We start from the raw sequence: 72,089 nt of genomic DNA, 5'->3' as shown, positions 1-72,089 counted from the left end.
GCAATAACGAAGTGGCTTCTTTAATTCACATGTTCTGGACATGTCATAGTCTTAAAAAATATTGGACAGAGGTCTTTCAAACTTTTTCTGTACTTTTTAAAATAAATTTTAAACTTAATCCTTTGACTGCATTGTTTGGGATCGTTGGAGAAAAAGATATAACTTTGAAGGCTTCTGATTTACACATTCTGGCTTTTATTTCTCTTATAGCCAGGAGAGCTGTATTGCTTATATGGAAGGAAGTTACTCCACCTACTCATGCTCAAAGGTTACAGGATGTTATGTCATACCTGAATCTAGAGAAGATTCATTGTTCAGTTTTTGAATCTAACTTAGACTTTCAAACCTTGTGGGGACCTTTTTTGAACTATTTTTAAAATCTCTGATTTGGTGACTAAAATGCAGATATTGGTTGACATTGTTGCATTTTTAAGGGTTTTTCTTTGTTTTTTTCCATCAGACAGCTTCAGTTTTTGGTAGTGGGAGTAGATTTTTTTTATAATAAAATATTTCAATTTTTCTTCCTTTATTAACTAACTATTACATGTGATTATTAATTTAGAGTATTGTGATCTTAAGTATGATTTAACACAATTTATTCAGTAGTATATTTACTCTCTTTCTTGATGCATGTACTCTGTATTTTTTTTCATGGATTTAATAAAAATATTGTAAAAGAAAGAAAGAAGATGGTCATAATTGCAGTATCTCTGAGGACCCCCATTACATTCTTCTCTTTCTAAGCAGAATAGAGGTAGCTGTTTTGACTTCTTGAGGCTGAACTCAAGAAGTTGATAAGGGATAGAGTCAAGTACCTTCATGTCAAAGACAGAGTCACGGTTGAGGATTTCTCCGAAGAATTCCTTTATGCAGGCAAGGACTACCTCCCTGTTCTTAAAAGGTTCATTTCTGTTCTTGAAAGGAGGACCCTTGAGTATTGGGGCTGGTAATAGTCTTGATAGCACAGAAAAATCCAGGTTATCAGTGAGTGCCTGCTATCTTTCTACCTGTCAGCTCATCTCTAATTCATGGGTTTTCGTGTTGGAACTTAACCTTCAGGTGCCTGTTCGGTTGTTTTCCCTTCCTTTGAAGTAGAGTGGAGTTTCCAATCCAAGAATGCCTTGTGCTTCTGGTTTATTTATTTCTTGATCTCTTAATCATTGTCATCATCCCAGTTGTAGTTGTTCTGGTGGAGGAAACAAGACATTCCTCACATGTGCTAAGTGTGGTTAACTTCAGGGTAGTCCAAATGCTGTAGCCAACCTGTGACAAATGCTGGTTGGGTTTATGAGGCTGCTGTGTGGAACTGTCAGAGAAGACCTCACTTAACATGGTCTTTGAGATCTTCAGTGTTGACTTTCTTGCATGATTCAGGATCAGGCTGATGGAGTAACAAATTAGTCAGTGATCCATCAGTCATTGGAGTCTGGCACAGAGTGGATGATGCAAAACATCTTGTTCTCTGAGCTGGCCACCTCCTGCCCATCATATCCCAGTCAAAGCAACAAAGTTAACACCAGAGCATCTGAGTTCATGAGGTACAATAATGAAGCTTTGCAGTCTCTCCCTCAGATTAATAGGTGCAGTGTCAGGATTGGTGGTGTTGCCATGAGGTTTTGTACTTATTCCTCTCGCAATATAGGATGTTGTTAATGACAAGACCAGTTTCTCTTTACTTGTTAGGTGAAAAATCTCTTTGGAGTTAACATTTCCTGCTCCCTTTTCGCTGATCATAGCTTTCCAGAGAACTACCACGGCGGATTCGTTTGTCATGCTCTGTAGTGTGGATGGTTTTTTCCAGGGTTGGGGTAAAACACTGCCTTGGCCGCATTTTATCTTGTTGGGCTGGGGTACACATGCTGGGGTACACTGACGCAGCTTGTTCCATGTTATAGTGAGCAGGAGCTTCACATCCCACAGGCAAGTCACTGAGATGGAGACTAGGTCATTCTTGACCATGAAACCCATGAGATAAAGACTGTATTCCTCTTCCTGCTTGTCGTTCCAGAATGACATGTAGCCACCATCTTGTTCATTGAGCTGGTCATCTCCTTCCCCATTGTGCCTCCCTCAAGCTGACAATGTCAATATCAGAACATCTGAGTTCCTGAGTTTGGATAATGAAGAATCCAGGTCTGTTGCTGTTTGGGTTGTCCATGAACCTCCTGATATTCCAGAACTCAAACAGAAAATGCCTGTGCATAACTTCTTTTATTGTGGGATGTCAGTCACACACCAGCTACCATACGAACTTTACAAAGCAAAATCAAGGTCCAAGTTGATTGGAGACCAAGTTATGTGTGTGTTGAATAAAGCAGTCCCGGGACAAGTAGTGGAAATGATCTTCTGCAAATAATTTAGGTTCAGAGCACTCTGCCTGTGAGTTACCTAGAGTAGGAGTCATGCTGCCTGTAAGTGCCTCACTATGACTTCACTAAAAGGAATTAGTAGGCTTGCTGTCAAAGGACTGCCGGTTTAATTAAGTGAATGCTGGAGATCTGCATCTTCTGTCTCAGCCTCTCCTTCTGGATTCCCACGGTAATAGGAATTGTCTTACTAACCTTTGGGCAACAAACAGCAGCTGCGTCTAGAGTTACCAGGCCTGGCATCTTTCTGAGCCTTATGGAGTTCATTTCAAGTGGGAGGTATGTTTTAGAGACTCTCCTCAAGAGCCAGTTACCTGACCAATTCTTTGGTCATGAATGACTACTGGACATTGTTGCTGCATGTCCTATAATTAATATGAGAGCAAATCTTCGGACTGCAATGATGTAACATTAGAGCCATATTAGCAACTGTCCCTTCAATCCTTGGTTGAAATCCATTAGGTGAAGCTGAGACAGAAGGTGAAAGCCAACTTCAGCAACACATCCATTTGTTTGATAAGTTGGGAAGTGCTTTTGTAACAAATATACCCATTGTTTTCAGTGAAGTTATAATTTGGGCTATCATTATGTATGAACACTGGAAACCAAGATCCCTATTATCAATAAATACACTTCAAAGAGAATCTACGACCTCTTCTAACAATGAATTTGTTGCGGGTAGTTCAGGAGATGCATGTGTACTCTCTCAAATTTCCCCATAATTTAAAATGTTCAGAAAACATCATCCTTTTATTAGCAAATACTGTAAAGCATCCATGTTGATATGCTCTAACAGGCAGTGAGCTAGAGCAGAACTTTAAGCCAAGTCCTTTACTGCCAACGGCATTTACACCTTGTCACTGACATTTTTTTTCACTTGGTACACTTTGCTCTACATCCAGCTTTCAAACTGAATCCCAGTAACCTGGATTTTCCTGTATAGAACTTTGTTCAGGGTGGAACAATCAGATCTCATGAGCCTACAGCACTTCATCTTAGCAAAGTAACAACAAAGACACCCTGAAACTTCAAACTCCTGCCATAAATTCTATACTTTACCATATAAAGATTAAGGTAAATCTTTGATTGATAGTACGTCCAAATATGTGAAAAATTTGGGAAGGAAAATGGAAGTAACCAATGGTTGGTACATTGTTAGTATCATGGATATTGTTCTCCAGTGGATCCACGGATCCTGAGCCAATTTTCCAAAAGGTCAAAACTTCTGAGAGGGATAATAGGATATTAGGTTGGGTAAACCGACTAACAGTAGTCATTTACCGTTCCCTTCTATCAAAGACTTATTTGTCTCGTTTACAGTATCAGATTGGTGGGTTTGAAGGGTCCTAGCATTGTTATGCAAATGACCACCATGCAGACAACAATCTGATCTTGTTAGTTACAACCCTCTAATTGGTTGTTGGTGGAAACATTATTGCACCATTTCCTACGCTTGGACCCTGGAAGATGTGTCTTAAAGGAACACGGGTACCCAAGCGATTAGGAGAAAAAGATGAAGCAAAATTATTCTGAATATTAATAAGAAAATAGAAAAAAAGGGTTATTAAAGTTATCAGCAAATATTTCAACTGTCCTTTTTTGTAGGGCACTATTTAGTAGTCTTTTATTAAATTAGCATAGATGAAGGAGCATATATATTAACATGGATATAATAGCATAATTGTAATCTTACTTGACTAGTAATCCATTGGTCTGGACCTATGACCTGGAGGCATGAGTTCAAAGATGGAGGATTTAAATTCAGTTGATTAAAATAGTATGGAATAAAAAATTAGCATTGCTGATGATAATCTGAAAGTACCAGCATAACATAAAAAGCACACTGGTTCTCACTAATAGCCTATGAAGATGAAATCAGTTGACCCTGCCCAATCTGGACTATATGTGATTCTCCAACCAAAGCCATGCAGTTGAATTTCAGCTTGCCTCTGAAGTAGCCTAATAACCATTCAGTTTAAGGGTTGTCAATACTCACAATCCCTGACTTAATGAAAAAAAGGGGCCTTGATAAAAAGTAGGGCCAATCCAATCTGGATATTTACTAACCATTTGTCTGTTCTCAGTCCTGGATATTAAGGGAACCATGGCATATGGGGATAGTGTAAGAAAATTATGTTGCAATAGATCAGCTTGATCTTCATGAATGGTGGAGCAGGGTTGCAGGGTTGAGATGGCCTACTTCTGCTCCTATATCTTATGTTCTTTTATAACTCTCAGCAAAGTGATGCAAGGTGTCATCAACCTTCTATCAAATGCTATTTGATACCCAACAAGCTCCATGCCCTATGCTCAGATTGGGATATAATTACAGCCTGGGTCCAAACAGGGATTTAAGAGGTGGATTACTTGGATGAGCTGAGAGTGACAGCCCTTCAAGGCTCTATTTGGCTGGATGCAGCATCAAGATGTTCCAGTAAAGTTGAAGCCCATTAGAACCAAAGGAAGAGTTCTCCACTCACTCGATGAGTCATACAGTCAAAGAGATGGGCCCTTCAGCCCAACTCTTCTGTGCTGATGCTTATCTATGCAAATCCCTGCATTATTTGCCTATATTAAGCCCTTATCCTTCTACTCATTTTCTGTCCAAGTACCTGTCCAAATGCATTTTAAATGTTGTAATTATATATGTCTCTACCACCTCCTCCAGCAGGTCATTCCATTTAACCATTACCTCCTATGTTGAAAACTTACCCCTCAGATCTCCTTTAAATTTCTCCCCTCTCAACTCAAACCTGGTTCTGGACTCCCCAACCCTGGGAAAAAGACTATGACAATCTATCCTGTCTATGCCTATAATAATCTTATAAACCTCTACTAGGTCACCCCTCAGCCTCTTGTGCTCTGGTGAGAACAAACCCAGCCTATCCAATCTCTCCTTGTAACTAAAGCACTCTATTCCAGGTAACATCCTAGTGTATGTCTCTGTACTTTTTCTAATGCTACCGCATCCTTCCTCGAGTGTGATGACCAGAACTGCACACAATACTCCAAGTGTGGGCTAACCAGTGTTATGTACAGCTGCCACATGATGTCCCAATTCATCTACTCAATGCCTCGGCCTATGAAGGCAAGCATGCCAGATGCCTTCTTCACTACCCTAGCCACCTATGTAACCATTTTCAGGGCACTATGAACTTGCCCCCCCCCCAAGGTCTTTCTGTACATCAACACTCCTCAGGTCCCTGCCATTTACTATATATGTCCTGCCAGTATTTGACATCCCAAAATGCACTTACCTCACACGTGTCTGGATTAAGTTCCATCCACCACCACTCTGCCCAACTTTCCAGCTGATCTATGTCCCTCTGTACCCTTAGACAACCTTCTTTGCTATCTTCAACTCCACCAGTTTTTGTATCATCAGCAAACTTACAAATTAGCCCATCTACATCCTCATCTTAGTCATTTATATATACGACAAACAATAAAGGTCCCAGCACCGATCCTGAGGTACACCAATGGTCACAGACTTCCAGTCAGAAAACAACCCTCCAACACAACTCTCTGCCTCCTGTCACCAAGCAAATGTTAGATCCAGTTTGTTTTAACCTTTTAAACTAGGCTACCAAGCAGGACCTTATCAAAAGCCTTGCTAAAGTCCATGTCTATCTAACAGCACAAAATAAAAAGTGCAATGTTCACAGGGATAAAGTGTTCCATTTAATTGACAATTTTTCCATAAACATCCAATTCCTCCACTAGTAACACACTGTGTCTGCATTGTGGGCCATCTTCAAAATTCACTGCAGCAACTTACCAAACCCTCTTCAACGATATCTCCCAAAACCAGCCATTACCACCAAAAAGAAGTTAAACAAGTACACCAGAGCACCATTACCTGCAAATTCCTCCACATCTGTCCAACAGTATATTATTATTCCTTTATCATTGTTTGGTCTAAATCCTGGTAATCCCTATCTTATGGCGCTTTCGAAATATCTTCACCACACAAGCTGCAGTGGCTCAAGAAGGGAGTTCCCCACCATCTTCTCAGGGATATTTAGTGAAGAGGAAAATAAATACTGGCTTTGCCAAGCATACTCACATCCCAACAGTGAATAAGGAATGAAATATGATCCAAAATTCTAATTAATAATGTTGACGAGAAAACTGTGTTTCATTTAAATTATTAAATATGGAGTCAAACTTCCTAACTGCAGGTATAAGATTAGCATAGACACCAGAAAAAAGTGAAGATAAATAATGTGAGTATAATTATAGGATAAGTAAATAGATAATAATATAAATTGTAAAAGACAAATGTTAGAATTCCTTACCTATACCAAGTCCTTGGAATCATCCAACTTTGCAGTATAGTCAGAATGACAGCAACAGTCACTTGTTAGTAAGTCTGAGACTTCAGTATTCCCCATGAATGATTTACAATTTCTTCCCTACAAAAAAAAGTTGTGCACTATTGTCTTACATTCACCTGACAAGGTTAATGGAGGCAGCTCAATTTGTTATCTGAAAGACAGGAATTGTTGAGCACAGCACTGCAGGCACCCATGGTTCTGTATTCATGTCAATGGATTAAATCTTCACTTGCTGAATCAGAGGAAGGAGTTTTATGAAATACTGAGGTGAAATCACCATCATTTGAGAGCTGACCAAAACGAAGCACAAAGGAACCACAGTTGATTTACTGACTTAAGTTCTCCTCAGTGATGGAGTCAACAACCTCATGAAAAGGAGGAAGTGATTAATTATACACAGGTTTTAATCAATGGACATAAACTTGGACTATCCCCTACCAGAAGTGGAGCAACTGAATCAGGGCTGAGGAATTAGATGCCAGATATTTGTTAACTCAGTGCTTTGAGAATATCACTGGGGAAACTTGCATCTATAAAATGGAAATAATGAAACCTGCTATGGATTGTGAATCACATAAACTGTTCACTCACTCAGGATCAGTAAGCAACCGAAATAAATATTATGAGTTTTAACATGATGACAAACTAAAAGAGAACAATAAGTATTACTATTGAAATATTTCTTGGGGATGAATGAAATATTTTAAAAATATAATGTTTAATAAGTGTATGAAAAGTTATTAAATAAGTGGTCTCCAAATAGGAGAATTAACATGGTCTTATAAAACAAAAATAATTCAATATTCTACAGAGAGGAAACTATGCAAGAAGCAACAGCATTTGCTAAAGTAAGTTCTTAAAGATATTTTAGATGAAAGATAAATTATGTAGATCGGTAGGACAAAAATACTCTTCAGTATTATCATAGTTAAAGAATGGTGAGAGTGAAATTTTAAGATCTAAAAGAATGGTTAAAGAAGGGGTAGTCTACTTATTAAATAGATTGTGTAATCATTGTTATCATGCACAAATAGTTAACTAGTCTTAATCACAAAACAGAGGTGATGGAGTTACCTGATATGTTTCTGGTCATGCCCTAGTGCCACATAGTTATAGCAGCTGAAGAAGAATAGGAGGTAATTTTTTCCACTCGTGTTTCAGTGAATAGGGCAGTGCTGAGGTTCTGAGGAAATGGATACAATGAGAGTGTGGCTGAATGTATTTCAATGGAAGTCCAGAGACTTGTCTTAGAAAAATGCCAAGATTCAACTCCAAACTGAATGTGTAAATTCCTACTTAACATTGTAAGGGACTTGGCCTCTTTTCCACTTTCATAGTGTGTTAGTGTGAAGATAGCAAAGACAGGAATGGGAAATGTCTAGAGCATCTTTGTCTATATGGGATTCTGCATTTGCCTGGAGGTGCCCCAGGGGATGAGGCATACTATTCTTCAGAAGGGCACAACACAAGGGAGAAGTTGGAGAAGAAGCCTGAGTCCCTGAAAATGAGAACTCCTCAAGAAAAAAAGTATTAGTGCCAATGTCCTGTGTAGTGGGTCAAAAAGGGGGTTAAAATTGTGTTTCAATTATTGGTTATATGGTCCTGCCAAACTGCGGATTTTGCAGTAGGTGGACAAGGTGAACACCTGACATCGGGTCACAGCCACCTTGTAGATCCCACACACATCAAGCATTCTTCTGCACCACACAATTCAGCTGGGTCAACACTGTCTGACTTCAGCAGCCACATTTCTGGTGTTTGGCCAGAATCACAGCCTCACATTCACTGGAACTTAGGAAAGCAAAGTTAAACCAAGAAGGAACAAGCCCATTAACCATTAATAGGTAAAATTAAATTCTTTCTAAAGTTTGAACTGCAAAGGTTTCTACACAACAATATCTTGGTAACAAACAACAAACATGGGTTAAGATGGGAAAGGTCCTGCAGAATCAATGTCTCAGCTGTATTTACAGGTGCTCATTATGGTGTGGTCTGCTTCTCAGGCTCTTGTCTTGTGATTCCCTAAGAATTTTCTGATTCCTTTATCAAAGGGTTTTCCATCATTTTACATCCTAGAGATAAATCCAGGGCAATGAGGGGAAATAGTGGACATTTCTTCTACATCCCAACTCATCATGTTGCCCTCGATTTACTTTGCAAGATACAACTACTTGTATGAAATTACCTCATCCAGAAATGATCACATCCAGCTCTGAGCTGAAAATATACTGTGAATCAGTATTCATTATATGAGATAGAAGTTTGTTCCACAGATTCACTGTCCTCTGGCTTCAGAATAACCAACAAAATCCAGTCTGGTTCTGCCTTTATCTAACTTGCAACCATGACCTCATGATCCTTTCTAACAGATTCAGCTGAAATAATTGATCATATAAACACAGTCCAGTCTCTTTATTATTTCATAACCCTCAGTCAAAGTGTCCCAAGTCTACACTTCCCTAAAATATAGAAACTCAATTTGTTGGAACAAAGGGACCTCCTTAGTGCAAGAGATTTATATGGGGCAGAATTTGTTAGATGTATCCAGGAGGGTTTCTGAAATCAATACATAGACAGTCCAATGAAAGGAGGGGCCGTACTGGACCTGGTGTTGGGTAATGAGCCTGGTCATGTGACTGACCTTTCAGTGGGAGAACAGTTAGGGAACAGTGATCACAACTCCTTAAGTTTTAAGATAGCTATAGATGAGGATAAGTATGGACTTTGCAGGAAAGCATTAAATTGGAGCAGGGCAAATTATGAGAGCATTAGGCAGGAACTAGAGAGAGTTAATTGGGAACAGCTGTTTGTGGGCAAGTCCACATCTGACATGTGGGATGGTGTTTAAAAATCAACTGCACAGAGTACAAGACAAGTATGTTCCAGTAAGAAGGAAGGACAAGGATGGCAGGGTAAGAGAATCTTGGATGTCAAGAGAGGTGGTGCATTTAGTCAAGAAGAAAAAGGAAATGTATGTAAAAATTAGGAAGCGAGGATCAAACAGAGCCCTTCAGGATTATAAAGAAGCCAGAAAAGAACTCAAGAAGGGAATTAGGAAAGCCAGGAGGGGCCATGAAAAGTCCTTGCCAAGTAGGATTCCAGAGAATCCCAAGGCATTCTATACATACATCAAGAGCAAGAGGATAACGAGGGAGAGGGTATGACCACTCAAAGAGAAAGGAGGGAACATGTGTTTGGAAGCAGAAGATGGGGGTGAGGTCCTAAATAAGTACTTTGCATCAGTATTTACCAAAGAGAAGGACGTGGAAGATAGGGAGATCAGTGCGGAGCATGCGAATATGCTAGGGCACTTCAGGAGAAAGAAGGAGGTAGTGTTGGGTCTCTTAAAGAGCATTAAGGTGGATAAGTCCCCGGGAACTTAGCTTTATAAAACTCTGCTTAGTCTGCATCTGGAGTATTGCAATCAGTTCTGGTCACCCCATTATAAGAAGGATGTGGATGCTTTGGAGAGAGTGCAGAAGAGGTTTACTAGGATGCTGCCTGGAATAGAAGCAATGTGCTGTAAGGAGAGGTTGGACAAACTTGGGTTGTTTTCTCTGGAGCAGTGGAGTCTGAGGGGAGATCTATCAGATTAAGTTTTTAAGATTATGAGAGGCATAGAGAAAGTAGACGGCCAGTATCTTTTCTCCAGGGTTGAAATGTCTAATACCAGAGGACATGCATTTAAGGTGAGCGGGGATAATTTCAAAGGAAATGTGCAGGGCAAGTTTTTTACACAGACAGTGGTGAGTGCCTAGAATGCACTGCCTGGGGTGGTGGTGGAGGCAAATACGATAGGGGCATTCAAGAGGCTCTTAGATAGACACATGAATGTGAGAGAAATGCAAGGATATGGATATTTAGGCAGAAGGGATTAGCTTAGTTGGGCATTTGATTACTAATTTAATTAGATCAGCATAATATTGTGGGCCGAAGGGCCTGTTTCATGCTGTATTGTTTTGTGTTCCATGTTCTTTGTACTTGGTTAAATCTATGTAAATAATCAAAGTGAATTCCTTTGGCTAATAAGGTTGTGGCTCTTTTTTCTCCCCTATCCAATATTAATATTCAATAGTAAGATACAAGTCTTCAAAGTTGATACTAGAGCTGTCAATATATTGCAACTATCAATCAAAGAACTGTCGATGCAGAATCTGTTCCAGACAAATGCAACTCTGTTAAAACTATCTGACTAGAACTGAAACCCTTGTCCAAAAGAGAGCTCTTCATAGATCTAATCCCACATAGGAATTCCTCGAAAATGTAATTCCTTTGGGAGTGTGAGCATAAGTGTTTGTACTCAGGAAGCATTTAAGGAAATGTGGTGGTGCAGCATTTAATTTACTGGACTAGTAATTCAGAGACCTGGACCAGCAATCATAGGGACTGGAGTTCCAATCCACACACGGGCAGCTGTGAAATTTAAAATCTGTCAATGATCTGGATTATTTAAATTTAAAAGTAATAATCATTAGTAATGATAATCATAAAACTATAGATTGTTGAAAAAATCTATTTGATTCACTGATGTCCTTCAGGAGGAAATCTGCCATCCTTATCGACTTTGGCCCATATGTAACACTTAACCATCAATGTGGGTGACTCTTCAATAACTTCCAAGTGGCCAAGTAAGCCACTCAGTTCATGAGTAATTAGGATGGGTAATTAGGGATGAACCCCAGGACCTGAAAATTACATGAATAATAAAGAATCTACTCCAGATTGGTTTAACAGGTTCTTGTGTCCAAAGATCTTCTCCCATTTCTCCTCCCCACCTGCACTTTTCAGACCCATGTAGTTACAAACTGAAAAGATGTGAGACTACTTTCTGCTGATGGATTCACACTGAATTTCTCTGGTTTTTGTTTGAACCCCACTTCACATCTATTCAAATCCTTACCAATTATGTATTGTGCAAAATATTTTACAGAGACAAACTGAAATGGGGAGCACACACTTGATATTCCATGATCGGTTGTAGACCCTCTCACAAATGCTATTCAGATAGATAGAAAGATGATGCAGAAGTACAGCGAGACTGGGATGATTGATAAGAGTTTCCCAGGTTGTATAAGAAGACATTTAATGGAGACCTTGAAATTAAGTACCATATTAAATTGTATAAATTAAATTCATAAAGTCATTCAAGTAAGCCAGGAAAATTGGAATAAAAGACAGAAGTTTGCATTAGTGTAAAATACACAAGGCAGAGATTAGGAAATGCTGATCGAGTAATATTTTGAATACCAAGTGAGTTGTATAGTAGAAGGTGAAAACTTCCATAGAGTGAAAGGGGTTTTAATGTGACCATTTTATGAGACCCGTGGATCTCAAGGGTATTAAAGATAGAATCAAACTTACATGGATCATAGCTGATTAATATAATTAATACATACTATTTTTATCATTCAGGTGGTTATCGTGCTGGATGCTTGGTCAATTGAAACTTTTAAGACTGAGAATGACAAGTTTTTATTAGGTAAGTGAAGTAAGAAATATGAAGAAAAGATGGATAAATGTAATATAGTTACAGATCCGCTCTGACCTAATGGATTGGAAGGATGGGCTTTGAGGGGCTGAATGGCCTGTTCCTGTACCTATTCCTGTTTGTCAATGTTAGGAATTTCTGTTTTCTTCCCACAGAGCTCACTGCCCTACAGTCCTTTAGAGTTTCCCTTTTTCAGTTTACTTCCAAAAGCTCTTTCCACATTCTTCTAAATTCTGGCCCAGAATAGAATAAATGTGGACTCCTTGATTGTGCTCTATCCTTCCTCCTTTCACTGTTAGCCTGAAAACCTATCATGTTATGGTCACTTCTCTCTGGGTGCTTCCTCATTTTGAACCCCATCCACCTGCTCCAAAACATTATTCAGAACTCTTCTCCCCTTTAAGATATGCAGGCCCTTCACCTGGGAAGGAAACTTCAAGTTCCTCTGGCCAGTAGATTCCAAATATCTGCAAATTCTCGGGACAAGGAGCAACTTTAGGATCTTTGATATGTTTCCAGGTCCATTTGGGGGAATACCATGGCATTATGTTTCACTAGATATTCCTGGTACTGGATTGCTCATTTTCCCAGAAAAATAAAGTGAAAAGCAAGAGGTATATTTCATTTGATTGGCCTGCAATTCCAGGTCCAATTCTGCCCTACTGCTGCAATTTGAAAGGCACCAGAAATTGCAGGGAACATCAATCCATTTTCCAGATCTTTGTCACCAGGTATCTGGTATCCTCAGGAGGTGAATTTGCAGAAAGGAACAAAGGAATTCTGAGAATAAAAGCTACCAAGCATGAATCAACAGTAAAATAAATCTACTTAAAACTAAAATAAGTAGCAAGGAAAACAAAACCCAATTAAGGCACTTATAGCACATATGTAAAATATTTTCAGTTGTTACCTTGTCTTATCTGTAATCACAGGAAACCTTTGCTAAAAATAACCTGTAGAAGTTAATTAAGTGCATTGGTAAAACTTAATAAGATGTTTGGGATGCCTTTGTAAACATGATGTGCACTGGCTGTTCACCCAAAGAAGAAAGTGGCTTGGAGGTAAATTTTGGGCTGTACTTGGTTCCCGTTTGGGATGACCACTTGCTTTGAGCTTAAAAACAGAATTTCTCATGTCATTGTTCAACAGAATGTTCCAGTGTCATTCCAGACAAAGTAGATTAAAAGAGTTGGAATTCTACATTTTAGTGATGTGTAGATTTGAAGATGATCTGACTGGGTTTCAGAAGTTGATAAAGAGAATAGATTGTGTTCAGCTGACAGTTCATTTCACTTAACCAAGTTAGAGAGGACAAGGACTTGAAATTGTTTAAAGTCAGATCTAAGTTAAGTGATGGTTTTTCTCCCAGTAAACAGTGGGGATCTAAAAGAGGCTGCCATTGTGTGTGGTGGATGCTGGATTACTGATGCCACTTACATGGGTACTGGTTGGATGTCACATCACTTCCTACAAAACAAAAGTACTTTTGGGAAGTATAAACTACAATGATCCACAAGATTTTTGGACCACCCAGAAACTCACATGACTTTGTGAACTAGGAAGTAATATGTTATGATACAAGAAATTTTATAATTACCTGTGGCAGTTTGGATGGACAAGACAATTTTTACCTGTGCATCATTGCTCATATGTATGTAATTTCATCATAGCCGAAAACGCAAGTGTGCCTCAAGGTCTACTTCACTGTTGAAACTAATGAATGGCAAAATGTTTTGAAGTATACATTGGAGTACATACTACCAGGATACATAAAGAGTTTTTGTAAGCTCCACAGCAAGAACAGCCAAACACAGAATAGGCTACTTGCAAACGCAGCCCCTCCCACTCTGTAAATCCTCCACATCACTACCTTCACCCAGCCCTCCTAACCCTCTGTTGCAATTCCCCTTTAGAAATGAAAATGATTAATTTTATCCCAAAGTATCAAAATCTAGCATTACCTTTTAAAATCTGCAGACTTGATAATTCAGTAGCTGACTTTATGGATTGAGAGTTAACTGTGCAAGGAAGAAAAAAAGCCACGCTTCCAGATCTCACCCTGCTGAGCTCAACAAGCCCCACGGTGGCAGAAATGGCTGCAGTTTGGTAATTACCTTCTCCGGTTACAGTGAGCTGACTTTCAGCAGAGGCAACGCATGGGCAGAGTTTCAGGTGCTTGATGTTGTTGGGGGTCATATCAAGGAGAAGCAATGACATGTGACTTGGAAGGTCATTGTTGGACTTGAATCTTGCATAAGACAAGAGTTCCTTGTTGCACTGGGGACAAGGAATTCCCAGTGTCCTTCAGAGCACTTCTTCAGGAATTGTCTCCAGCACAATCAAGCAATGTGAGCAGAAAAAGATATGGCTGTCCTTGCTGGCCCGTCCTCACCCACCCTCCCACATAGCTCTGGAGCTCTGGCCACCTGAGATGTATTCCTGAAGGCTGTTGAGATCATTGGGCACCTTCATCCAGGTTGCATGATAACACACAATGGGGAGCCCAATAGCACCTGCTCTTTTGCTTGTGGACCTGGTGCAATTTCTCACTGACGTTGTCTTGGGAGGACAGGGTTTTGAGTCAGGCTCATCCAGGTGCATGGTCTTCAGATAGATCCACCACATCTAACACTTGTGGGTGCAGTGGATTCAGGTGCAGATGGTGCTGGACACAGAGGTATAACCCACAGGCACATGGACTATTTCATAGGAGGTGGCTGCACCAGTTGATAGGAGTATGGCATGCTTGCCTTTATTCATCGAAACATTGAGTTCAAGAGTCAGGAAGTTATGTTGTAGCTTTATAAATGGTTGGTGAGGCTGCATCTGAAGTATTGTATTCATTTCTGGTTGCCCCATTATTGGAAGAATGTGGAAGCTATGGAGAGGGTGCAGAAGAAGTTTACCAGGATGCTGTCTGGATTAGAGGGCAGGTGCTATCAGGAGAGGTTGGACAAACTTGGGTTGTTTTCTCTGAGCGGCGGAGGCTGAGGGGAGACCTGATAGAAGTTTATAAGATTATGAGAGGCTTAAAGAGGGTAGACAGCCATTATCTTTTTCCCAGGCCGATATGTCTAATACTAGAGGGCGTGCATTTAAGGTGAGAGGGAGTAAGTTCAAAGGGGATGTGTGGGGCAAGCTCTTTACACAGAGAGTGGGGGGTGACTTGAATGTGCTGCCGGGTTGGTAGTGGAGGCAAATACAATAGAAGCATTTAAAAGGCTCTTAGATAGGCACATGAATGTACAGAGAATGGAGGGATATGGACATTGTGTAGGCAAAAGGGATTAGTTTCATTGGGCATTTAATTACTAGTTTAATTAGTTTGGCACAACTGTACTGTTCTATGTTTTATGTTCTATGTGATGTACACCCCAACCAGTTCTCATGAACCAGCATCCACTCTGAGTAATGGTAACCTCTTCTGGGGTCCACTGTTATTTGACATTTAACCTAGATCTGGTTTTAGAGGAATTCAGGCCCTGATTCTTCCCGATTTTGTTAACTGATATGAGCTATCAACTGTGTACAATCTATCCCCTTCATCAATAAGATAATTTTCATATCCATGCTTATTTCTTCCAACTACTTTGCCCAGAATGGTACTGAACAGCCTGACAGATTAAATGTTAGAAATTCAACCTGTTTTCAAGCTGTTGAAGTGTTTATTGCACTGCATTGCATGATTCAATTTTTTATGTTATCTCTGGAGGCCCTTCCTGTCATTACTTTGGATAATGAAAAGTCAGTCATAACTTTGATCATAAAAACAATGCCATTAATGCTTAACATTACGTGCATTTGACTTTATTATTTCACTATGTCAGGAGAATACTTGTTTATCTACAGTGTGAGAGGAGATCACTATTAATTTTGGTGCTTAGTTTTACCCCTGATTTGTGCATAAAGTAAGCTATCTGGGATCGATTAGTGTACAATTAAAAGCTTTTTATTGTTTATTTGCCAAATTGTTATTTACATCAAACATAATGCTTAACACACTAAGAATTATGTGCAATTGCCCCTAATGTTAGAAGAGCATACAAAGCATAAAGTGACTTTGAAAGGGGTCTTCCACAGTCAGAGCCAAATGTTGATGTTATTTGTAGAAAACCCTGCAAATTCTGATTCCACTTCTGTCTGTCTTAAAATACATTTTTGGATATGCCTTCTTAAATTTTAACTGAACTTTAACTGAACTTTGCCTTTGAGGCAAAATTTTAACTGAATTTTAACTAAATTTTAACTGAACTTTGCCATTGAGCTAAAAAGCTCAATGCTTGGGTTGGTTTAATCTCTTTAATTATGCTGCAATGACAGTAACTTGTCTCATGGAAAGGGACCTATCAAAACTAAGTTAAGTTTTGGAAGCTGCCCATCATTCCTTATCAGAGAATCATGTTCTCCTTAGCTGATGTTTGTAAAACAAGTGCAACTATTACAAGCAGACATGAATGAACAATGATGGGGGCCACTTTACTAGTTTAATCTCAGATTTCCTTTAAGCATTTTGAATAAATAACTTTTACCTTTGCACTTTCCAGTGTCATAAAAAATTTTCTGTCAGTGACAACTATGCACTGGTGATTGGCAACATTGCTGTGGTATTGCTCACAAGTGTCATCTACAGTAACTCTAGATACAAGTATCTGAATTCATCTTTAGTTCAAATGGCCTTTCATAAGATGTGCAATTTACATTTGTGTGTAGATAAAGTCAGTTTTATTCAAAGCCAATTGAACTTTGTTATTAAAATGATTTTACTTACAGAAGATTTTGATATCCTACTTGATATGTTTCAGTGCTGCTTTCACTTAGAGATAACCATTCCTACACCTTGCCCTCAAACCCTCAGGGACCATGTTTGTTCTGATCCAGCTTATCAGTACCAAATACAGTGCCCTGATTCATGATGTGAAAATGTTCAAAGGTAAACACAAAACCTGCAAATAAGGCCAAAACCCCATTAAAACTGTTCCTGCTTTTCTGATTGGTGGACAAGTTGCTGGTTACCCTTGTTGCCCCTTCTCTTTATCTCTAAATCATTATCAAAAATATTAATAGCCAATGTTATCACTACATCTTACAACTTTTGTTGACCTACTTGACTGTGTCAGATCCGGAGCTGCCCCTTTGTTCACCTTGGTACGACTTTGCACCCTGTCTACACTGAGTCATGCGTCAATATTGTATATGCCATGACGCCCTCTCTGAGCTCTGTGTACTTAGGCTGATAGATATGTTTCCCGGGTGAACTGATGGACCTCCAGGAGCCTTTCAAACATTTTTGTCATTTAAAAAAAAACACATGGAAAGGCAAACAGCAGGTCTATGTGTGAGTTGCAGTACCTTAACGGCTGTACACAACGTTATCAGCCAAAGGACGTGTCGCGGTGAGTACTGAGAATGCAAAAATGCATTAGCTTCCGATAACTACTGCCCTATCGGAGAAGTTGGCGGGAGAAAGAAATCTTTCTATAAAATGCAACACATTGATTACTATGATCCAGGGTGCAATGTTAGTAAGTGCATCAAAAAGTTCCCTGCGTGTCCCTATTCTACTGAGGGTGCGAGTAGGTGAGGGGGATGGGGGTGGGTGTACTGGTGGGGAGCTCAGCACAGCACCACGGTGATCAAGTGACTCCTATGGATTTGCGAGGTAACGGACATCAACGGATGCGGCAGATTTTTCGCGAGGTTTTGAAAGTAAGCTCTCAGGGTGCCGTTAACATCCTGTGGTTCTGTAGTTCATCTATCAGTTCTGCAGCAATGAATGTGACTCATAATTGTCTCAGCAATCACTTGGCTGAGGCAGAGCCAGATATAGATTTAGAAAATGGGCCATGATCATGCATCTTATCTGAGAGAAACATTTAAATGGCATGGGAGTGAATTTGTTATCCTGTGATGTTTGCCCCTTGACTTTTCGCAAGCAAGGTTGGGCTGAAACAGTTCCACGCTGGTTCAAGACTAACTCCTGTGGAATGGGCAACGAAATTAATTGTAATAACGGAGAGAGTGTTAAATTGCTTACCGATTGTTTACAATAGTCCGCCGTCTGGCAATTCATTCTGCCTTTCGTTAATGAAAGTCCAACAGATTTTAAACCATTATAATTATCACCGAGACAGATTCATTTAGAAGGAATCACATCCACGGTTAGCAGTTTGCATTAACCGGAAATCCGAATGGAATATAATTTAACTGTCCTGGAGTTATGTCATTAATATTAAGCCATAAAATGGTATGTGGTGCTTAGTCCTGTCTTTACTCAATGAAGTCATGACATCAGTTTGATTTATGCTCCCATTCCAGATCTAAATCAGCAATGACACCGGTTATATTGTTTTAACCTTAGGAGATTGTCTTTTTTATTAATATTTAATTCATAGTCCATGCGTTTGCTGTTACAGTTAAATATATGAATGAAATATTTTGCTATGAAATCAATAAATATGCATTCTATTCTTGTTATGAATATATTAATTACAGAAGGGTATGATTATTTTGATACGGATCAGTGAGTAATACTTGCCTAACCTGGCAATGATTCATTATCCCGTACCTCAAATATTTTAGTGGTTTTTTTAGGTTTGCTATTGGAGGAGGGGGCGGAGCGGGGGGGGGGGGGCGGTTAATTGTGCCCAAAGAAAGAAAGAAATCTAGAACTGTACAAAAGATGTGAAATAATCGTATCCCATCGACAAGCTATGCATTGAAATGGCCATTTCATTATTCTATGGAAAGGTCGCTCTGGCCCCAATGCTGCTGAGACAACGTGCATATGTACCATCGCAGCTACCATCAGGCAGGAGGTACAGAAGCCTTAAGTCCCACACCACCAGGTTCAAGAACAGCTACTTCCCTTCAACCATTCGGTTCTTGAACCAACCTGCACAACCCTAATCACCATCTCAGTACAGCAATACTATGACCACTTTGACCATTTTGCACTTCAATGGACGTTGTTTTTTTTGTCTAATTGTGTTCTTTCTTGTAAAAATAAGTGTGTATAATTTATGTTTTTCTTGTGTGTGCTGCTTATCTGATGCTAAGTGGCTGTGATGTTGCTGCAGGTAAGTTTTTCATTGCACCTGTGCATACATGTACTTGTGCATATGACAATAAAATCGACTTTGACTTTATAAAAAAACGTCTTGCAGCGTGAGTTCTCTGCTATCACAGAATCAGGGCTGACGATCGCGTGTTGCAGGTATAGGTAAACCCAATCAACAGTACAGCATTAATCCCCTGAGCCTTCGAATGGGACGCTGGTTGTTGATGGGCTATTGTACCACATTTACATTTGAAACGTAGTTAATAATAGTTCAATCAGCGAGTCTATGAAACAGACAATCATATCTGTAACCGTCTTTAAAATCGTGATTATGCGGAAATGCTCCATTTTGCTAAACCACATTTATCTCGATAAGAAGTAGTGCCCTGTAAAATATAATTATGATAGTCCTAATGCATTATGCAAACGAACTGCAAAAAGCAATTCGAGTTTACATTGTGAAGAAAGATTTCCATTAGTTTCCTTCAGGCTTATGGCATATAATTGGACCGCGATCTATTCGTTTGGTTTAGCGAACACTTGTCAATTCTTTAATTTTCCCGACACTTATCGAAAAAGAAGCTTATCTGCGTACATTTAACAATAAAACAACGTGAAAAGGATGCTGACGGGGATAAAATTATATATTTCCCTACTTGGAAATTGGTACTGATGGAGCAAGTTTTTGAATTCAAAAATTTAATTCTGCTATTATGCTTCCTGTTTTTTTTCAAATCATTTTGTTCAGTTGCTGTGGACACTCAGGGCTCGAGAGTCTAGATCATTGGCAGATAAGTTTTTGGATCGATAACATTGACTTCAGTTAACAGGTAGATACTTGAGAAAAAATAGTCAAGTGTTTTTATTTTCCAGTCTATTGGGTTCCATAATGTGAGGAGCAACTTTAACCGTAAGATGTTCTGATTGGTGTGATCTGGGAGACTGGTTTCCAAAGACGGTCGCTGCCTCAAGATTATGGAACAAAAGCTCATAGCAGAATCAACCGACGTCCATTCCTGGGGACTATTGAAATGTATCTGACTTTGGCAGCCACTGTCCTTGACCAGTCAAACAGCAGGATAAATAATTACGTTAGTGAAGAGAAAGGGCAGACAACCCGATTTTGGCTCCATGTTTGAGAGTCTCTTGATGCGATGTACCTTTAAGCGAGACACTAAAGGACTCTTGTGAGGCCTGTTGAACATTTGCATTGGTGGGTCATAGGTGTCTAGTGTTTGGCCGGACACGGGAACAGTTGTCTTGGCTGACCCGTGAACTTCATTACCTGAACTAAATTATGGGGAAGTTCTTGGAATCATGTAATGAAGTGGGAAAGACAAGTGCGTGGACCATCCTGCCCCAGGGCCGCCACATGTTCAGTATGTATTACTGTCAGCTGTTACATGCACTGTTATCAGAAACCAAATCATTTCAAATCCCATTAATATTTACAACACCTATTGAATGTCCCATTAAAACCCTTATTGAACATACGAAATGGTTGCTTAAATATCCATCTTATTATACACATTATGAAAATTGGGTGCTATTTGGAAATTTTGCCACAATTTCAGTTGCAATTTCAAAGTAATTTAACAGCTGGTTTCAAATAGCATTGTGAAACAATGTGGAACAATTCAGATTTTAGTATCCTCGTATTTTGCAATATTGGAAATATAATGGTTCTCCTTCTATCCCGATATAACTTCTACAATGTAATTTTCACTTGATATGTGTCAAACCACCGTACTTGTTTAACTTTTACATTTACCACGAAGCAAATTAGTTCCCTTGTGCGGCGTACAGCGTTTTTCTGAGTTAGAAATAAATAACTTCGTTGATTCTCAACTGTTAATACATGGAACCTAAAGGTGTTTTGCAAAGCAATGTAAACATTTTATTTAAAACTTTAACGGTGAGGTGATGGGGTATGGTGAGGAAGAGCGGGGGATGAAGGGGGGTGTTCTGGAAATTTATAAATGGTTTGTTTTGCAGTTATCAATATATTATCGTTACAAAATACTCAGTATTAAACTTGCTGGCATTTCTAAAGAGGATTGATATAAATTGAATAAAAGAAGATCACCCACTCCACATTTTAAGATTAATAGCATTCACTCTAATCTTTTAAAAAAATCACCTTGACCATTATCACTGGGGGATGTAACAATTCTAATCACTGTAAGAATATTCTTGAAATAAGATTTCCAGAACATTTATTCCGGTGATCAGATACAGGAACGTTTGCTTTTGTTAGTTTAATATTTATGCTACGAAGTTGACGAACTTTGGATGTTAACGGGCTTTCTGTAATATTACAACGGTGCGCCCGCTTTTAGTAATGAAGTCTTCGATGGTTTCATTTTATTACAGTTCGTTCAATATCTGAATGTAATTTCCTTATTGGATTTTTTTTTGAGGGAGAGCCCCCATTGTATATAATGCGCACAACAATTGAAAACAATATGTGTTTAAGGTTATTAGTTTGATTAACTTGCTATATTCCGAACGAACTTATTTATGAAAGGCGACATTAAATAAATAATTAAGTTTTTGATTTGTTTTTTATTATTTCTGTTGGCTATTTATGTCGTATTAAGATTAAATCAAATACTAAAGCAGCACACTAACCATTACAAATCTTCCAAGATACGGTTACATTTATATTTTATACACTTAAAAAAGAAATATTTAACTTCTAAAACACCATGAGAACTATGGTTTGATTTTTCTATTTTTTTCCTGCTACTTCAAATAATCAGCTTCAGTGTTTATGGAATCATTTAAAACATTAATCCATTATTTGAGTAAATTATTTCACGGCGCAATATTGTTCTGACGTGTCAGATTATATGAAGTTTATTTTTTGTTGGCCTGCGCGAGTAAATTACAATTAAATTTAGTTATTGTTTTCTCTGCTATTGGAGACGCATAACCTTTGATTATGAATATGTGATCTATACAGTCACGAGCGGCGAGATTTCCACCTTTATAAAATAAATCGTTTCTGCATTGTTTCTTGAGAAAATATTCACGTTTATGCTATTTATATGAAAGAATAGAATCAGCTAATATATTATTGCTGTTTACTTAATTTCTTACTCTAGCAAATAATATTCGTAAATGAATGGCATAATTTTAATTCATTTCATTGAAATTTCAAATATCATAGTAATTTATTTCTTGCTGGGTAATGACCTGAAATTGTGTATTGTTCACTCGTGTTACTAAGATGATTTTGATTTTTTTTTGTTTTCTGTCCGTCTAGGTAATTTCAGGAGCACTTTGGAATGATAGAATCTAACCATTCCTTGGATTCCTTTCCGCCTGCCTCACTGTACATAGCTGGTAGATTGGTCAGTTTCATTAATCTGTCTTAATAGTCCTTTTAGAGATGTAAAGAGAAGCACTTTAGTAGTTTGGACCAATCTTCTGTGAGGCTGAAGGGGGAAAATGACAGCTCCGGAGGATGGATTGATGGCATTTTGGATGGTGAGTCTCTCTCTCTCTTTCTCTCTCTCTCTCCCTCTCCCTCTCCCCCTCTCCCTCTCTCTCCCTCTCTCTCTCCCTCTCTCTCTCCCTCTCTCTCTCCCTCTCTCTCTCCCTCTCTCTCTCTCTCTCTCCCTCTCTCCTTCTCCCCCCCACCTCCCTTTCTCTTTGCCTTTCCCTCCACAGTGCCGAATGTGTCACGCTTTGTCACATCTTGTGTGTTTTTACTGAACATTTGAATAAAAGCCTCTGCCAGGTATTCCTGACATTGTGGGTGGAATTCGCTGCCATCCACAAAGAGTTTGCAGTTCCATTTGCATAAGGTCGGAGCAGAGCTTCTGATGGAAGTTCAGCGGCATCCCTGTCTCTTAGCAACAATATGCACTTTTGGTCCTTGCATTAAATTGACGGGTCCCTTTTTATTTCTTTCACATGGTGCTACACAATGAAATGTCACCCTCAAACCTGTGTCTGTCACTAGTAGGTCAACTTTTTTCTTCCTTTAAGTCCAATTAGAAGATGAGGCTATTCACTGAGTCCAAAATGGTTCGTTTTATTTGTTAATTAATATTAATAACATTTCCAGTATTAATGGACGGAGCTGCATAAACATTTTAGAGATAAGGACCAAATTACTGGCACCTGCACAACAATGCATTTTGGAGTCAGTAAAAGGCTGCTCAGATTGGAGAGCAGTTTTGGGTCATATTCTCCACCCATTTATTTGAGATAGGATTGAGCGCTGCTTCGAGAACTGAATGTGCTGAGAAAATTAGTGACAACCTCTGTATGTCGATGGGAATTTCTGACATAATACAGCTGCTGAGAACTGGTGTTAATGGAGGGTCAAATTAGGACAATAGTATCCATCACTTGCCTCATAGCTCCCCTGTCACCACGGCCACTTTTGACTGCTCTATCACCCAGATTTTAGTTATTCAATTACTTGGGATTTTCCTCTGAACGCCCAGTTGCTAATTTTGTGTTTTCGCATCAATAATACGTCTTTATATTCTTAAAACAAAACACCTCGATCGCGTGTTCCGGATAAATAAGGAAAATGTAGCCACGTCCAGAATGCAGAGATCCTGCTAACCGATGCACCTGTCCAACAAGTACCTGATATATCTATATACTTTGCAGGCAGCGGCTTTCACAAAATCTTTTGAAAAGAAAGTGATTTTAATGGTGAATTTAAATAGCAATATTGCAGTAAGAATAAATAAATGACGCGATAATTATTTTGTGACAATAGGTCACTGTATATTATGAAAGATCGATCGATAGATAGAGAGTCAGATAGATAGAGGGGGCAGAGTCAGAGAGATAGATAGACAAATAGATGGATAGATAGACAAAGAAACAGACAATTTTAATGATGCACATCAAGCAACACAAATTCATTTATCTTTATCCTACAGCATACTTATTTGTTAAATTAGACAACCTCCGTTTATCGAAATAGGAAGTGTAGAATCTGATTTCAAGTTCATAATGAACACTCAAACATTTTCTTTTCAATCCGAATGGGTGATAAATATCATATTTTTGATATTTTAAATGACATAATATTGTCAATTATTTATGCTTAATCTGGACATTTGGTAATCTCGATTGATTACCATCACTTCGATAATGAAATCTACCAGTTGAAACCAAAGTTAAATCTATCGTTGTCAACGTAATGTCATTAGTAAAGTAGATTCTCGATTTATTTTGTGTAATACTCAGATGAAACCGTATTGTACGGCATAACACCTGTTAGACGCTGCAAGTGCAGCCAATGATCTTGCACAGTTAACAGAACTAGTCTGCACTGGAAGAGTTAGTTGCCTGTTGCGCCAGCTTTAATCAGCCGTAGGACGCTTGTTGTCTGGTCCTTCGCATCCGTTTGCGGCCCTTCTATCTATCATTCTATCTAATTTATTGACGATCTTCTGTGACAAATAGCCCGTTTTTCATGCAGACCTTCACTCGAGCTCTGGCATTTCGTTCTGCCTCTGTATTTTTCAACCCAGTAGCCCGCAGACCCTATAATGTATATCAAGATAAATATACCGGAAATTTCGCTTCCTGAAAACAGCAGGGTTAAAAGTCAAATGGGTTCTGTTTAATAATTCACATGTCATATTTCTTCTATTTTGTCAAGTTTGCTAAAGAAGATGATACGAGCTGATAGAGATGCAGTAGAGTCGGTCAAATGGTCACTAGCTTCCTGATGTTTAGGCTCCATTATAGAGTTTACAGATATTATATGCTAATGTACACACTAAGATAAATTTATTTTTCTTTGATCTCAGTTTAGGGCCAGTAAGCAGTTATTCAAACTGTTTTTTTTGTCCTCTGGCATTTGAGATTTGAGTAGACTGTTTCTGTTTAATGTAACTACAATCAAAGACGTTGATGTTTCTGGATATATATTTTACTGCGTAAAGTAGATAAAATCCATAGATAATCCTTAAAGAATGTAAAATACTTGAGTATAATTGCAATGATATTGCTTGACTTTCCTCCTGAAATCCCGTTTAAAGATGTAATCGCTGAAGCAAAATCTTCACACCGACTTGTTTAAAACTTAATGAGAGTGGAACGTAGGTAGAAATAGATGTCAGATTTAAATTGTTCTCAACACGCTCCTGTATCTTGTGTCGGAAGCATTTGTTTATTACGTGTATCTCTTATTATTAGTCATTTCTTGAACTGGAACGAGCTAAAAGTTTCGATAGTCGATTCGAGTACGTTTTGAGTGATCTTCCAATAGTGTAAAAATGATTAGATTGTGCGCAGGTTAAAAAGCTGCGATCCATAATTCAAATGCTGTCCGCTAGAACTTCCTCTGAGGAATCCCACTAAGTGTTACCTTTTGCCTCTGTTCCAAAAAGTCGCCGCAGACATTGCCATCAATCTCCTTGAACTACTTCTGTTTGTAGCCAAAAGGGTTGTTTGCTCAATCATGAATTGAATGAAAAAATGTTTCCATTTTGCAAAATCTCTGCCTGATAACCTTAACCCTAAGGAAAATGTTGAAAACTGCTTGAATTTAAAAACACGCAGTGGTTTCGTGTAGAAAAGTGCAACAGTCGGTGAGACTGAAATCAACGGTGTATAATTTTACGGGAAATGCAGTTAATACACACCTCTTTCGCATTCTAAAACAGGAAGGTGATCGTTTCTCAGTAGGTAATCAAAATTAAGCAATTCTACATTGCAAGTTATTGTAGAACCAGCTACAGGGAAAGGTGGTTATTTGTTGTAAAGCTTAACAAGTGATGGAAATTTGTGCCGTATATATTTATTACGCAATGATGTTATACTGTCTCGTTATGCCATCATTCCATATTCAAAGGAACGCAAGAAAATGGGTATGAAATGATTGGAATCAGCTCTCACCATAACCAGCCACTAGCTCTTACTTTTTTCCTGTATTCTTATATAAGAATTCTATTGTCCTTAGTTCTAAACACATATAAATTAATGTATTTTCTAGAACCAGAATTCGCTAGCTAACAATGTTTGGTGATGCTGTCTGCGTGATGAATAGAAAGTGCAAGAAACGTGCGCCTTTTTCTTAGAGGCTAGCTAGGTTCCTGACAAGCAACAACTGATTGAATGAGTTATTTTATTGGTGGAAAGAAGAAACCAGCAGAGGAACAAAGTTTTCTGGAGAAAAGAATAATTGCCCTCGATCACTGAACGAGGAGTCCACAGAAATTGTCTCATTAGATGGACCCAAGCGTGTACTTCCAGAACAATGTATTTTGTCCTATTGCAGTTTACTCTCAAGGATGCAGCTGCCCCGAACTTTAGATTTAACTCATTTTATTATCGTTGTTAATTATTGCAACTATTTTAAGAGCTCAGCATGATCACCCATTATCTGCTCTACCTCTGGCCCAAAGAGCTCACAAGGTCCAATGGAAAAGGAGCAATTCAAACTTCCACTTTCCCAAAGGATATATCACTTTCATCCCGACTGAGCAAACCCCCACCACTTTTACTCTGTTCCATGCACAAAAATAGACTTAGGGTGCCCAGATAATATATGAGAATGCAGAAAATGAAGAGTGTGTTCAGCCAACCATCCTGTGTTGTTCACCTTTCAGTCAGACACATTTAATTCCCATTTGTCTCTGTGGTTTCCCTTTTTATATTCCGTAGGCAATATTCAGAAAAAAGGAGCTATATTTTCATACTGTCTATAATGCTGCTGTAACCTGAACAATTATTCAGTTATCTTTTTTCATCATTTATTTTAATGTGAGACACGATTAACTTTTAAGTTTTTGTCGGATCATCTTTCAGAGGACAACATTTTTAAAGCCACCTCTGTGGATTGTATATATTTTGATATAAATCACAAGATTTTTTTTCTTAACAAGCCTCAGAAATTCTCTCTGTGGCAACGTGTATTGATAATATCAGGTAAAAAGTAGTATCTAATCCCGATGAATGTGAATTATTTGTAACTACTTACGTTGTTTCCCTTGTCTCACTCTTTAATCACCCTTAGAAATCTGGTGATACAGTTTACAAACATGACAGTGGCCGTCCGCCATAAATAGTCTCTTTCAGAAATATGAAGAGCTGATGGTTTTGCCATTCTCCGTGAATAATGGACGGGACACGAAGCAGTGCTTCAAAATAATCCTTTTTTAACTTAAGTTATCAATTTTGTCATGGAAAGATCATTGGAAGAATCTGCAGCCTTTGAAATATCTGTCTCCCCGTTTTAGTAACGTATTGTGTTTAGTAACATCGTGTGTTGCAATCTCATTGTATCAGTAGTCCATTTGGAAAGAACGCATTTTATCATTTTGACGGATGGGTTTGGGGGTTGGGGGGTAAGACATTAGCTCAACTCAAGTACTCCACTGGTCATAAATGCACATGGCAATATTGGTATTCATTTCAGAATTGCTTGGAAGTAGGCAGCTTACTTAATATTGGGAGGGGTGCGAATACGGAAGAATAAGACTGCATTTTCCTCCTCAAACTGGGTTTTAAATGTTTGTATACAACACCCATTTTCATGTGATTAGTTTTAGGATTAAATGAAATTAGGTTTTACTGGAGGGTGCTCCAATTTTGTAATAATACCAGGCTGTGGCAAATCGTTATCTCCTGGTCTGTTCCGTTAGATAGAGGTTTCTGCTGAATAGCGGCCAAATGCATCTTGCACTAATTCACTTGTGCGAAATATACCGGACAGGTACACCATGTAGCAGGAAGTTCTGTGTTGACAACATACAAGATCATGCCACATTCATTTTATCAGCTGATGTCGGCATACATCTGAATGACATTCCCCTTAAAACGGTTGTAGGTCGCAGTTATTCTGGGTAAGGGAAGGAGAAAGGTACAAGTGTGTGTTTGTGGTGTGGGGTGAGGGTGTTGAAAAAGACCAGCTGAAGAAACGAAGGAGAGGATTAAAGAGGAAGAGAGGTGGGATCGGGGAAAGCGGGGGAAAAGATAAAGGAGCTAGATGAAATCTGAAGAGGAGGGAAGAAACGACTGACGGAGAAAGATGAACGACGCAGGGGGTGAAAGTAGAGCCGGGAGCTAACCTTCTTTCCCGTAATCAGTCCTCATTAATTTGTTTTGAGGATATCGTATTAGTCATGGAGCGTGCTTCGAGTGTGTGAGCTGATTAGAGCAGGGTAGTGTTTAGAGTTTGTTTAGGGATGGGATAGACTGCGTGATTGAGTGGAGAAAAGCTGATTACATCAAGGAATTCTGTTTACCTATATTTTTAGATCATCAGTAAAGCTTGAACTGCTTACTAAACGGACGGTTCAAAACGTGGGATTCCGTTTGTTGTTTTCCTTGAGTTCTTCCTGCCTCTCTCTGGCCTGTCATAACCTGTAATAGAATGCTCTTTGACAGGAGTTAAACTCTATCGACTATCAGATTCATTTCCAACTGACAGAGACGATACCTAACATATATATGGCTTTTTAAATGAATGTAATGAACCAATGACGTACGTAAAGAGCAGCATTCTCAAAGCAACGGGAAGAGATGCAAGTTGAGTGTATTGATCACATTTTAATGTTGATAGCAATAAGATGCAGTTTAGCGTGAGATTTGTGCTATTCTCGCTGATTATTGTTCTTTCAATTGGTAGACAAGGCATCTCACTCGTATATTTTCTTCATGCAGATATCAAAGGTCTTCTGGTCAAGCCGATGGGAGGTCATTCTAATAATACCCAAGGTCACTTCTGGGAGCCAGTGAGTCTCACAGTCATTTTTCATTTGCTCGCAACATTAAATGACAGTTGCAAGGGACTGGATGTTGCCGGCAATGGGCACCGTGTGATGTCATCAGCACATGCCACGGGATTATAAAGCAAACCGAACCACGGGTCTGTGGATTAAAAGGGAGAAAGAATAAAAGCAACGCATACGACTGCAGCAAACCCATATCTTGTAGACAGCACTCAGTGCGCGTAGATCTGGAAGACACTACAATGCTTATTCTGGTGTCGGCGCAAACCTTTGCTTGGCGCTGCTCCAGAATATCTAACGTTTGGCCATTGGTGCCACGGTGAAAAGTCAGCACAGTTCAGTGACTGGGTCTCAGGGGAAAAACAAACGCCGGGAGTGTTGCTTGAACATTTATCTAATAAAGAGTTTGAACAGACATCCTGCAGAACGTCCCTAGGACTCTGTATTCCTTCCTGCCCCATGCAAGCCTCCAAAAAGACAATGGCAAGACTTCAGGCACCATTGCTCTCTTCGGTGTTTGATTTACATTTCGACTGTAATTAAACAGTTGAAGAACAACAATGTAGACAAATTCCAGCTGAACTTAAGTCTGCATCCCCTCTGCCTCCGTGGCCCTTCATTAGATACTTTCCTTTTGGAGCGGAGGTCAGGGAGTATAAATATAAATTGCATTTTGCATTACTTCTAGATGAGTGAAGCTGTCAAAGCAATAATACTAGCTTTCAGTCCCACTTTCTGCCACTTCTATCCCATTTTTCGGCCAACAGGTCATGCACAAATTAAAACTGACAGCCCAGCCAGCATGTCCAACAGACTTATATTGTTATAGGTTTCTGTCGTGGCACAGATCTCAGATCACAGCCTTAGCCTGTCTCCATGTTCCCGGTGCCTGCTGGAGATACTGCCAGCCTTAGGAGAGCAAATAAACCAAAGAAAAACCGCGCGTGAGCATGTGGCCATTATTGGTGACGTGGAGAGGGGGAAACTTTTAATGACAAGACGAGAGGATCACGTTTGTTTTCCTGGATTTCCGCTGTGCCACAACTGTGCAACTGGAAACTGTTTCATTTTAAATGAAATTTCAACATTTTAATAGTTACAAGGAAATGGATGGCAAATATTTTCATTTTCAGTTTCATTAGTCTCTCGTGGAACCTTGTGTATGATATTAAAGCAACTTGTACAGCCTCAAGGCTGGATTTGTCTGCAAATTATTTGTTTCCCATATTTTCTTTGAAATACTTCAGTTTGCTTGCTGATTGGTGAATGATTCCTTATTAAATCTGGAAAATGTACTCTGTCATTGCCTGGAGTTATTTATGTATGGATTCTTATTTAGCAGTCTCCTTAACTTACAGAATTCGTTCTTGGCGTCATTTATGTCCCAGTCTGCTTTGAAAAAGTGTAGGGACATCCGATGACTTTCATTGATGAACAGCTTTCCTTTCATTCCAGAACTGCTGCTTTGCCAATAAAGTAAGGGTGCAGTAACTCAAAGGTGTATGCTTCCCTCTGCACAACATCGAAATCTGATGAAACAAACAGAATTTAAAAAAGTTTAAGTTACCTGACATCCATGTTTCAATGGCATTCAGTACAAAATACCAACTTTTAGGCTGACGGAAGGTGCTCTTCAAATTACAATATTATCTCCTTTGTATTCTAACCTATTCATAAATAGTCCTCTTAAGTATGGAAGCACTTATTTCAACGTTTAAGGTTATTTTTTTGTTGCTGAGTAGTCAACTCGGAAACGTACTAAAGGAAAATTAATCGATTAAATGTACTTCGGGGATAGGCTACCACGGCGTGACAATAAGCTGTTGCATAATACTGTCACTATTTTTTTAATCTGACAAGTTTATACAAGAGGCAGTTACTGCAAAATAAATCATATGAAAATGTACATATTTTAATTGAATGAGAGGTGATTACCCCTAAAATGTCAATCATCCTCTTGCCATGTTTTGCATAAATTATCTTGCAGCTTCACTTATCTATTCGGTACGACATTGCTCCATACTAACCCTATAAGTGACTTTCTACACTTTGCAGAGGACTGCGTTTAAGAGGCGCACACACTGAAGTGCACTGTAATGCAAACATTAATCGTTCTGGGATGAAAATCTGTCATATATTCTGTTATTTCCTTTTTGGCTAAATGTCTTTATTGCTGACTTCTTGTTGAGATTTGGTTCCATTCCCTCATTGCTTCGTTCAAGTGGCTGCGATTCAAATGCAGTCCATATTTTTTAAAAAATGTATTGGCATGTTACACAACCACAGGGGCAATAGCGCCAGATCAAGCCCTCACCTGTGGTCCAAGCAATGCAGGGATTTGCATAAAGATCAGTGACGGGATCCTTGGCCAGTTCACCGCACCTCTACCTGGGAACAGTTTGATCAGCTGTAGCATACTTCAGAATAACTAATACAGCACATACTTTTGGTCCGTCGGCTTCAGGTATGTCCTCCCCCTGAGTATGTCACCTGACCAGCACTGTGATGGGTGGATAAATGGTTGAATCAATGGATGTGATAATCTCAGAAGCAATACTAAACAGTGCAAATTATATTCTTAAAAGAGAACCTCTTTAAGGTCATTAGTTCACAATGACCAAATAAGTTAAAATTCGCCTTTACATGTGGGACCTTCTCTTTCATCGGCGAGATAACAGTCGCTTTGCGACATGTCGTCATTTGCAATTGGAACCCGTGATTCAATAAATCAGTAACTTTGGAATATGAAAGTCCAGACTTTTTTATCCATGTGCTCGAGTCTGTGGACTTTTCTGAAGGAACCGCCAATTTTGCAGTCTCCGAATCTCAACATTTCGTTTCTATAATAGTATAGTTCTTTTAATGGAACAATAAAAATCGCGCATTTCGCTTTCTCTTAAAGAGTAGGATCTTTATAATTATTAACATTAATTTCAACTAGTTTTTGTTCTTTTTTCAGTTGTATTATAGACATGCTATTGTTGCCATTACTGGAACAACGAGCTGGGAGGAGGCGTTAAACTTTCAGTCTAATATCAACAACAACGAGTGATAGTCGAAGAGTGCAGAAGCTTGCTAAGCGCTGACATTGACATGAGAAAAACGCTAAAAGCCTTCACATTTCTAATTTCCAGAAACACCTTGTGTTGTGAATATTTAGACATATTCGTATTCAGTTTCATGAATCCAGAACGAATAGCTTCTCACTTCACTGCGGGTTGGACCACTTTTTCTGGCACTTCCAAATCGCAGATTCATTATTTTTATGGGATCATGGTGTACCTGTTGTGACAGCAAGGCGGCTCATAGCATGTGTAGTAAATTATAGCTAATTTTGTATCCATGAAATATATTCTTAATATTCCCTCATACTTGCCCGATTACACCTGATATTTTCTCCCTTATATGTTGGAGCAAAGCGCAACAAAGCTTTGACTTGTAATCTGGGACCTGCAGATTAGGTTTGCAATTTTAGAAGACAGAGATTCTATAGGTGAGTGGGAGATTGATTCACTCTGTTACTTCCCCTGGTTTACACATCGATTTTACAAGGGCGTGAAGTGGGAACCGTTTTGCAATATCAGTACCGGCGTACATCCTTACACACTTGCTATTGTGAGGTTTAATAATTCTCCCGCCAAAAAAAAGTAGTATTCGGTTAATGGAAAAAAGACAAAAACAAAGAAGGTACGTATATGAAATTAAATCCTGGCATCATACAAATGCACATACACGCAGCCCTATGCGAAGTACCCTTGGGTATGGGTCAACATGAAACCAAGTATATAACTTGGGGTTAGGCATTAATAAGTGAAATATATAAAACTATTTATTTCGGGTAGTCTTCTACCCCCTGAACTACACGCAAGGTGTAGTGTAACTGTCTTTTTTACGTAACGCCAGTTTTAACGATTAGCCAGCAGAAAGTTCTGTCCTATATATGGAACATTTTATCTTTTCTTCCGGTTCCTTTAGGTTAAGGAGGAAAAAAACTGAAACCGGAAGAATAGAAAATAAGACAGAAGGAACCCCTTCCCAAAACTAACGTTTAAGATAAAAGAATTAGAAGACAATTTTCCCATAAAACCGCAGTCCACAGTTACAGAAGAAAAAGTTCTGGGGATACTGTAAAGCTGAAAATGCGATAAATACACAGGAGGTCGGGCAGTATCTGTGGAGAGAGAGAGAGAAAGAAACACCGAGTGAACATTTCAGATCTCGAAAGATTAACCTGTGGGAAAGTTAACATTGTTTCTATCTCCACAAAAATGCACGCAAGCTAACAGTTTCCTTTCCGGTGTTTTCACGACACCATAGTTCTGGTGTGTATTTGTGATATGGGCTCACTAAGGATAAATTGTGACGGTTAAACAGTCTCAAGGTATTAGACCAAAGGCACATCGCTATGCATATAGTCTACATGAGGCAATCCCGTCCGTGTCAAACGGGAATTTCCAGTCCCTTCCAAGACAATGCAGAAGACCGCAGCCATACCACCTGATTAAAATTACTGGACCCGCACATTTAGGTCCCACTCCTAGTTGAAGAGAGAGCCGTCTTGTTGCATTGCAGATCCAGGGTATGATTCATTTCTGCTGCCAAACATCATATTACACGAGCGCTATAGCTGAAGCAGGTGTCTATTGCTGCTTTGAATGTGGAACAAATTGTCATAGTTATATATTCATTTCTTTGAACCAATGCACACCCGTAAGATGTTAACGCGAATAAAACTATGAAAAGAAAGTATTTAATTTGTGTTCCTGTTCTTGGTATGTTCCAAAGCATTTCGTGGTCAATTTATTAATAGTTGAAGTGTAATCATTGTTGTTAAGGAGACAACTGCCCACCCAATTTGTGCAGTAAATTAAACAAATTGCCATTTAATTCGCTTTGGTTGAGGGCTGAATGTTGGGAGGTCATGAGGAAAGTCGCTGCTGTTCTTCATTTAGTAAATAGGATATTTCACATCTACCCGAATAGACAGACCGTTTAAGGTCTAATTTGAAAACTGTTCTTCCAACAAAATTGCATCCCTTAATTCGATATTGGAGCATGAGCTTAAAGTACGTGCTGAAACCCGGGGAAGAAAGGGAACTCTGACTCGGGGACAAGAACCCCACAAATGAGTCAAGATTCTATCGGAATTGTCAACAAAACGACAATCTAAAAAAAAGTATGAGTTGGCTTTTTCTGATGGAAACCGGGACTACTGTTTCTTCCGATCCTTGGACGGAAGCATTATTTTGTGCGTAGAAGATGTGAACTCTGTGCCATCCCTTCAATTTAATCTTATATGTTTAATTTTCTGTGTCTTATTTGGTAAATATCAAATACCTGCGTCAAGTTCAACAGTCGCTTCAACAACTTAGAAAGAAGCAGTGGTAATTTCATCGTTAATAAATAAGAAATGCCCCCTCTTACATCATGTAGAACACGATTATCACCTCAATAACTTAGGGTAGAGCCTTTTCGCATCACAGTCCAAAAGCCATTGAGCGTGTGATATAAAGCAAATGTTCGGTCAGTTATTTGATTTCGGAAGGGGCAGCTCAAATTCTGAGATCTTGTACCAGATGCAGTCCTGTGTTATCGTGAAAAGTCCCTCTTTAAAGGGCCTGGTAGTCGGTTAGGCTGTTGGGATACCATATTGACACATCCATCAGAAAAGAACTGCACTTCCCTCACACTGCAAAATTGATATTTACGGACCACTGTGTCCGCAAATATCCTCGGCAGCGGGTCTCAATGCCGTTTACAGTGGTATGAACGACAGATAAAAAATCTAGAATGCAGCTGTGCATTGACTTCTACAGATCCCAATCTTAGATGGTTAGGTGCAGTGTTGTTGCAGCATTTACATAAAGTTATATAACAATTTGCATTGATATGAATCTGCTTTGGATGTGCAGTATCATTCTGGAGTCACCGCTCTGCCTATCTTTCTGGTTAATTGAAGCGTACGCACTTGCATACATATCAACAGTCAGTACACTCCAGAAGTAATTCATCGCGTGAAGTGCTTCGAGATGCCGCCGTGCAACAATTATCTATGGAAATGTAAGTGCTCTTATTGTACAGAGTCAGAAGATGAACGAACCTCTCCAGCAACCTGCCGCAGTTCACAGGGATTGCAATATCACCTCTATCAAGAGAGATTCTGCATTTGAAAACTGTCCCGTCAGTCACCTGGATTTCTGAAAACTTGATAGCTTTCAGAGTTTAAATGAGTAAGCAAGCCTGTCCTCAGTTGTGCATTCCCTAAAAAGCAAGGTTATATACAATTGCTTATATCCCTGGCCAATTGATCTCGGTATAACTTCAATTTGGCAGCTACACCTGCTTAAATCACAGAAAGTTCTGGGAGCACCAATCCAGCCCGGAAATTCATTTGCCCTTTGTTGTATTTTTTCACGAATAGATGTATCCATCCTGATGTAGTAACTATTCGGCTCTTAGAAACTACTCTCCTGTTATCATGGTGAAACGGGTCCAGGAATCAGACGGTGGTGCTTGTGCAGATACGACCCCTCTCATAGCTGTGGAAACACGTACATGTGTATACCTGTGTGAAATGTCAATGGCAACTTGAAATTTTGTCAAGTACACCAAATTAGCCACTTCCAACTATCTGGCAATTTTACATTGGTACCTTATATAAAAAATAAGGGAACACCTGCTAGAATTTAAATACTGGGGAAAAGAAATTGTGCCTGCTTACATGGGTATTTTTGACGATTAGTCCCAAAACTGTTCATTTAACAAAATAGCGCTCAATAATTCTTTCTGTGCACTTTCTAATGCCCACTTCATTTTTTATCGTTTCTAATCCCATCTCTGCCAAAGCAAATCTTGTTATGTGATACGGAGAAGAGACACCCGTCATTCTCCCGCTTTAATTTGTGTTTGAATGGGATCGACTATTGCAGGGAATTCTGTCGCGAACTATAATTGGACCGCCGTTGTCTTTAACCTTACAAACTCTTAACAATGCCCAAACTGGCTCCAGCCTTGGTTGGATGTCAGTGGACTACACTGACATTTCAATCAAAGTTCAGTAACTAGTGAATATTCATATATTTAAGGGGGGTTTTAGCCTGCGTTGGCGTTACCATTAAAACCACTCGTTTGTTTATGCTTCAACCTAAGAACTTGCACTGAAGTGATTTTACTCAGTTATAAATATATTACACATGATAGGCCCACCATAATTTAGTTAATGAAACTGTTACAACTATTGACAGCTGAAACATTCATGCTGAGACTCTTGCATCTGGCATTGGCAAAATGGCAGCTTGCACCACATTAATAACAAAACTTTTAATAGTTACTTTCAAATTGCAAGGCTATATTATAATTTGTCATTGTTAATCATCTGGAACAAATATTCTCGAAGTGGCAAGTTGATGACTTATCCAAGAGTATTCCTTCATTTTCTCTAGATCTTGCCCTAGAATGGGCTGTTAAATGGAAAGCTCCTTCAGGAACATCACCCGTGATGGTCCATCCTAATAGTTCATAGAACATCATGAAGCGGTGGGTGAGGACGCTTCTGGGATATTATGGATTTTAGTATCTGCTCTCTTTGGTTGCGACATGTCCAACCCTGGAGAAGACATAACAATATGCTAAGTCTAAACAAAGTTGAGCCAGCTGTCACAGTCTGCTACTGATCAGAATAAGTAGGATTGCTATCTGACCAACTAGGTTTATAATTACAGGAACATTTCAACCAATGGGTTTAATTTTAAAACTAAACGAAAATAGATTCACTTTTCAGGCCATTATGGAGGGTAGAAATTTCATATCCCTCAGTTTTATGGATCAATTCTAAGTGAAATTTGTATGTTAATTTGGTTGGTTTGAGTATAATTGTACTAAACAGCCAAATACACCAGGGTTGTAATGAAGTTGTAACGAACAATAGGACACATATACTTTCGAAAGGACGAGTTCTGTCAAACTCTCTTTGCACTTTTGTGAGGCATTTGCTTTTCTTTTATTGATCTAATGACAAATAAATCTGTATTTTATGCCTTTATTCCTTGCTGTTCTTGACGATATGTTAATACACCCCAATATATTTATCTTGCTTTTTTCTTCTTACATCTTTTTCGTCATTATTCTTCTACAGTGTCTTTGAATTATGAATCCGCCGCCGATTTCCGACTCACGTCAAGAAAGAGGTTGCCTTTTACGTATTGCTTACTAGTGAAATCAGTTTCAGTGTGGCCGAAGATTAGAGGTTATGAACATGAATTGTCTTCTGTTGCAGCCAGTTCGAGGCCAATTAGTGCAAAATAATTTTCTTGACTTGGTGCAGAGTCACAGAACCACAGAAAAGCTGAGACACAGAAGGAGGCCATTTGGCCCATCATGTCTGTGCCCGTCGAAGAGAAAAACTCTCCAATCTAATCCAAGAACCCGGCAGTAGGTCCACGGCCCAGCAGGTTACTGCTTTTCAAGTGCAGGTTCAAATAACGTTTAAGTGTGCAAAGTATCGTTCCAGAGAAAAAAAATATAAATTGCTCTCCATTTCTAATAAACGGAATCTTTCGTTTTCCAATTGATGCAAAATTGACAGTTAAAGGGTCCAACATTGGAGTTCAACGTATCTGAAAGTGCTACTATATCTGAACGTATGTGGCATGTCATTGTAAGGTTCGGGAATGTAATATCGGATCAAACAAATCAATGAACCACCATGAAACAGAAAGAAGTGGGATTGCTAAACCCAATGTCCTTCGGATTTTTTCTTCCTTAACGCATTAATGAACTGCCTTTAAAAGAAGAGTTAATACTTTGCTTCCTTGAGAAATCGCAACTAATTCACTCATGGCACTAATCGACTTCAAAGAATACAAAAAAAAATCACTAAAAGTGACGTTGTTGATCAATTCTGACATTATTCTGTCATATTATGCAGAGACTTGAAACTTCCCAGAAGAGTTGTCACTTAAGAAAAAGACCGAGTCCATGTTCGGGGCACTTAGGGATGCAATTAGCACTGTAAAAGTTACCATCTGATTCACCTGAAAAGGGTATGTCGCTCCCACTGGACCATTTTAGAGTAATTCAACAGCATTGATCTGAAGCGCATACGGAGGTACAAATAAAATAAAAGGTGGATTAAAAAAAAGACTCTTACTTGGATATAATTTAAATCAACAAATTTTAGCATCCATAAGAGAGTATACGCAACTAAGTTGAGCCATTAAATAATATGACCCATCTCTTACACACATATACCAAAAATAAAACATTGTTATGGTCTTGCAGATATTTCATTAGAAAATTAAAAAGTTTAAAGTGTTGTAATAATACCACTGTTTGCTAACCTAAGAATAGAGAACAGTTCTATTCAAGGTGAATTCAAGTGAACCAATATCACTGTGGTTACATTAGATAAATACGCAAAATTTAGATTCATTGACTTGATTGGCTATGATTCTGTGTAAAAGTGAGACAGGCAGAGTATGCTCTCCCCTAATCATGCTGTTTATTATTTGAAATCCGAAGTAATATTTGCGTGAGCGAAGTTTTATTGGAATATAAGCCATACCTGATAAGAATAATTTGTTGTATAAATGGTTGAGTGCAGACTATCCTACACTGTCAAACACGTGCAATGGAAATGCTTTTCTTGCTGAGCGTGGAGCCTCTTGCTGATTAATAGCGAACCGCTAAAGGCAGCCAGGCGTGAGACTATTAGAAAAAAATTAAAACAGCTTGTGGTAGGGGTTTGCCAGAGACAACACAACTAGGATACTGGGCAATAATTTAATGGTAATGTCAGCTACAAAAACTGGTCATCAATCAGAGCAGTCCTTTATCTCTATTCCTTCTATCTCACTTTTCTCAGATTCGCACTTTCTCTCCTCTGCCAAGTGTTTCCCTCCTTTCTATTTCTGCTTATTCGGTAAATTCTTTGTCACTACTGTTTCTGTTCTTGTTTATCGCGTTACACCTTCTCACACTTTCCCCCCGGTTCAGTTGTTTGAATGTTCCCCGTTTTCGATCATTTCTTATATTGTTCCTACCTTGCGCTAACGTCACTATCCGGCCCTCGTTTGTTTCATTTTCTTATCTTTATATCTATCTGACATTGCCTTTTCCAATTTTACCTTTATGGTTCCATTCCAATTTCTTCACAACGCTTTGCGTTCAATCTCTTTCAATTTTCATTTACATTTATTTTAACTATTTCATCCAAGTTTCTATTACTAAACAACCTATTTATAGTTTTATTTATTTACAAAAAATATAAACAACGCAACTAATAAACTTATTGAAAGGAGATTCACACCGAAATCCTCGTCCTGCTATCAAATCTACATATCTGTTACAGTGTCGTGAACTATCCGAAATACCACAAGAAGAGACATTGGTATACACTGACTTTTTTCCCCCAATTTATTTGGCTTGTGATCTCGTACTTTGACGATAAGCCTCGATTTTCTTCTTCCCATAAGCTCAAAACTAGTTTTATTCATAAAATAAACGCTCACGTATATTTTACAAACTATGATTGCATCCCTCATATTTGAAAACGTGGTCAATAAATGTCTTTTCTCATGAGATTTTTATACTGGCAGAAACTATATTCTAGATATCCTTTCACAAACGTGACGGATGGGAGATTCAATTATGCCCTCAATGCCTATCTTTTAAGTTATAACTTTATATGGACTTTTATATGTCATGTTATAAACGACAAAGGAAAACTCGCACGATTTATAGCAATATTTTATTTCTTTTGAATAATGAATCACTAATTTTAGATTTTTTAATTTGTTTTTGGAAACATATTAATGTCAATATAATGTATAAGCTATTGTTTTCTATACAGTTCACAGATTATAGATAGTATTGGGCTCAAAGGCTTCAAGTAGTGAGGTACTGTAAATTGTGTTGATATTAAATGTTCTTTGCTTTGATATTATTGTAATGCTAATTTTCCAGTTTACTTTTAATATTTAATGTATAATTAGTCGGATATTTTACATTTATATCAAAGTTTTTTGAATTGATGCCATCAGATGACGTCATCAAATTACAACACACAATACGACTTGAAAACAAGCATGTTTCTTTAATCGTCATTGGTCATCGACTTGTTTGGAACTACAGTAGATTTCACGTTGTGATTGCCACAGTGTTCATTCACTTTCTTCAGTGCTTAGACCAGTGGAAGTTGTTCTTTTAAAGAAAATCTATTCTTATAAGCAACACGTGGTTAAAAAGAAAACTTTGATATGGCTTTTATTTTCGCCAGCTACTTAATTTCATTTCCAATTTCCCCTAACTCGGGCTTTGATGTTAGAGAGGCAACAGAAATCTCCTCTTTCCTCTGAGAGACCCGTCATCCCAACGATCAGAGACGTGTCAGAACAGTGCTTTCCAAATTCACTCACCCTACAAGACATCTCTCTGCATCAAAATACAGTCCAGTTACAGACCTCAATTTTCTGATTATGAATCCACTGATCTTGTTTTGAAATGCGAATCAGTAAGCCTATAAGCCTTCAAACGTGTGAAATTTGAAAGATCTCAAGAAGCAATCTCCGGCTGCCTGACCCCTGACAGCCTCGCTGTCTCCCTCCCTCTCCCTCTCTCTCTCTCTCTCTCTCTCTCTCCCTTTCCTTAAAGCTCCCTACCTCTGGCAATATTTCATTCTCTATGAAGTATCTTTTAGATTTACGTCTATAATAACTATCCACAGTGCGCTCTTCCTGTGTTAGGAATAATGTTTCAGCATCTTGCAATCCTAAGACCTGCGAGCAAAATCATTGTAGGAGATACAGACGGACTTAGAGACGTCAGAATTGAAGATGAACAAGAATACCTGCAAATGACGTACCGTCCATTTGTTTTCATGTTAATCTTGTCCAGTTAAATAATAAGTGATTAACTCGCTAGCTTGGATGGGTGTTTCGCAGGACAGGCCAAAATTTCAAACACAGCGTGTACACCCATCAATGTTGTGCAGTAATGTATAATACTTCAAACAGAATTCTCGTGGGCTCACTGTATTAGATACATGACTGCAAATTATCCTACAACCTTACACCTGCCATCATATGCATACTCTTCGCTGAAAGTTTGAGTAACTTTCCTTCACTATTAACTGCACTTGCTACCCTTCCCAAAAGCATCTGAATGCTAAAGCAAACTGCACGAGAAAACTTGATATGTTTTGTTTAAAATTGCGATTAAGAAATCGGTACAGAAGCCGTATAATTCCTTCAGAGGAAGGGAGGGGATGATGAAACTGAAGAATGGAAATCGATCGCAAAGTAGTGAACACAAGCCCGTGGTTGTATTTATCTGCCATTGTTTAGACCATTACTACAAGTACTTAAAAATGCTGAGGATTTGTGTTTATATATATATATATATATATATATATATAGAGAGAGAGAGAGAGAGAGAGAGAGAGAGAGAGAGAGAGAGAGAGAGAGAGAGAGAGAGAGAGGTAGATAGATAGATATAACTGGTATAGCCTGTTTTCTCCCATGTCAGCTTGTCGGATTATATTACATGTTAGCACTCGTTTATTGCCTTGATGAAGAAATGCAGTTCTATTAAACAATCGGCGATTTACAGCTTTGATTCTGTTGAATGTCGGAGCACCCCCCACCCCCCTTTGATTTTCTGATTATTGGTTCCACAAATTTTGCTCATTTCTTCAACTAATTCAATCCCAACTGTTAGGTCTCTTCCACAATGCACCTGCCAATTTCCCGTCAGTCCAGGGAGATGCCTGGGACTCACTGATCGCTTATAGCTATCAATAACTGTCATTAAAGCTGAGTAAATAGGGATTGCTCGCAGATACATATTGGAATAGATTGCTTTGATGTACATGTGCTTAAAAAAAAACACAGGCAATGTGGGTGTTAGCATCATAACTGCAGTTTACAACTTTGGAATATAGTTGGTTTCTGGCTGCGTACTATTTGGGTGCAAGTATCAATATTCTTGCCCCCCCCCAACCCCGACTCCCACCGCCCTCCTGCCCCGTTTCCCCATCTCCAATCACCATCACCACCGCCCCAACGAATACGCATACACACAGACAGAGGTTTGGACCGTAGACTATGTCATTAGATCGAATGGCAAGTCTTTATGGAAAGTGTTTTGCATAATTACATGCCATAGCCAGAATACTAACCCCGAAATTTTATGGGTCACAAAACTTTAACAATTGCCACATTATTGTCCAAGACGCGAAGTACGCCACTATCGGCTCGGGGAGAAAGTAGATTTAGATAAATCTAAGAATGTGAAGCCGAAATTTTCTCAGAACCCAAAGAAGAGAGATTATTCCAATCTGACAACTTGTTTACTTATAGCTACCGAGTTCAGCGAACTTCAGGGTTCCCTGATTGAGAGCTTCATCGTGATCCGATATAGAAATCCATCAAAGAAATAGACCGAAAGGCTCCCTTTTCAAAACTGATTTTTTTTTACAATCGTTACCTTTGTGTCGCAGTAATTAAGATATTCTTATATGGGGAGACAGTTTCTCTGGTAACTGAATAATATTGTGTCTTTGATGTAAACTTTTGACAGTTATCGCATCGTTGGATAGTTCTTGCAAATACCCACTTTTAAAATGTAATGGAAATTCCATGAAACGCACAACGCAATGTATCAGTCGATACTGATTCCTGATATGAATTGTTCTTCGGTTTTTTTGCTGTAGCATAAAGAAAACGTAATACATTTCTTGATGTAATCCAACTATTTCGATTTTTGAAATCCTGTGCTTTTTTCGAACAATGGATGGGAGAAATAGCGATGAAGAATTGCGCTTAATTTGTGTTCATTTGCTATATTTTATAGAAAGCCTATCGGATTCAGAGCAGCATACTGATACCTATCCTTTGAAATAATTATTATAATAGTTTTATGTTACATAACATGGGTGCAATCATGTATGATAAAATCATTAGTGTGTGAAGCTAAGATGGTTGCCCTTCATACATTTAAAATTATTCTACATACTTTTTTGTTTTAATCTCAGATTCGTGTCAGTCAGATCTTGAGTAAAAAAAATAATCTGCAGATCTCTGTGGGTTTGCCTGTTGGGGGAAGATGAAAGAAGAGAGAACGGACAGTGCATCGATTCCACCAAAAATTCGTTACAGATATACTTTCCAGATACATTTCTGTTTATTCCTGACACGACCTAGTTGGAATAAATAATTCAGATTAACATGTTTCGTTTTCTTTCTGTGTGCGTTGGAGAAGATCCTAGCGGAATACTCCTTCACGCAAACTTTCAACATAATTTGGTTTCATGGGATTTATTATATCTGCTTCAAGTGAAACTTTTCCTCTCTAGCACCTGTGGCATTGCCATCTGTGGAGGGTCATTGAAAAAAAATCTTTGAACTGATAACAATGTGAATTTTTGATTAGGTTCGAATTTCATCTAAAATCATCAGTGTCTGTAGTGTCCATCACGACAGATATTCCACAATACTGACACTTAAAATGGCCCCGAAAATATTTTTGGACTTTTCGAAAGGAAAGATAAACAACAGCCTGTCAAAAAAAATTCCAGTGGGCGTCATACGCTCTTAAGCGATTTAAATGTTTAGTTCTACTTCACTGTAGATAGGAATTCGTTTGTTTAATTAATAAAGATATGTCACATATTTTGATAAGAAGTTACTTCTCATTGTTCTGAAATTAATATTTTTGAAATAATAGGCAGCGTCATTTCTAAAAGTGTATTCAGTTAGTGGATAATTTTATAATTGTAATCAATGAATATAAGTAACACGAATAATTAAATTCGTTTTCACGTGCAAATATATAAAATCAGTGAAAGAAGTGTTTAATACATATGGACAGAAACAGTGCATGGAGCTCAAGTAGCAGGGCAGTCAGAAGTGGAACTTGTCTATAGTGGCGTTCAACAGGTGCTCCTTGCAGGAACTCATCATGTATTGAGCACTTCTGACGTATACAAGCTGCAAGATTCTAAGACGGTTTAAGTCTCTTTTAAACAAAGTTTTTCCATTATATTGCAGCCACCCAATGATGATAAAAATAACCTCTATTAATGACACGTATGTTTTTGCTGATATCAATTTTGCAGCGTTAGTACAGAATGAAAACACAAATGAAAAGGAAACATTTGATGGGATAATTTTGTGGGTTTTCTTGACTACTCCACAAACTCTCCTCTTCATTTTCCGGAATTCTAACGCAATATCTTTGTACAACGCATACAATGCAATGACATGTTGCCGTACAATGGCTAAAAAAAAATGCAATAAATTAATGAATACACTGTATACAAATGCCACAAGGCTAAGTTTATATTATGATATATTAACATGAGGGTATAATAACAGTTAACATCATGCATATCTTAAATAATATGGTCCAATTATTTGTAGAGATATTAGTGTTAACCTAACATCAGTTGACCATAAAATAAGGGAAAGATCTTCCCTGATCTGCAATGATAACTTTCTTGTTTTAGATATTAATGCACAAAATTATTTCCCCGGTCGTCATCTAATTGACCTTAGCGTCAAGGCTATTTTGAAAGATATATCAATAGCATCAATGACATAAGATATTTTCAAGAAACAAATCTGCCTATAACCATCATCATCTTCAAATGAAATAAAAAGAAGCAGAAGTAGTGACTATGTGTTCAAACGATTTTATTCCATTAGAAGTAGCAAACGAATATACCTTGTTAATGAAATATACATCATTTGTCAAGATAATAAATACGTAAAAAGTATAATTAATATGTTAGAATGTGGAATTGTTTTAAAACATTCAGTCAAACTCTTTCCTTTATTTGGGCACACAAATACGCGCATGTATAGTATATCTACATATATGTGATTTTTGTTCTGTGATGTGGTAACAATTCATTTAAACGCAGCGCCAGCAATGGATTATAATACATAAAGGAAGACTATAATACCGCGATTAAATGTTTTTTTTTTCTGGCTACTTTTTCACTTTACCTTTTTTAAAATATTAATGATGTAAAATAATCTAGAATGAAACACAATTTCATGAGGAAAATATCTAACCATATTTGTCCATCTTCTTGAAATCTGGAAAGAAAATAATGTGTTTTATAACCTGAAATCGGCATTGAAAAAGAAACAAATGTAAAGAACAAATTGATTTGCTCTGGCCGTTATTATATTGATGCAGCGACAGTGACAACCAGACAATTGTAAAGATTATAAGGAAACAGGAAATTAGAAAAATCACAGAGCTTCAATGAAATTTACGCTCAGAAGGCAGACCATAAAGGATCACATGCGGATTGATTATTAATTTATGACAACGGCTCCTGTCCCAAGAACATACTGCTTGTTTATTTCAACACAGCGAACAGAAGTTTAATTTCATTTCAGTAATACTTCTGTATACATTTTTGTTTTGGACGTTAAGAAGTTTTAGATCAATCTTACACGTTAATTCGTGAATTTGTTACTTTTAAAATAACTTTTCGTATTGCATTTAGTTTAATTTTACTAATCAGAAATAATTACTCAGCATTTATGGATCCAAATTACACGTTTGTTTTTATTTTAATATACATGATATTTAGTTATTTTATTCGCTTTTTTTAAAAAAGAGAAAGCCTTCTGATTACCTCAAACGATCTCAATGTGCAATGTTCAGAAGTGCAATAATATGTTATAACTGTGACGACCTTCGGTGTTTATTTCATGATACTCGGTTGAAACGGTTAGATTGGTGCTCACAGTTATATCAGCTCTTTTCAATTATAAGCTATCATTTCCCTTAACGTCGTGGAGAAAACATAGTTTCATTGATTAGCCTTTTCGCCTGTTCCTTCTTTAGTTATCAGGACCTTGGACGAATTCGTGGTACGACTTCACTTATCACATTTAAGAGATTTTAATGCCGAAATGTCACTTTAAATTTCACAAGACAAACAGCGTTCTCGACGTATTATATTAAACGAAACTGGTGCACAAATGAATGTCTTTCATTTCATATTGCACTGGTAAACTAAAAGAATAAAAGTGCAGCTATTGTACTCTCGCTTAATAATGGCTCCAAATCTGCATTTTAAATTTAAAAGAAAACTTTTCTTTATTTTCCAAAACGAGCATTGAATTCAGCAGAGGTTTTTTTTGTCGATGATACACTGCATATATTTTTCACGCAAAATAGTTTAATAAAGTGGGGGATGGGGTAAACTATCTTTTATATTATAGATATGTTGGCTTTGCGTTGACTAAAATTTAATTTTACAATTTGATATTACCTTCAACACATACCACTAGACAAAGAATTGAGCTTTATGGAACATAATCTTGTTCAAGGACCAGCGCCTCCTAGTACCTGACTGGGTATTAACTCCAATAGATTCTCCGAAAGATTCATCACAATACGACATAACATAAAAACAAATGGCATCACCAAAACACAGAGGTTTTAAAGAAAATGGGTGCGAAGCAATTTCGCATTTGTCGGCATCAGTCTAATGTAAAATGCTAACTTCTTAATTATACCACAAAATATTTCGCATCGGTGATTTAGTGTGTTGATAAATACGAACTTACACTGAAATCAAACGATTGTTCAATGTGAAGTATATTGATAGCTATAGTGTTTTAAATGTATCGACGATTAATAATGTTTCATGAACCAAGCTATCGAACATAAAATTAAACAAATACAAACTGTAAAAATTAAAAAGGTCTTTCCTATATTGCTTAAATTGCTACAACTGATCAAAATCTATTTAATGTATTTAGTAAATTTTGATCGTTTAGGCATATAATTAGATTTAACTATAGTTAGCTGCTACAGGCTCCAATAACTTTCACTTGCCCAACTTTGTTTATATTATCCGTGCAAGGCCTTTTTTTAAAGAAATAGCAATAACATGTAAATCGATTCATCTGTAAATAGGGAGCCAACAACGAGATTAAACGCTCAGTTCAAGAAGATGGTGTCTGTGGTGGGGTCGGGTGTGGAATTGGCAGGAGTAGGATTAATGTATTATACTTATTTTGCTGCTATTTTATAATTATATGGTTATATATTTGAAAACCATTGAGTAATGCAATGGTTCCTAAATAATTACATTGTTAAATCTAGGGCCTTGTTTTACACTTCAGTTTGTGTTTTTCTTCAACGCCTTTGCTGAGAAAACGTGGTTATCTTAGAAATGGAAACAATGTAAAAGCAGTCATTACACGCCCAGCCTCTACAGTTATAACAAATAGATCAGAGTAGTTTCTAATCTCTCACTTTTATTCAAACAAAGCAAAACTAAAATCAAAATCTGACTAAGTTTAGAGACTCCATTGTTAGCCATCTACTCAGCAAACAAACAAAAAGACGACTCGCAACCAAGATCAAATTAAGGAAACCCCTTTGTGCAAAATATCGCCTTCTTCGCAAATATTTGTTCTAACTATTGCTCTAAAAAGAACTTTTACTCCGTAACGCTCTTTACTACTCCGATCTCGGATTGCAATATATAAATTATATAGGTTCGGTCCTATTTTGTTTTACGAAGATGCTCAAAATATGAATGGGATTTGATCACATTTTATGGATCCCAAACAAATTCAGTAATGTAAGGTCCTTTTGTGCTTGCATTGCACCATCTTGGAAGTACAGCAGGAAAACCACAGATATTAGCGCCACCCCGCTGTCATTCGTGGGATGTGCATTCCAAAAGCAGGGAGCAGATCAAACAGTCTCTCAAACATGACACACACATCGTTACCCTTTGTAACTTTTCATTAAATTATTGAACCTCTTATTAGACACCAACAGCAGCATCCTTTTTGACGTGCTGATCCTGAACCGATTATATTAGAATATCCCTTTGACGAAGAGTTTGTAGTTTGACAGTTAACGGCAAAGTTATATAATACCAATTAATTCTATTAATAAACCACTATAAATGATATAAAAGTCAATAGTAAAAACATAAATATATGTACTAAACCCTAACTCTTATTAAAGCAAGCATTCGATCAATTCTTCCGTGCAAATTTAAGACTAAGTATTTGAAATATATACCAGCATTTTCCTCTAAATGGCCATGGAACTACTTTGCACATTTTAAGGGTACTTTTATACTACTAGTGTACCGTTGAATTCTAGTGCTGTTAAACTTCCTGCCACAAATGCAAAGCAAGACTGAGGAGTTTGTATTACAACTGTGTCATAGTGTTACACCGATGCAAAACATGTAGCCAGAGGGCCTGCTAATGATTACAGTATAAAACCCGGCTCCAAAAGAACAGGCAGCCTAGAAACTGGCCATTATTAATTCAGTGGTCAGGCACTTATCCAACTCTCCCCGGACTATAAAACAAGAAACACATAGCACTCCAACATAAAGATTTTTTTAAATATGATGCTTTATGTCTCAACGCTAATTATAAACTTTTCTCTCTTCTTTTCAAGACCGCTTTCACTCTTTATACAGCTGATTTCCTCTCCGGCACCAGGCTACAAGACGATTAGCAGCAAATTATCCCGACGTTTTTGCTATTACATTACAAATTTATTTTATGTGACGCACCGTCAGACCTTTCCAGCCGCTTTTCACTGAATGAGTAATTGCGGAGCTCCAGATGGAATAGGTTTTCTACATTTGACAAGACATTTGTCATTTTAAAGTACCAGATACAGAATATAAGACGAGCCTTTTTGTGCATCAAGTTTCCTAACAATTCAGATGATATTTAATACAGTGGAATCAAACTAAATGTTGGCAATGAAAGATTTTCTTTAAAGTTTGAGCTAATTTTACTACAAGATCGTCCTTATTAAGGTTGGGGATATTAAATCTAACAGGATGGGGCTATATAAAAACCTTTAAATATTGCTTTACCGTTTTATTGAAAGGAGGTATTTGAATTCAATACTAAGTGCTGGAAAGTGTGGGAACATTTGTAAATATGAAGGTGGCGGAACTACTTTCTGGACCTCTTTTTAAGCGCTATCAATCTCAAAGAGAATCGGTGTTTTGTTACTTTGTTAATACTAATCAAAACGATGATGGACCTTGCAGCATTAATACAATTTGCTATGCAGCTTTTGTTTTTGTTAACATGAGTGCATTTATCTTTGAAATATTTTCTAAAAGTGTCCCTGTAATATATTCCTAATTTATGAAGTATTTAATGAAATAATTCTATGAATTTGAAATAACTCGACCACGCAAGTATATCGAGGATTCACTGCCTTTAAACGGGCTCAACAGCATTAAACATCAAGTCGCTGGGTTTATTTCGGAAGACATGTTAATAAAAGATATCCTTGACACAAACCAGTTCTGCTGCTTACAGGTTCAGAAACTGCGAGGTGTAGAACTTCTGCATTAATATTTCTTCTTGCTATTACAAAAATGTTGCAATTTTCCTTCTTACTCCCAGTCTTAATATGTTCCCGATTATTAATAAGCACGGTCTCGTCGTATCTGGCTCTAAAATATACATGCAAGCATTTTAGTTTATTAATATATTGAACAATATCTTGTAATAATGTGAAATATTCATCGTGTATTACACTAGCGCCACGATCTTACTGATTCGTTCTAGTTCAATTCGAATGTAGTAGGTTCGCTATTTTAATAAGTCTTGGTTTACGTTTGATTGTCCTGATATTGTAATAAATGCAATTGTTCAGAGTCACGTGCTAGGCCGGGATTCCAACCTCAGATCCGATTTAATCTGCTCACTCTGAGCATGCTTTAATCGTCGGATCTTCGGGGTGAAAGAGAAAAAAAAACAGAAATTAAAAGAAACACGAGTCTTATTAAAAACACGCACAAACACAGAGAGAGACAAAGCACTGAGGTGTGTATGCCTGTTAAGCATCACACACAAAAAAAGGACTGGGAGCGCAGAATCAATCCAACGGACTTGCAGAAAAGAACACCGATATTCCTGATATACATACAATATGTATCTCAACATATAAATAAATCAATGCAACAGAAAAAAATATAATACTTGTAGCATCTGAGATCAATAAACGCTGGGATATTAAACATATGTCCAGGATCATTTACTGCGTTGCTACCATATGGGTCGGTCTACTTGGGTAGCAGATCAGTACTATCAAAGCAAATAACCTGCCATATTTCTCCATATATGTCCAATAATCTAACACCTCAATAAATGAAAATGTTTCTATATGTTTGGTAGATACATTCTAAAAAACTTTAAATCGAACCCAGTTAATTGTTTTCCTTAATTTTAGACAGAAGCCAAATCATAATACTTAAAATTGCCGAGTAAAAATTATTTATTGATACTTGCAATAAACAGTTCCACTTATCCGCGTCCACGGAATGGCGGCAGTTGATAGCCTGCCACAAAGCAGCCATTTTTTTAATCTCTTGGAAGTCGTGCCTGGGTAAAGTATTGATACAATAAAATGATCTACCTCACAATTTGATCAGATTTTTTTATTGCTAAAACAAATGAATCCGTATAATCACCGAAATTGAATGCTGTTGGAGCCTTATAGTCAGCGTGTCAAACTAAATCTACGATAAATAATACTGAGGATTAAATGTTTTAGATGTTACTCTATCGCGTTTCATTTAAATCGGTTTCTAGGTAGGAAGAGCCAACCTATGTGCAGTGGTTATGTGTGTTTTATTCCTATTATCCGATATCTATTTAGATATAGTATGATTGCAAATATTTATAGTGGGCATTGGTTAAGTGCACCAAATTAATCAACAATTTATTGAACCTAACGCTGTTTTTAAAAAAAATCCTTATATTTCGGTAGACTAGGGGATTTTTTTTAGCATACAATTTCCACTTAGTCAGTAGAAGTATGAAACTTGTTTAATTGTGATTCTACTATGATGACAATATACTTCCACACGCCTGGATTGTCACACTTTCAAAAAATATTCTGCATATTTTCGCAGAAACTTTCTTGAAGATTGTTTTCTCTGCAATCTGCAAAACATAAACCCGCTAAGACTTCGGTGTGACTATTTTTAATGTTTTACAGATTTTGCATATTATTTGACGGCAGCAAACAGATGTGGTTGAATAATATGTCATCAATATACAAAATGTGTGAGTCACTCTGTTAATAAATTATTGCTGGCCACCGATGTAATAACCAAATTTGAAAGGATGCTACAAGGATTAACTACATGCAATATCGCCATATGACGCCTAATTCTGTCTTCTGCTTAATGATATTAGAAGTTTAGATATTCTCCCGGATCTGATGAATAGATTCTATTCCAATTGGTTTCGGGACAATTCATAGAAATGTTAACATTTAACTATGTTTATCAAAATGAATCAAACTAATCAACATAATTCTAAAGTTTAAAAAAACGTGTGCGATAAGGCACAGCTGTGTTTTAAAGGCTATGTTTTGTAATAAAATTTGTCTCGATCAAACTGGACATTATGTTGACCAATGCACGTTAGCACAAACGAGTGATCCTCACTGCCGAAACATGTCATTCAGCCACTTAGAGGTGGTGTATATAATGCACCAGTAAGCTATTGAAATGCATTTTATGTCATGCATTTTGTAAGCATTTCCACGTTTAATTACATTGAAATATATTCTGTACAAGTTGTGTTTATGACATAGCAAAATATTTCTTTCATAATGTGAACGTGCATTGTGCGCCATTCTTGTCGCTGAAATATCCGAATATATTCCCATTCAAATGAACCGAACTCTTCAGTTGCAAGAGAAGAAAAAAACGTCAAGGTAGTATTTAGCAGGCATTCCAATTTTCTTATTTCTTGAATACTTTGCGGTACTGTGCTTTATAGTAATAGGACAGTAAATTGCCAGTGACCCTGAACTATCGCTGGGTCTGCTTGAAAAAGCTTTGCTCGCAAACCCAGACAAAGGTTTCATGCACACAAATGCAACCTATTTAAAGACGAGTCAGAGTCACAATACTCGGCAGATTGAATACCTCATACACACACACACACACACACACACACACACACACACACACACACACACACACACACACAAATATATATTATTAATGTGTGTGTGTATATATATATATATATATATATATATATACTGTGTAATTTATTTATAATGCCTCATAGCAGATGCAATTTCTACTTAACTTTAATTCCTGTGGAAAGTTTGTCTCTCACAAGCATATTTATATTCCTAATATGACCGCTGATGAGGTATATAAAGTGTACTCTTGCTCCTTTCTACTTTACCTAGTCGCCAGATTCGTGAGAGTTGAAAGTTTACTTAGCTTTCAAGTAATAAGGAACAAAAATCGATGCATTTGGGATTTATATAAAACTTTGATTGTCAGAATTTAGAGAATGCGATGGAAATGGGATGAAACAAAAGATGTTCACAGAACGAGGGAACTTTGCAAATCTTCGTTACTGTTTTCCAATAGAGGAGTGTCAGAATGCGCCAAAGGGCTTAAAGGCTTAACTCTGGCAGTAAGTTCATCATCAGAGCGTGCTATTCTTTCAGGCTTTTTAACCATCCTTTGAGACGATTCAAACCTCTCTTTCTCTCTCTCTCTCTCTCTCTCTCTCTCTCTCTCTCTCTCTCCCTCTGTCTCTCTCTCTCTCCGGCTTGATCCCAAAATGGGTGGTGATGGGGGGGGGGGGGGGGGGGGGGGGGGGGTGGTGGAGAGGAGGGGTTGAGTTGGTGGGGAGGGGGTGTCCAAAGGAGCAGAGGTCGAAGTTTAACAGTATTCTTTTGACTTCCAGGTGTTCTACAAGCGGTATTCAAGCATCAGTACTGCTATACTGCACCTAGGTTTTATTTAAAGAATAAACATATTGGAACGTGGTGTGGTCAAGACCCGTGTTGTGCAAACGATCTACGTAAACAACTACACATTGCACTTCGTAGATACTGTACTGTACCACTTACCGTAAGGTACAGGCGCGTAGAACAAACTGGCGTTCAACATTAAGGTACAATGGAGATTTTAGTCATGCAATCGTTATTTTAACGGTAGTACCGGTGATGGCACTAACAAAAAATACAACGGTGTCATTCAGTTTTTGGTATGAAGCTACCAATCCGCATTAATAGTCCCGCAGCAGAGATACCGGTTGCAACGTTATTTATACAAGAGGAGAATTAATCAAATCAATCAGTGTTGACAAATTAGAAATATTTGAAGGAACGCGTTAATTTACAACTTTGTTATTAGTTAAAAATCACCAGCATTGTAGTGGCAATTAATAACACTCTGAGTGGAACACTCAAAGACGAATGGATCCTTCTGTACCGGTAGTGATAAGCACAGCTGTCCCGCAATGATGGCGAATGATAGAAAGATTCGAAAAGGGCGGGGGTTGGGTGGGAGAGTCAATTGAAAGAAAGCTTAGTAATGAAACGTTCGCAGGTAGGAGTAGAGGGAGAATAAAGGAACAAGTAGGAAGAGAGGAAGAGACGGAAAAGAAAGGGCGAAAGAAACACAAATGAACGATATATGCAACACCGCACGACCCAACGGATGATCGACACACAATCTAAAGAGCATCTTGCGGCTGAAAGTACGGCGGATTACAATAGGTTCCAAACGTGCTGAACGAACTGACGGCCACTGCCAATAACTTAATGAAAATATTTAAAATAAATCTAAATCCCGCCACACAAAAAAACTCACTTACAATCATAACACATATAAAAGCATCACATCTAGGGATGACCGATATAACAGTCATTGTATAATGGGATCTTGTTAGTTCCTTTTGGAGACTTTTGCAGGTTAGATGATTTAATGTTAAACTTCCTCTATCTCTCTCTCTCTCTCTCTCTCTCTCCCCCTCTCTCTCTCTCCACTCATTCCTTTCGCGCATGCACAACGCTCACGGCCCTTCCCCCAATCCCAACTGCTGACAGTTCAACATAAACTTCAGTTAAAATATTCTTTTCCGTGTGTGTGTCGCTGTTCACCTCATTTACAAACATCCTTCTAAAGTGACCATTTATTTATTTATTTTCCGCCTCCTTCTATCTTTCCCTCTCTCTCACTTCCAGTCCTTCGTCCGATTTCCACCTCCTTGGCTCAAATCACAGCAGGTCCTAACTACTTGAAATTCACCAAAATAATGACTGTTTCAGAACGATAAATCATCGTCTCCATGTAAACCTTGAAGGAGCTTTTTAGAAAATAGCTTGCTTACTGTGGTTGTGAGTGCTGAGCTTCGTTTCCATTCCGTTCGCTTCCACGTCCCTCCTGTGAACAGCCAGTTCCGCACTTTACACTGGAATCTTTTTTTAAAGTTGTACTTTTTTATCGGTTGCAACTTTTTTTCTGTTTATTTTTTATATAGTTGTTGTTCGGCGCACACTTGGTTTACTAAGTCGTAGCGTGCCGCACAAAAGGAGCTACGGAATGAGATTTATGGGTTTCCAAATGAAAAGATTCATTCGACATAAGAGGTTAACACAAAGTTCGTATGACCGTGACTTGCATTGGCAAAAAGCAGCGCCGACTCAGCACAAAGGCAGTTCAAAGGAACCTTTAAAACACACGCACACACACACACACACACACACACACACACACACACACAGACAGACACACACATACACACACACACACACACGAACACACGCATACATACACCAGTCGAAACTGCGGTTTTCATATTCCTGCTATAGTTTTCAAACCCAGGCATCCTTTTGTTCGTCGCTGGAGTGTTGCCCCTACCTCCACCCCCAACTACCAACCGCTCCCCCCGCCACACACACAGACACACACACACACACACACACACCCTCCCATTCCCTCAATGTGAACTTTGTCACTTTAGTGTCGACTAAATCTCGCCTAATGCACAGTGCTTAAAAAAAAACAAGACACTGAGATTTGGAAGGAAGGGACTGTGATGGGAGGACGAAATATAATTCGAGGTTGTGGTGGGGGGGCGGTCACTGGGAAGGAAATAAATGGGGGGGGGGAGGAGAGAGCAAATAAAACCGAAATAAAGGAAAGAGAAAAAAGAAGCAATGAAAATAAACTTTAAAAATTGAATAATTGGGAGGGTTGGATTGTCTTCCCTTACGAGTAATAAAAAATAACGACAAGAATGGAAATAGGACTCGCGTTTGGTGATTGGGTAAAGCTTTTAAAATAAGCTCAGAGCAAATGCATCAGTGTTAGTTGTCAATCTGTAGGGTCGTGCAATGGGAATGCTAATGAGACAAAATTAACCCGTCCTTTCGTTACATTGGAAGGGATCGATTGTTGACCCAGGGCTCCCAGGACGTCTTATTTATGCTGCATAGCAATGATATAATCAACCTCATCTTTAGCACTGAACCACTCACAAACCAACAACTTTTGTTAACAATCAACTCTGTATTTCCAGAGTATCACATGAATTCATATTGAAAGTCCGTCAAAATCCAAATGTCCTTTTAATTATTTGTTCTGTGTTAGTATGTCTAAATGCCGTGGGGTAAAAAAAAGACTAAGATTTGGAGAAGCAACTATTATCTACCAGCTTATGTTGTCCCGTGTATTTAAATGCGATTTGCGGACATTGCGGCGATGATGTCGATTCAACACTAAAGTTACAAAACAAGTATCCATTAGAATGTACTCCAAGTAGTGTCATTGTCTGTGTTAATACAGATTCCTGCAATTACGATTGCTGGTGTTTAATAACAATCAATCCATATTAGAGCACTCCTCCACAACAGAAGACTGAAGATACAAGTGTCAGCTGAAATAAAATAATGATCAAGAGAACAGATCTAATAATACGTGGATATTTTGGTTAATGCTTATTTGTTGACTATATAGGATGCAGTCCGCGTTTAGTTTTGATGTTCAAGATTGTAGATGCGCAGGAATGTATAAGTATGCATGCTTTTTATACTTCTCCATGCCTCGGGAAACTAAAGTTTGATATTTCTGAGACAGGGGGATAAACTGTCTCTCAGGGACAAACCAGGATTGTCCTGTCATTAAGTTGGAACAACATGAGTCACTGCAGTAGTTCTTTCTTTGGAGGTGTATATGTGAGCAAACATTAGCGTATGTCCAACTTACACACTTCTCAAACTTTTAATAATTCAGACGCGAGCACAGTGCCAGATCACAATTCTGGAGATTTTAGACTCCATCCTTTCCGTTGTGTATGGCGAAGATTGATGTAATGTGCATTACAGTGAACCTGCGACATTTTCGGACCGATCATAACAGGTGGTTAATATTGGAGGGGTTTCAATAAAGCGGACTATTAGCAATTATGAGAAAAACAAGTACGACCGGTTAACTTCTATCGGGTGCAGGTATGAAGATAATAAAACCCTTTCCCCAGTTTGAAACAGTTGTGTTCTCGTCGTGTATAATTTGTGGTTGAAACCCGAAGTAGGTCCTTAAGTGACAATTCTGTGAATAACGGGTAGATGGCACAATTTTCTAACATTTAGAGAGCACACACGCTGAGTACTAAGTCCATTTAGAAGCACTTTCTTTGTGTGCACAGAGATAACTTGACAGACAAGCAGAACATAGACATCTCAATGAAGCTTGTAAAAGTTTGCACAAAGGAATTCGCAAATCACGGGTTTATGAAGAAAAATTGGAGACGTGAAGATTGTAGAAAAGGGAAGCATTATTCCATGGGGTTGTCAATAAATTAATTCCCCTCCAAAGAAATGTCAATTTGAACTGAAAATAAATAGTGCAGAAGCTTTGAGTTTTGGAGGACTGGGCCGCGTAGAACAGTCTGTTGAGCCGAAGGCGAATCCCTGATGGTAAATCCATCATTAGCATTTATTTCCTGTAAGGCGGCAGCTACAGTAAATTTATCTCGTTTTTGTAGCGATTTAATAGACATTTATTAAATGCTTTTAGAGAGAGCGTGGGGCGTCTGATTATATAAACTTAGAAATTGAGCATTAAAGACGCGAGTTGGTAATCTGGTTACCTTTCTTTAAAAAGTGCTTCATCGCGTCAAACAAATGTGCATTCAAGAGATGGAGATGGATCCCAATATAACAGTCTTTTTTTGGCAGAGCAACTTCATCTTTTTCAATCGCACACCTTAGCTGTATATTTGTGAGTGCCTTGATAAAACGTACGCAGTTGGATCGGCCAATGTGCATTGCGTGATCCGGTTTACATTTCTCACCATGTACATTAAAGTAAACCTTAATGCGAATTTCACAGAAAGTAAAATACCTGTGAATGTGTATACGTGTACGTGTGTGTGAGTGAGAGGGAGATAGATTGTGCATTAACAGTGTAATTAGTAACAGGTCTCTTGTCGTCAAGAGATTTATTCTATCTTCTATGAAAAGGTAAAACTGCTTAAGATAAATAACCTTCTGCGGAGAAATAAAATAGAACAAAAATAAAACTCTTGCAAAACGTTTTAAAACCAAGCCAGCGGCATATTGTCACTCGTTGTAACACCAAATGGAAAATTGCACTTATTTATAGTTCTGTTCGTAATTTTTTTTGTCTCTGGCAATGTTACTATTTTACGAATTGCTTTAAAGGAAAAATATGTGAGGACTATGTGAGTGTGTACGTGTGTGTGCCGTTTCCTGATTATTGGGCTCCTTTATTGATTATGTTTCCATTTTCTAAGTGCAAGGTAAGTGGTAAAATGCAGCGCCATTCTTGTTGACACTTCCTATTTTTATGAAAAGCCTTCATAAAAATATGTGGGCTCAGTTGTGTATCAAGAAGCGCTGGTACTTTTTGTGCAAACGCTAGTTCTTTCTGAAACTTTTCTGCTGAAGAAAATAAATAAATGTGACATTCGGCTAAGCAAGAGCTCATTAGTTCGCTGTACGATCCTAATACGGGGACATAAGTGCAAATTATAGAGTTCAAACCCAGCACACGCGTTGTCAACTAAAATCAGCCCCCTAGAACCATGATACAAATTGCTGCAAAATTGCATTTCAGTCCCTTTGAGGTTGTGAATATAATGGCAATCATCTTTGCGTTAAAGCTACATTAAAATAAATCTTGCTTTGGATAATAGGTATAGAACTAAATTTTTGCTTGGTATCTTGTCTATGTTGCCCTTTGTTTTTTTAAACGCCATTGCTTTTTAAAGGCCTGATCTCTAAAGAATATTCTGGCGATCCTTTTTTTAATGCAATACATTTATATTGATTGAGCCTACACAGACACACATTTCAAGTAAACTTTCTTTCATCAACTCGAATCCTGTTACAACCAACGCCCAGATTTAACTGCTTTAAAATTACTGAGTAATTAGATTGAGTTGCGTTTCACCATTAATTAGGCAACAGCGCAGTAGGGAGGCTTTGAAATTCGAGAAAATAGAGGGGGGGGGGGTGATCATCTGAAGCAACTTTCAGCCCAGTTTAAATAAATAAATGCTCGCAGGGGTTTAGAATTCTGATCGTGTCTGCGTCTCGAAGGCTGTAAATGCATTTCCCTTAAGTCGATGGCACGGGGAATCCAAACTTTGTTTAATCACTTGTGCCTTTTCTTTTTGGCTTTGTCATCGCACCATTAAGCTGAGCTGCACAGGATTGAATTTAACCCTTTTGGTCTTTGCAATTAAAAAATAAATGCCTAAGTGAGAAGTATGTTATATGGGGCGCAGTAATGTAAATAGAGTATTAAGTAGACAACTATCTAAGCAAATATACATTATAGTTTTGTGGTTGTGAGTAGCTAGCACTCTTCTCTGTATAAGTTAAAGTGAGTTGAGATTGAATTGAGGCTGCCGATTTTTGCATATTTAAATGTCAAACCACAATAGGATCGCGTGAAACGTCGGGCCTTTTTACCTCGAGGACTGCAAGGGGTAAAACCTGGCTGTCTTTTGCAAAAAAAACTGCTCTTCCAGCAACAGACCCGAATCTCCTCAATTTCTCCCTTGGATCGCTCTCAGTTACGATCGCAAATATACACATATATATATTATAAATATATATATTATAAACCCGGTGTACATAGCCTGCTGCTAATAGTTTTATTAGAGCGGCTCTGTACGTAAGTAGCAAAGGGGGCTGAAATGTGTTTCCTATTACCACTCGCCTGGAGACGGCAGCATATTACACGACGCCATGTTGGGTTGCTAACAGGACACTAAACCCAGCCGGCTGAACGCATACTTTCACACGCTCGATCTCCGATTACAAATACAATCCGAACCCCCCCCCCCCCCCCCCACCACCACCACCACCACCCAATAAAATACATTAAAGACAAACAGAGAAAGAATGCACCAAACTTCATGTTGCAACACAAACGCCTACATTTTAAAGCAGCCTTTGGAAATCGCACTGGATTTGATGCAGTGCAGGTGGTGTAATATTGAGTTATATCCTCTTAATGGGGCTTTTTGTTGATGTTTAAAGATCGCCTAGCCGCGTTGTAAAACATGATCTGATATGCCCCCACCCCTCAGAATTGCCGAGGTTTGGTCATTAGCGGTTAAAGGCAAATCACTTGGGTTACTGAGCATGCCGAGTGAAGTCACATTGCCCAGACCTCCCTCTACTCGCTGCAAGGGTGTGTGTGTGTGTGTGTGCGTGTGTGTGTTTGAGAGAGAGAGAGAGAGAGAGAGAGAGAGAGGGAGAGGGAGAGGGAGGGAGGAGGGGGCGGCACGCCGGAGCCGTACAAGCTTGCAGATCATGTTTGGCTGGTTTCTTTTAACCCCTAGCACAGAAATGCGAAGTAAGATCAGATAAAAAAAGGCCGCAGGAAAAAAATGGACACTTCAGGGGAGCGTCACCATATTTCAACGGCCTCAGATCTCGCCAGTTAAAGGACAAGCTCGTCAATTTCAATCCCTTTTGTCAGTTTCACCCCCGGGTTAATTTTATTGTTCTAACGCAGCGAGAAAAGGGGAAACTTTTTTTTAGTGTGGAGGGATTGCGACGGAGAGGGATATTATTATTTATATAAACTAATCTAAACTAAATGCAGACCAGATAATCCAGCAACTTGCAATAGTGGAACTTTACTGTACGGCAATACAGTCTCGTACCATGTACAGATTATATGCAGAATCGTTTATTATGATGAAAGCTTCGATTTATCAATATTTAAGTTAAGAAAATAGGGAATGAAACAGGGAGAGACTTTGATTCAAAGCCATAAATTATAATTTAATACCAAGAACAATTTACAACAAAAACGCTGTATACAATAGCTAACACAAACAGGAGTCTGGCGTAGTAACTCCACACACATATTACTTGCAATAAAAAACATCTGAAAAGGCTCGATCTATAAGTTAGAACAGCGTAGCAATACCCTGAAGTAAAAAAAAACGTGGGTCAGCTGCAAACGTGTTAATAATCACAATCATACATCATTTCTGGTCCAGATCTGTCTCTATAACAGGTAAAGATCACTGTTCCATCAACTATACAAAATGATTCTTTTTTTTTGTGCAACCACAACATGGTGTAGAATGTGGCTGGACAGCCACACACAAAAAAAGGTATTTTTTTTATTTTTTAAAAAAGGGACAAAATGCAAGTTTTCACACTGCAGTGTGGGTAGCAGCACTACCAGAAAGCTTGGAACAAATGGCTTGGCCAACCCAAACCAGCTCGCTCTGTTATTATTTTTGCTTTTTTTGTGTGTGTGTTTTGCTTTTAAACAAGGGTATATGGGAGCACTGAAGGCAAACATTCGCCCAAATGTATATCCTCTATACAATCAAACATTTACATGTATGTAACAAATGTAAAATGTGTTAGCGACCTGTGGCCATGCTCTCACAGTCTATTCCCATATATAAAAATTCAAATGAATTTATATTTATATACATAAAATCAGGCTCACTTGTAGTGCTACACATCAAACGTCAGCCACATCATCCTCCGTTTGAAGATCTTCCAATAACAAAAATTGGCAACCACATTTTTCCAGACATACTTTTTTGAATAAATCTCATTTAATATATTTTATTTACAATCAACACTGTTCCTAGTAGCAATTGCTTGTTTAAGTGTGTTCTGTGCGTGAACTTTAGACACAATAAGCTTCAAAACAAAATCCTGACCATTAAAACACATAATGATCCATGCTTCCTAACACCTGTCTAATGTACATTGGTTGCACAGGCACTTAAGTTAGAACTAAATAAGGGTCGGTGGTCAAAATCCCCATGGCATTTTGAATTTTAAAAGGAAGGGGTACGGCGTGTCGTATAGGGGCTATTTGACTGTATCTTTAGGGTGTCATTGCTAAAACCTAAAAGCAAGGAGCAGCATGAGTCCACGATTTATCCTTTCATTGAAAAAGCATGTGGTTTGTCCACTACTACAGACTGTGGCAGTAAACTATACAGGTATATAGAGTAAATAAGACAAATAATGCACGAATTGTAATGACTCCAGTAAACTGCAATGTTTGACCATTGTAATGAGATTTTTTTTTCCTTGGGTGAACATACAATTGTAACAGCGAAAAGTTCCATATATCAAATAATATTATAATTTCCGAATACTTTCATTTTTTCTTGAATATAACACACAAGACTGACCAAACAATCCAATCATAACTTTTACAGTACAGAAATTTTGCACTTAAAAAACCCTTCAGCTTGTATACACGACTGTAAACTCCAGATACTTAATTAACCACATGTCAAATAGTAAGTGCCGACATAGAGTTCCATGCTGAATCCAAGAAAAGAAATTGTGGTATTATTTTTTTCCTTTAAAAGGGCGAAGGATTTATAATTGTGACAAATGGGTGTGAAATATACAAACAGGCGTGTTTTGGAGCCTCGTACGATTCTATACTGCGACAGGAACTAAATTGAGCCACATAAATTTAATGAAAAAATTGTACTGTGTCTTGGACACATAAAAGATTTTTGCTTTCAGATATATACCCACAATGTACTCCCGCCCCCAACCCCCACATGTCAATATTAACGAGTTTTCAACAATGGATTTTTAAATTACAAGTGTGTATCATTTAATATTGGTCTGCAGTCAATTTCCCCCAAATTAAACGTCTTTTGAGTTAACACTATAAGTGCGCTTCCAGCATTAAGTTGCAATTCCGTCAAAAAACCCTTTCATCTAACATTTTAGCGGACTCAGTTTTAATTCTTGCAGAACATATTTACGTGATACACCGTATCTGATAAGAAGCAATGGTTATATCAAAATTATTAGTAGAGAATCACAGAGGAGACTGGTTTGAAACCAGGAAAAATACAAAACAGCTATAGATACATAGACACCGGACAATTTATAATAATTTGGAAAATGTTATTTTTCTTTCCTCCTAATTTTGAAATTCTTGTTTAAATGCACTTATCTTTATATCGATATTTCTCAAAAGTTTACAAAATAAACCAAAATAAAAGACTAATTTCCTTTTGTTACAAAATGATAAGTAGCAAGTTGTTCTGAACGACACACGAGAGTTTTTGAATGCGTTTTTAAGTTCGTGTACAGTCATTGAAATCCACAGTCCTTTTTATTCTTCCCTCTCTTCAATTTTTTTTGTGTCACATAGGTAAACTTGTAACAGCCTTTTATTTCCTTCCTTACAGAAGGAATTTGCAAAATAATGTCACTTGCCTTTTTCCCTTCCTATTTATTGAATCGACATGTAAGGCCAGTTGAAGCTGCTCCCGGATAGTAACATATCACGGATCAGGGTTTCTATGGGGGTTTTACCTACCAAACGGACGAAGAATAATTGCTCGATGACAGAAGACGAGACGGTGCGAAGAGAAGGGAGACGAAGTAAAAGCTTCCCAAAGCGGGTCGGTTGGTTCGGATACTGGCTGCGAACATACTCCTCCAGAGCACATTGCGATTTCTCCTGTAAGCTTTCTATATGGGCCACATCAGACAAACCACAAGCATCTTCATTAAGGAAAGAGAGCACAAAGGAAGGAGCAAAAAAAAAAGAAATATATTAGAAAAAGTGTAGGATTAAATATATTACACCCATACTTGCATGGGACCTTTAATTAGAGAGCATAGGTTATGACCTGACCTAGCCATTGCATCTTGCAATACTGCAAACCCAGCCCAGCAGACGCATATTATTACAGGCATCAAAGAAAACACAAAGCACAGATACAGCAACCATTCACAACCACGTTTTACATAATACTTTTTTGCGTTTGTAAACGCAAACCAGATTTAGCTTGCTCTGGCGAGCAACGTATATATTTACATGTATATATATTTTTTTTTCATCAGCATGTAACACCAAAGTGCTCACAAAACAGTGAGTTTGCTTCGCTGCACACAAGGCCTGACATTTTACAAATAGTAATAAATTAACTGCTATGGTAATGTCATCGATTGCTCTTGGTTGAGTAGGATCAAGTAGACTGAACAAACAAAATAAACCGCATAACATTTAAAAGTGTTTCCAAGTCGGTTAGTAATTCAAGTATAAAAAAAAGACTAAGAAAAATACTACTTCATAAAAACTGGCATGTGATAACTTAAAGCAAACACACAAAACGTCACCCTCATTTAAGCTCAGTTGCCTGGATATTGTTTTTCCCCAACTAAATGCTCACTTTAATTTGATTAGTTTGGTTAAAAAAGACATTTTGGAAAAGCATCGTTTTTATGTGTGAAGTAATAATATAAAAAAGGAAGTTTGGGTCACGACTCGAGCACTGGAAGGGGTCCAGAGAGTCCTCTGGATACCCAGATCACTCTGACACAACAAGGAAGGGATTGTGAACCGCTTTCCCACATAAACTGGAATTTTCTGTTTCCTGATATCAATCCCTGAAAGCTTTATACCAGCTCTAAAAGAACGGTTGTGCTACTATTATAACTTAAATTCAGTAATTCTGAACATTATATGATGGAAATAGACTCACTTTGTAACGTAGGAAAAATGGAAAATAGAATTATAATTTTCTCTTCTTTCAGATTTACATTCGGACTTCATTTTTAAAAAATCCTAATATACCTTCCCATGAAAAACGTTGGAAAATATGCAGTAACTGCCTATGACATAAATCACTACAAATGGTTAAAAAGCTCATGAAGAGTTTTCATCATATTTTAAAACTTGTGTTTTGCTAAAGCATGAAGACTTTTAAGCCATTTCAATATTAATAGACATTATATGGAGAGTACATGACAGTACGCTAAGTACACTGAAAGTAGAGCTGAACATTTTCCTGAATCTCCATTCTGATCTGATATCATGGCTGTTCTGATTGCAGATCAGCCATATTTTGAAGTGAATATTTGCTTACCTGATGTGAAGAGGACAATGGCCTTTAAGCAGCTGTACTCTGCCGAATCGACGTGCAAAGCCTTGAGTTTTTCGACCTGTTCCTGGAAGATCCTTATGTGATCCATGAAAGCAACGACCCTGTCTGCAGACATAGGAGACGCATGGAGCCCGGCGGCGGCCAAGAGAGGAGCCACATGAAGAGGCATGGAACACTGGGCAGCGTTCAGAACAAACAACTCACTCCAGGTCAGCCTTAGCAGGGCTACCTGGTCTGTGATCTGCAGATCCGGGAAGAAAGGGATATTCCTCGCCCATTCCACGGCGCTGAAGAGCAGCCGAGCGGCCAGTTCACAAATGTTTTCAATGCCCATGATATTGTTCGGTTGCATGCACTGGCTGCCGTAGCGGGAGGTCGGATAGGGCTCGGCCCGCAGTAACAGGGAGATATATCCCGATAAATAGGAATGGCAGTTGAGTGGGTCTCCGTTTGTCAAGGCGAACTGGCCTGGAGTCGGTTGTGTAGGTGGCATTCTTCCCCTTTGGACTGCTGCAGTGCGAAAAGAACAGACTACAGATATTGAAACCTGAATCTTACCACATTTTCAGACAGTTTGCACACAATACATACTCCTAGCCATTTACCAAAAAACAAGAGCTGCCGCAGACACTATCTTTTTTTATATAAATCTCACCTATGCTACAGCATAATGCTGCATATTTTAAACCACGACTGCATATGTTAAGCCAAGCACTGCAATGCAATTTTGCTATGTCATTTCCCTAAAGCGTGTAAAAACTGATTAAATATTTTAAAACAATGGCTGATTTATTTTCCTATCTGGACTTTACTCTACAAACTGCTCCAACTTGCACAGTGCATTATTAGCACCCTCCTCTCTTTTCATGTGAAGTTTCATGTGTAACATAACACATTTTTCAAATTAGATTACAATCAAAACACGCTTTCTATGGTTAATCTACAACTTACAATTTTCGAGCACTCTCTCCCCCACACACAGTTCTCTCTCTCTCTTATACACACAGACACACACACACACAAACACACAAACACACACACATACAAAGTGAAAGCAAAATATAACATTTACAAGAACATTTAAAGGACTTTCTCAACCCTAAACTGCAGAGACAGACGATAGCAATTGATTGCAATATGCATGCATGAAAGCCCATTTTAACTTTATAGAATTAAACAAGCGCTGTTTAGCGTTTTTTTTACTAGGTGGAAGTGGGGGTTGGTGGTTAGACCGGTTCAAACATTTGAAATAAATGAATTCTCAATACCTTCCCGTCTCATGCCGACTTTGAGGCATTTTTTCAGGCGACAGTACTGACACTGATTGCGGTGGTGTTGGTCTATGGGGCAGTTCCTGTTGGCACGACATGTGTACGTCAAGTTTCTGCGCACACTTCTTTTAAAGAAACTCTTGCAGCCTTCGCAGGTGAACTGGCCGTAGTGTTTGCCGCTCGATTTATCCCCGCACACCACACACTCGATGTGCTGCTGCTGCTTCTCGCCTTGCTGTTGGTTGGACTGGGCCGGGGTGCCCGGGGCTCCCGGCTGGCCCGGAGTCTGCGGGGTAAGGGGTGCTCCAGAAGGCTGTTGCGGTCCTTGCTGAGGCGGGGGTGGCTGTGTGCCCTGCGCTCCGGCCACGTCGTCCTGCGGGTCTCGCCACGTACTAACTACCATTGCCATATCTCGGGCAGAGTGTTATCAGGCAGCGAAAAAAAAGGTCTTGTCTTTTGGATCGGCAAATCAGGAAAATGAAGGAAGGAGAGTCGATTAGCCGACAAAAAAAAATACAGAGAAAGAGAGAGAGAGAGAGAGAGAGAGAAAGAGAGAGAGAGGGGAGAGAGAGAGAGAGAGAGAGAGAGCAGCAGTTCAAACCCGATCGGCAGAGAAGAGGCGAGTGTCGGGGGGCCAGGACCAGGGCAACACGCAGTCAGCCATTCAGGAAACCCATCAAAAAAGGAAGAAGGGGGACGAAAGGTTAAAGATTGAAAACAAAAAAAATGATCGACTCTTGAAGGCAGATGCACGATCCGGAGTAGAAGTGCCCGACCATCAACTGATCATAAATTCTCCGCCGTACTGGTAGTGCTGGAACTGCACATACACACGATGAGAGTCAACAACTCGCCAGCAAAAGAGACTACAAAAAAAAGAGTCGACGTCGTGAAAAAGGGAGAGCTATAGAACCTCTCTCATGCGAGAGGAGGCAAAAAAAGGAAGAGAGAGAGAATCAAACTGATCAAATATGCAAAAGGGGGTTGGAAGTGAATCCGATTTGAACGAGCGGGCTTGCGGAGTAATTTTTCTGAAAGGGGAAATCTGCGCGGATGGCTGTATATAGTGAACTTTGACACGACTATTGAAACTGACACGTTTCTATGGAGATGCTTTCCTTATATGGCGCTGCCGAGTGACGGAGCCAAGCGGCGGCTGCTGGCGACTGACAATCAAAGGCGACTGGTCAGAGCTTTAGGTTCGAGGGGCTGGGACATCTGGCCCGCCCCCTGCACCGCATTGGATAGGCACCTTACTTATTATCTAGCACATCCTGGCCGGCAACAAATTTACATTAAATCCATGCGCAGAGGTCTACTTCGAAAAATAAGTTTTTTATTTCTCCCCCCACACCACCTCCACTTTTTCATTTTAAAAAATCTGGAAGGATGGGTGGCGTTGGGAGAACTGTAGATTTTATAAATGCAACCGCCACAATTGAGCCATATGTAGATAAAATTAATATATAGGTAATATTAAATAATCTAATAAATGATATGAGATAAAAGACTCAGCAAACTCACGCAACAACAAACATTGAACAATCCTCATTAAAATTATTTATACAAGCGTGTCTTGTAGAAAGAGAATTTTGATATATGAAGAGTTTATTCAACATTATTAAAGACACTAGTCCAGAGTTTACAATATGCCTAATATGTATATATAATTTTGATAGCTTCTGGGATAAGCATTTTCTTGAAAAATCAAAGATCCATCAATACCAATTTTTTTTGAAGTGTCAGTTTTATCAGTGACGAGTTGATGCTGAAGATTGTCTTAACATTAGCGGCGACGCTATTGTATTAATTGGGACATCCTAACGGTAGCGAGGATTATGAAGATTTTTTTTGAAAGCGTCCAAATAAAATGAAGTAAAATAATGTCAGAAATCAGCTACGGCTAGTTTATGGAGAATAATTGTTTTTTTTTAGTTCCACAAGGTATCTAGCCTTAGAAGAGCTATGAATACTCGAGAGGGTCTCATTCATCTGATGAACCATTATTAATTCGGATAAATAACGCGTTTACTTTGAAATCCTAAAAAGTGAAAAAGAGCTTTGAAGTATACGAATAACTGGTTAGCTAGATACATTGAAACATATAGGAAGACTGATATTTCCACAAGGATATGCAGATATGCACCAAAATGCCCGAAACTATATGGACGGACGATTCTTTGGAGCGTAGTTGCTCCGATAAGACTTTCTCCCTTGTCCCTCTATAATAATGGATTTCAGTGTATCATGTATTTATTATGGAAAAAGGACATCTCCATTTATACCATATTATATTTAAGGGTCACTCTGGGCTGGATGGGTTATTCTGTTGGCAGTGCTACTAAAATTAACTAGAAATCTGACGTTTCAACAGGGCAGAATTGACAAATGTTGGCGTGAGAAATATAACAGACACGTAAATTCAATGGTTTTGGAGAGTCTGGCCACATTGTATGTTATGTTTAATTGCAGCAACTAATACTTTGCGGAATTCTTGTAGTACACTAAATAAGTACTTGGAATTGAATTAGTGTGTATGGAGGAAAAAAATGCATTATTGTAGGAAGCTGCGTGCTATTTAGAATCCGCTCGCGCTGAATTGCAACTGCATATTTCACGGTATTTTAACAAAAAAAGGATATAATTTAATACATATGCACTATAAAGCACAATTTAGATGCATCCTGTACATTTGATACATGCTTTCAAAATTGATAGTATGCTTTACCGGGAATATTCAGAAATTCTCACGCCTATCGATGAATACATTATTACGCAGTTAACATATAAAATATGAAATTATACCCGATCAAGGATATTGTACACAAACATGAGACATTGCATTAAACAGGTGTTCACTTTGAAGTCCAATGGATAGTACCTTAAATACCGTTACTTTGAAGAAAACATTTTCCCTCTGTGCTTTGCTGACCTTCCTTCACAAATCCACTCGAATGTATATAATTTGTGGGTACAGTTCCTTAGCAGTGTCCTTACAATTAAAGGAAGTGATTAAAATCTGTAACACATGATGTGTTTACTTGGAGGTAAATGAACTCCTTTTCTTTGTAATGTCCATTTCACAATGCAATCGCACAGGAACTACGCTCACTTGGTTCAGTAAAGAAGGGACAAAATCTCCAGTATAGCATCTAAGGCAATATATGTGGCAAGTTACAAAAAAGTACGCATGGTTTTAAATTGAACAGCTTCAATGAGTTAGGCAAAAGCTTAATTTAATTTGAACAGATAGTCGACAGGCTGGAACGCTATATGCGGTTAGTTTTGAGAAATGTGAAATGAATATCTTTTGTTAGTAATTAAACAATGTGTCAATATCACTATTATCTAGCCAAAGGTGCATGTTGCTAGAAGCCTTTTTAAGAGATGCAGGCAGAAGTTTGAAACATGTTTTCTGGAGCAAAATTGAATCGCTGTTTTATTATTTTTAATTGCAGATAGTAAGGTTACACTTGGTGATAATTTCAAAAGTAAGTTTGAGTTGCTTCGAAATCAACCAGAGAGACAATCAGAAACTAGTCAGTCGGAGTTCAAATAGTTTCCAAGGGATGGAGGTGCATAGGATTTGGTAAATTAATATTGTGTTCTATGCCAACTATGGCATGGCCATAGAAACCTATTTATAACACGAACTAGATGCCACTTACTTCCCAGTTGTTCTCTGATAACCAGCTAGATCTATTGAATTTGAGTTCCCTGTGAATTCGCCCTGTTTCTTTCTCTCTCACTACATTTCAACACAATGAATAGGGAAAGTGGTTCCCATTGTGTCCTGGTGATCTCAAAGTCATTGCAGTTTTTAAGCGGTGACTTGTGGCACTTTGATAACCGCCGGGAGCTGTCAGTGCAGCGGGCTTCTGAAAAATTTACAGTGCTAAATCGCAGCATATGCTGGAGAATTTGTCAAAATCTTGTACAGTATCTGGCTGCCACCTAGCGTATGGAGTGTCGCTGTAGAACTCCGGAGCAGAAAAGCCATTCAAAGGGATCGCGGCGCCTCCTCGCTCACAACGCGTCCTTTATACCCCGAAAAAAAACTTCTGCACCTTTAATGTGATTAATTCTTTAGGATTTTTCTCTAATTGACTCGGACGTTGCTGAGCGGGACTGCGTGATCTCCGTCGCTTTGTTTTTTTTCTAGATCTGCCTGGACGCTTGGGTTGGCTTAAGTGCCTGGAATTGGTCGTATTTCCAAAACAACCGATTGCTAATAGACTTTTCCCCCATCTAAAACGGCTCATCTAAAGCAGTAAAGCCAAACCGAAGCTGGCTGCTTCATCCCTCAAATAAATAAATATATATATTTTCCCCACAAAAATCATCAGCTGAGTGTCTGGATCTAGATAAAAGTGGTGAGTACCAATTTCTAATGCACAGTTCAAATTAAATCTGTTGATTGTGGCAACGTTTACTCGCTCATTTGCGGCGATTCAGACTGTTTTCTTATTTTAAAGACAAAAGTTTTTCTTTAAATGAGCTCGCCGGCGATATCCAGCGTTGTAAATCAAAGCACTATTACACAGCAATTTAGCAATGACTGAAAAACAAATCTAATTCATTGAAACACGGGACAGAGGCTTTGGATTTCTGCGTACTCGACGGGCAATCGCTTTAGAAAGGTTCTAGGTACCTTGGCTTTATTTAGAGGTTGGCGAAGAATGTTTATTTCTGATGGTTCTGTTGCATATTTGCTAATATTACACTATCGTGCGATGCTACAACCTATTCACGGTTCGATTGAATTCCCGACCGGTGATCGCTAATACATTTGGAAACACGTACATAACTACCCGGAACGTAGGAACTGAGCACTAGATTACCAAAATAATCAGAACGAGAACCCGAGCATGATTTGATGATTTTTTTTCATTAAATCTAGAAATAATTAAAGCAAAACTTTAATTGTTTTATCGGATATTCAATAGGCTACAAAGTAGAGCATGTGTTGAAATTCTAAACCTGCTTCGTGTCAAAATAATATAGATTAATTAATACAGGTGTTTAAGAACGATAATGTTTTGATCAAGAAAAGCGTATTTTCCCTCGATTAAATAAAGAAAAGTATAGATACATATATTTATTAAAAACATACCAAACATCATTGCTTGCAATTGTCTTTGTTCAGTGTCCGAAATTATTTGCATCGTGATGGGTTCGAGTCTCCTCTGGACACAGGAAGTTGTGAATCTTGGCGGAACCGAGTTGGGAACTACTGAGTGAGATGAATCTCTTTTTTTTCTGGCAGGTGAACTGAAGGAGGGCTCGTCTGCTCCTCACCTGATCTATTTGCCTATTGAAGAGAATCATTCATTTCATCGACCGTCATCTGTTTGCTCGACCGATAGTGTAAACTGATAAAAGGTAGCCTTTGGCGAGAGCGAGAGGCTGATATAAATATTCAGAAACCAGGGAAGTACTTTCGATTTGCAATTTAACTTTCGCCCATTCTTATGGTTAACTTTATGGGCCTATCGATATCGCCGAGCTGAGGGAAAGTGCAGTGGAATGCGATCCGCTCCTTTTAAACCCCCGAGCGAGTAATACCCCTACCCTGCGCAATTTCGCTCCTTTGCTCTGGTCAGTTCAACGCTTTTAGTGAAAGTTTCCAATATATGGATTTTTTTTCGGAGTGGATGGGGGGGGGGGGGGGGGGGATGGTAATGAAAGGCCAAAAGTACAGAAAACAGTGTAGAATACGTGCATCAGAAGCAAACCAGATTTATACTGCGACTATATTAGTCTAGCAAGAAGAGATGGGGATAAATAATTAAGTTACCCTCAACTTCTGATCACCCCCTCTCCCCCTGATATGTGTGGTTACTGGAGTTTGAAGAACTTCATGTCAAAGTAATTTATTTATGTTCTGTTTCATCTATAAAGTTGTTTCAGATTCAGGGTACAAAAGTGACCCAGTCCCCCAAAGCTTAACATCCCACCCCGCCCCCATCAACGCTTCGAAGAAGAGCAAATATTTCTTTTGGGGTTTGAGATGATCTGTTGATATAGAACGTGGTTTGTGCCCAGTGTAAAATTATCTCCGCGTTTTCCAAAAGGGTATCTGTGGCTGGTGGAGAATCCCTCCAGCCCCAGGCCTTTGTCTTGGCAGAGTTGAGAGGGGATTGTGTGTGAATCGTGTGAAAAGGACGGCCAGGGTCGCTTCAGATCGATTTTTATTTGTCCCCTCTGTCTTTTCGGATCAGCGCCCTTCAATGGACACATAGGCGCTCTTTCAAGAGAAAAACCTTGTGCAACATTTCTGGCCTGATTGCAGCTAAATACTGCTCACCCTCCGGATTCTGGCGTTGGAATCTGCTGCAATTAAATCATTAAGTACATGTGCACTTCCAAATCTTGCCAGTATTAGCCGCTCCACCACTTTTCCATGCAGCCATTTCCAATGGCACAATAGATATCAGAACCTAAACAACACATAGACATTTCTACTGGACACTATAGAACATATAATAACATATACCGACAGTACAGTGCTTTTTATACAAAAAAAACAAATATTTCTGTGTGTTAAAAGGAAGGAATTTACAAGTAAAATTGTCAAACGGAGGAGAATGCTTTAAAATGCATGACTATAAATCTTA

At 38.4% G+C, this 72,089-nt stretch overlaps 1 protein-coding gene across 5 annotated transcripts; it reads right to left on the bottom strand.

Annotated features, from left to right (window-relative positions):
• Nucleotides 1-28,762: 28,762 nt before the first annotated feature.
• On the bottom strand, nucleotides 28,763-70,780 carry LOC127583946 (COUP transcription factor 2-like). Of its 5 annotated transcripts, XR_007958318.1 has the most exons (6): nucleotides 65,470-66,898; nucleotides 64,184-64,732; nucleotides 62,629-62,816; nucleotides 31,279-31,464; nucleotides 30,321-30,493; nucleotides 28,763-29,103 (listed from the first exon to the last, which is right to left on the bottom strand). XR_007958318.1 is itself a non-coding variant. In XM_052040395.1 (3 exons), exons 1-3 carry the CDS (start codon nucleotides 70,635-70,637, stop codon nucleotides 62,542-62,544), a joined length of 876 nt encoding a protein of 291 aa, XP_051896355.1. In that variant the 5' UTR covers nucleotides 70,638-70,780; the 3' UTR covers nucleotides 60,064-62,541. The 5 variants fall into 5 exon arrangements, 4 of the variants coding, with proteins under 4 accessions (XP_051896355.1, XP_051896356.1, XP_051896353.1 ...); XM_052040395.1 differs by lacking the exons at nucleotides 28,763-29,103; nucleotides 30,321-30,493; nucleotides 31,279-31,464; nucleotides 65,470-66,898 and adding an exon at nucleotides 70,586-70,780 and having other exon boundaries at nucleotides 60,064-62,816; XM_052040396.1 differs by lacking the exons at nucleotides 28,763-29,103; nucleotides 30,321-30,493; nucleotides 31,279-31,464; nucleotides 65,470-66,898 and adding an exon at nucleotides 70,586-70,779 and having other exon boundaries at nucleotides 60,064-62,816; nucleotides 64,184-64,711.
• Between the last annotated feature and the right edge of the window lie 1,309 nt (nucleotides 70,781-72,089).

Source organism: Pristis pectinata, chromosome 28 (assembly GCF_009764475.1).
Source record: "Pristis pectinata isolate sPriPec2 chromosome 28, sPriPec2.1.pri, whole genome shotgun sequence".
In the NCBI taxonomy this organism is placed as follows: domain Eukaryota; kingdom Metazoa; phylum Chordata; class Chondrichthyes; order Rhinopristiformes; family Pristidae; genus Pristis; species Pristis pectinata.
This window is presented reverse-complemented; position numbering and strand designations above follow the sequence as displayed.

Excerpts from the sequence above, each read along its gene's own strand:
- LOC127583946 (XM_052040393.1), bottom strand. The coding sequence starts at position 65,881 with ATGGCAATGGTAGTTAGTACGTGGCGAGACCCGCAGGACGACGTGGCC. Across the intron at positions 64,733-65,469 it reads AGTCGGCATGAGACGGGAAG|TCTGTTCTTTTCGCACTGCA; the intron begins GTATTGAGAATT and ends CAATATCTGTAG. Across the intron at positions 62,817-64,183 it reads CATTGTCCTCTTCACATCAG|ATGCTTGTGGTTTGTCTGAT; the intron begins GTAAGCAAATAT and ends TCCTTAATGAAG.